The 60,841-nt window shown below is 37.5% G+C and overlaps 1 protein-coding gene across 1 annotated transcript; it reads left to right on the top strand.

The window, feature by feature from the left end:
• Positions 1–239: 239 nt before the first annotated feature.
• On the top strand, positions 240–57,237 carry tasp1 (taspase, threonine aspartase, 1). The gene is made up of 14 exons (XM_056471544.1): positions 240–415; positions 711–910; positions 4,070–4,137; positions 5,209–5,277; positions 6,747–6,867; positions 7,996–8,080; positions 9,490–9,569; positions 12,451–12,542; positions 22,330–22,488; positions 27,166–27,244; positions 35,360–35,470; positions 39,336–39,443; positions 41,081–41,154; positions 56,345–57,237. Exons 2-14 carry the CDS (start codon positions 781–783, stop codon positions 56,435–56,437), a joined length of 1,269 nt encoding a protein of 422 aa, XP_056327519.1. The 5' UTR covers positions 240–415; positions 711–780; the 3' UTR covers positions 56,438–57,237.
• The last annotated feature ends 3,604 nt before the right edge of the window (positions 57,238–60,841 follow it).

Below are 60,841 nucleotides of genomic sequence, written 5' to 3'. Positions count from 1 at the left end.
AGTGTCATATTTTCTGCAGATATGAACAGATGTGTGCAGTTTCTTAGCTTTAATGTGTTGAATGTCCTACAGTGCCACGTGCAGATTTTTCTGTCTTTATTTTTCTCATGATGATATAGTGTAAAACTGTCTGTTGTTGTCATGATTCGCAGTACAGTGCTCCACCGCTGGAGGCCGCTGCTGCAACCATACGGTCACATGTGTCTGTGAACCAGGAAGTGTTTTGGTGTGACGCGAGCACATGCGCCGCTTAACGAATCATCACATAATATCGCAATCATGCAGCAGATACACAACTACACTCATAATTTAGTGCAATCTGTATGTCTGTCTTATCCGTAGAGATGCCATGCCATGCGTATGACTGTGGAAATGTGCGCTCTTCTGCTGTTATGCACCTGAAGTCTTCACGCGAGTAAGTTTCCTTGTTTCATTCTGTTTAATGGGACTTAAATGGTCAGTAGTTGATGTATTTGAAATAAAGTCTTATGAGATGCTTGATTTCATGTGTTCATCAACACGTTGTTATTCGAGTACTACTTTTTAGTGTATAATGGAGATGAAACAAACTGTAATGCATCAATGATCTAATTGTCAAAATGTATGATAATTTCTGCTAACTCAAATGGCTTTCATACAAACTGTCATAATAATGTAACATATATTAATAGTTATATTTTCTGACAACGTTATTTTCTCTTTGCTTTCAGGACTTGCAGAACTGTGTTGGAGTTATGAGTGAATGATGGGTCAAAATGCAAGCTACACTCAATACGGGTCATGGAAAATCTAGAAAACTCGTCAGATTCCAAGGAGACCGTGTCTCCACTAAACTATTCAGGGTTTAAACTGAACAGCACCATCTCTCATCGTGATGGTAAAAATATGGGGTTTGTGCTGGTCCATGCAGGTGAATATGTGTTTTTTAATGGAATATATTTACACAAGACATTTCTGCAAGAGTGTGTTTTGCCACCGATTTTGTTAGTATGTGTTGAATGAATAGTGATGTAATTTAAAGCAGTAGTTAATCAAAAGTAAAAGCATGCTATTGTTATTTTACACATACTTAGTCAGGCCATCCAATATTGACTTTTTTCTTCTTCAGTAGAACAATAAAGACTGTTTTAGCTGAAACTTTGGTACTTGGCAATTCATAAAATTACTGTCAATGGCTAATGGGCCAATAAGAGTTAATAAACAGTTATAAACAAGTATGGTGAGCCGACATTTGCACCCACAGATACATCACTATGTGACAGGAAGGCACTAAAGACTCGTGTAAACGTATTCATGACAGTTTGCTAAGGTTGTGGATTAAGTCAAGTGTAATATGTTTTAGGTTAGTGCTAGGCAAAATGAATCCAGATTAATCTCATCCAAAATAAAAGTTTGTTTTGACATAATAAATGTGTGTAATATGTATATTCATTATGTGTATATAAATACATACATACATACATGCATATATTTGAGAAAATGTTTATTCATATTTGTATATAAAATATATATGTATATGATACAAATTATAAATACATTTAAATAGTTTTGTTACACATAAATAGAAACAAAACTATATAAAACTTTTTTGTATCACATATAACACACACACACATATGTCAAAACTGTAGAGGTGTCAAAATTAATTTTTCCATGCACCGCGATGCATATGTGGACAATTCGGTATCGGTTCAGTAATAATCATAACCGGTTATCATGTACTGACAGAATTAATCACATATGCGCTATGTGGCGGTAGAATACAATGGTGAGGGAGGCGAGCGCGAGTAATTAAAACGCAGAAACTCTGCACAAGTCACTGCATGACACTGAAGTTACAACAGAAGCCCCTATTTCACTGCTTTAGACAAAATGAAAGTAAACTCCGTTTCTCTCTCACTCACTCACTGTCTACTTGCTGGCGTGACATTTCCTCTCCTCTCAGCTGTTATTGTGATACTTGAGGATCCGATCCAGACACAAATGTGTCTGCAGAGTGACTTTTCTCCACCGCATCTATCATGAATCATCTGTGATCGCCGCTGCTGTTTATCAGTGTCACTTATTGGTGAACCGTGCCAGAGCGTTAGAGCCAATCGCAGCTCTTTCTGTTGAGCACGTTGAGGCGTTTAACAACTCGCTGGACAATGCTCAAAAAGCAAGCGGGATAATATTTACATTTGTTTATTTGCTGTAAAAGTTCATGTTGTTCTGTGCATGTACTTGAGTTTTGTTTGATGCATGCAAAAAGAGTGTTTTTTTTGAGCAGGTCAAATAGGGTATATGCCGAGCTAGTGTTCCCATACTGATAAACTTCCGGTGACCGGTTATTGTGAGTTTTTTTCCATCTTATACGATTCCTTTTACAGCATCGATGTAGTAATGTAATTAAAATACAATCAGTTAAATAGACTTTGGCATTCATTCAGTTGCTCAAGCGTAAAACAAGACAAAAAGCTGTTTACTCACACACACCTGTCAGAATCATCTGGTTAGTGCAGAAGCTCCATTGAATATACTGGGGTCAAATAAATGCTCATATTATAAAGACATGGCGGTGAAAATGTAATTTAATGCAGTGCTTCTTGTACGATCTGAGATCCACTTTATATCGGATATAACTCAGCCAGTGGAGATCGCTGATTTATAAAGAAAACTGACCTTAAACGCGTTGATTATGCAATTGCAAACAGTTCACCGGAAGCGCTTAACCCAGGTTACTGGCAAAATGAAAGTCCTATTAGCATGCTTCGGCATATACCCTATTAAAGGTACAGTTAATTTATCTGACTGCCTGTATTAAAGGACAAGATTGTTTTACAAATACATATAAAATGTATTTTCAAAAATTATGCATTTTAACACAATTGCTGTGAAGTAAAAAATAAAATAGTGTATGTAAAGCATCGTCAATGCACCGAGATATCGAGTTGAATCCGAATTGATGGCATGATAATCGTAACCGAACTGAACCGTGAGAAGTGTAGGTTCACACCTCTACAAAACAAACTGTTATTTTGAATGTGATTATCTTTGCCCAGCACTAAATAAAATAAGTGAATAGTTAAATAAGATCTCATAGTGAAATAGTGAATAGTTAAATAAGTTTTATAAGATCTCAATGTATCTTCAGGAGCCACAATAATAAATTTTTTTCTGCCTCTATGCTTTTTTGACTCTTAAAATGCTTGTAGCTAGCTGTCATCAATGACTAATGATTTTAGCTAAAAATCTAATGTTCTACTGAAAAAAAATTGTTTCTTACATCCTGTATGGCTTGAGTGTAAGTAAATGGATAGCAAAGTAATTTTTGGGTGGTCTAGCTTTATAATTTGATAGTTTTATGTGCAGAATCTGTCTCAAAAGGAACTCATTCATAATTAAAAAAAAAAAAAGTTATTGTTTTCAAGCTTTCATGTTATTCCAAACCAGTTTGTTATTATTATTTGTGTCCCTGAAACACAATAGGAAAGATTTTTATATTGTATAAACATGACAAAAGAAGTTCATGTTAATTTTGCAATGTAATTCAAGTCCTCTGAAACCATACAAACAGGCTATAATTTAAGTTGTTATTCACTGATAATGTTTAACTTTCCTGATGTTCTTCCATTTTATTCTCTATTCTGCATATTCCACCCATCATGCCATATTTGCAAACCGATGGCCTTTGGCAGTAATGACGTCAAATCTGGTGAATGACAATTGAGAGCTTTGAATATTATCTGTCAAGAATAGTCTAACATTTTATTACTAACTAAAATGTAACTAATCTGAACTGCTTTTATGGTATTTTTGATGGTGTTTTTGCCATTTTTACATCTAGACTGATTTGCTGTCGTTGCAATTGTAATAACAATGGGATTGGAATGATATAAAGCTGATATTATGACATTAAACTAGGCTGTAAAACTGATTAAAAATGAATTAGTCATAAAGACCTTGCATTTATGAAATTCTCATACCAGAAAATAAGACAATTACATTTACATACTCTTAACAACTGAAACACATCACTGGTAAGAATGAATCTGAATGTGTCTTATTTTTCATGATTTTATCTTCTCAGGGGCAGGGTATCATTCAGAATCCAAAGCCAAGGAATACAAACATGTGTGCAAGAGAGCTTGCCAGAAAGTAAGTTTCATGTGGTTCTTTATTTAAAATTGATGTCTTAAGATACTTGTGGATTTTTGCTGTGCCCTGTAACCTTTGGATAGCATTCTAGAGGTCATGTCGACATCAATTCACTGATATAATCGGCTTTCAATCCCAGCTCAGTTTGCCTGATTTTTTGATATTGATTGTGTAACTTTAAAACAAAGATTGCTTACCTTTGCTGAGTGTTGTTATATTGCCAATACGCACATCTTAAGATATGTTTTGCAACTAACAGTAATGCATTGCTTGGCAAGTAGCGGTGCAGTGCTTTTCCCTGTCCAAAGTGCCGTGTAAAGGATGAAAAGAAGGGATCAGGCTCGAGTAAAACACCTGTGCCAGGGAATTTGAGTTATGTGTTGATAACATGACACCAGCAGCGGCCCTGAGCTGCTGCCTGGCTTAATATACCATTCCACCCTCTCGGGTTGTCAAATGGAAAACACTACAGCTTTATTTTCTTTTTGAGCCTTACAAATGGGATTTTCACTTACAGCTGAAGTCAGAATTATTAGCCTTCTGGAATTAGATTTTTTTTCAACACATTTCTAAACATAATAGTTTTAATAACTAATTTCTAATAACTGATTACTTTTATCTTTGCGATGATTACAGTACATAATATTTTACTAGATATTTTTATACTAGATACTAGTAATCAGCTTAAAGTGCAGTTTAAAAGCTTAACTAGGTTAAATAGGTAAGTCATTGTATAACAATGGTTTGTAATGTAGACAATCGAAAAAAATATTGCTTAAATAAATAACAATGCTTTTATTCTAGCCAAAATAAAACAAATAAGACTTTCTTAAGAAGAATAAATATTATAGGAAATACTGTGAAAAATTCCTTGCTCTGTTAATCATCATTTGAGAAATATTGGAAAAAATTGTGTTTCTGATGTGTGTATATTATTTTAGTGTGGCCGTTTGTACATGAAGCTCCTGAATTCTGAAGGAGAATAAAGCACGTGCTGTGAGATGTTTTTTTTTTTTTTTTTTGCTTTGGCAATCATGAGTTGCTGTCATCAGCTGATTTAATGTGTTTCAGGCTGTGGACAGGCTCAGAGCGGGAGGATTGGCACTGGAGGCAGTGACGGCAGCTCTTGTAGAGCTGGAGGTGATAGTTGATCACAACAACAACAACACAGCAACTAATTGCGTCTTAACAGAAACTCTTACAAAAATACTATGCCAATTTTATGTTAAATACATACCGCTATACTATACAACAAAATGATTTTTTAAGGATTTTGGCAATCCTTCACTTTAAAATGCCAAATTCATTCATTCATTCATTTATTCATTCATTCATTTATTTTCTTTTCGGCTTAGTCCCTTTATTAATCTGAGGTCGCCACAGCGGAATGAACCGTGAACTTATCCAGCACGTTTTTACGCAACGGATGCCCTTCCAGCCACAACCCATCTCTGGGAAACATCCACACACACTCATTCACACATACACTACGGACAATTTAGCCTACCCAATTCACCTGTACCGCATGTTTTTGGACTGTGGGTGAAACTGGAGCACCCGGAGGAAACCCACGCGAACGCAGGGAGAACATGCAAACTCCACACAGAAATGCCAACTGAGTCGAGGCTCGAACCAGCGACTTTCTTGCAGTGAGGCGACAGCACTACCTACTGCACCACTGCGTCGCCAAAATACAAAATTCTAAAAACTTATTTTATCAGATTGCAAAAAAGTCTGTGTAAACTGATAAAACACACAATAAAAAAAACTTAAAGTATTACGTTCTCATCAATAGTAGTAGATCCACTCCATCTCACTCCAATTCATAAACTTTTGATTTAATAGCTAATTCATATGAATTTGTACAATCTCATTTGTACATTTTAGAATGATTGGCTCATTCCCCAATGACGGTTGGGTTTAGGGGTGGGGTTTGGTGCCATGTCTCCTTTTACAAATCATGTGTTTTTGTAAAACTGATCTCATATAATTCAGACGAATTAGCCACTAAACTGACAAAATGTAAAATGAAATCAGGCTGGCAGGTCTCAATGCTTAGTAAAAATGAGAAGGAAAGCCTTTTTCTGCTGCTTTTAGATAGAGTCCCCCCTCAAAAAAAAAAAAAAAAAACATAAATACATATACCAATAAAAATCTACAAATGTGTGATCAAATTATGGGAAATGTTAAAGTATATGTGATCTAGAACCTTAACACAGTGCTTGCCATTAAATAAAGCATATTTCAGGCTTTATTTCCTCTGCAGAATATAAATGGATAAAATACAGTAATCCCTAACCAAGGTCTATGACAGACAGAAAGGCTATATACACTTTTATTTGCAAAAACATAAATTTAGCTGATGTGTTGGCCCACTCAGACAGCAATGTTTTGAAAGTGCCACAGTGTTTACATTCCTCAAGGATGTCATTCTATGAATGGCATTTGTTCTAGTTTTATAGTAATGTCTACACATTAAGCCGGGAGAGGAAACATTGCAACATAAACATACTTTTAAGACTAAAGTGTGACATTTATGGCTTTTTCAATTGACTTCTGTTTCAGGAGAGCTCACAGAAAGGGTGTTTAAGTTTGATGTCTATTTACAGGACTCCCCGTTCACCAATGCAGGCACTGGTTCCAACCTGAACCTCTCGGGTGAGGTTGAGTGTGATGCCAGCATTATGGATGGCAAATCCTTAAACTATGGAGCCGTTGGAGCCTTGAGTGGTGAGTACATCATTGAGGCTGCTTTGAGCTTTTTACAATGTGACAAAGGTGCTATTTGAAATTTTAACCAAACCAAAGAACAGGGATATTTTACCCTAGAATGTTTGAGTTTCTTATTTGCGTTAAATGCAAAGGAAGAAATTTGGAAAGAGGATCCACTGATTGTCATAGGATTTTTGTCTACTATGTATGTCAATGGCTACCAGTTTTTCATCATTATTCAACTTTTATTTTGTGCAACAACAAAATAATTCAATTCAAAAATGGTAGAATTATCACCAAAAGTAAGTCTTAAGATGGTTTAGATGTTATATTACTTTAGGTATTATTTATTGTTGCTGATGTCTTTTTATTTTAATAAACCTTTCTATTATAGAAAAGTGCTATTTTTAAAATGTTTGTAAATGTTATCTGTTTTTGCCATGAAATAGCCAAGGAAGCTTGTATGACAAAAAAACCCAAACTCACTCACTCACTCTCTCTCTCTCTCTCTCTCTCTCTCTCTCTCTCTCTCTCTCTCTCTCTCTCTCTCTCTCTCTCTCTCTCTCTCTCTCTCTCTCTCTCTCTAATAATTAGTTTGGAACCATTTGGATTAAATGGTTGGATATACAGTACTGCAAAAGTTTTGGCATAACATAGTTTTAATGATTTTCCAGATACAAGAATGTTCTCTGCATTAAGATATACACAGATAGAAAAGAAATATGTATACAAAATCTAGAAAAAACAAAACACTATTTTCAGAATAAAATGGCTCCTGCTAGCAAAAGATTAAAAGAAGTTATTTACTATGAGTATATATACCATACCCAAGTTCATCTTCTATTTTATGGGGGGGTGGGGGGGTTCAGCTTTTTACCCCCCTCTGTTTAGAATATTCCATATTGCCAATACCATATTAAGGTCTGGACTCTGTGGAGGCCATTTCATGACTCTTTTAGCTGTTTTGTGTATCATAATCTTGAACATCTAAGTTTATCCAGTCTCAGGTATTATATTGCTTTTTTGTGCAGTGGACGTTGTTTCTTCTTAAACCAAAAATGCAAGAGAAAGCCAAACACAGGTTTCATTTGCGGTATTTAAAGCTGTCTTGAGCAAAAGTGATACTAATGCTGCTATTCCTATCAGGAATCAAGAACCCGGTGCTGGTAGCCAGAACACTATTAAGTGAAACTCAGAAGGGGAAGCTATCAGCTGGCAGGATTCCTCCATGGTGAGCTGAGCTCTCTGATGTTGGCTTGCTAGCTTTTAGGCATATACATGGGCTGACATACTTTTTTGATGCCACTGGGGAAACATTCAGATGTAAACCAGAAGCATGTCAGTCACTGCATGCACATCATTATATGTACACTATTATATGTGAATGTAATGCAGTCATATTCAGCCTTTTTTTGCAAGGCATAACATGATTGGACTAAATGCATTCATCTTGTTGTGATAAAAAATGTAGCAAGTATGTTGTATTTGCTGCAGTGAAGTCATTCAATTAATTCATTTATCAGTGATACAGTTAAATTGTAATATTGTTAACAGAATATTATAAATGATTTTTTTTCTGTTAACAAATTTAAAATGTAATTTAGTGATGGCAAAGCTAGATTTTTCAGCAAGTATTAAAGGGGACTTATTATGCCCCTTTTTGCAAGATGTAAGATAAGTCTCTGATATTCCTAGAGTGTGTATAACTCTTTGAAACTGCCCCTAACACCAAAAAAAAAAAAAAATCTGCAAATTGTTGCAAACAATTTATATGTGTTGAATTTGAACAAATTAAATTTAGTAATTTAGAAAATTAAGTAAACTTAATTTGTTTGTTTAAATTCATCCCAAATAAATTGTTTAAAACCACTTAATATAAAAAAAAGTAAATCCAAGGAATCATCATTGAATTTTTTTTTCAGTGTAGACTTTGATCCTAATTGTGTCATTTTGATGACTGTCACTTTAAATTTAAATGAGATTGTGCTTCCAACCCTTATTTCAAAAGAGGGCGGAGCTACAAATGCCTATGTATCAGTGTAATGACAGATACAAAAACAAGCCTAATGTCACATGCTAATGAGGGAGAGATGGTTACTAATTGGCAGGGACTTCCCCCTCTGATGACATGTAAAAAGGGAGAAAGTCAATCTAAGGTCTATTTTAACTATATATATATATCTATATATAAATATATATCTATATATATATATATATATATATATATATATATATATATATATATATATATATATATATATATATATATATATATATATATATATATATATATATATATATACATATATATACATATATATATACATATAGATAGATAGATAGATAGATAGATAGATAGATAGATAGATAGATAGATAGATAGATATTTTTTTTTAACGGGTAGTTTAAACAAGCAGCAGTAATCTTTTTTTGAGTGTACTTAATATTTCATAGAGATCAAATGAATGCATTCTTGCTGTAGTATTAATTTCTTTAAATTATAAATCAATTACAGCAGTAATTATATATGTTGTACTATTACCGAATAAAAAACAGTAAATATATTCCTGTTCCTGTATAAATATAGCGTTTTGCAGTTTAAATTGCTCCAATTTAAATCACATCTAATTTTTTTGTTAGTTTTTTAGTGGGCAAAGGAGCAGAGCAGTGGGCCATCAGCCATGGTATCCCAGCATGCCCTACAGAGAAGATGACCACCAGTGAGTACCAGACCACCCAGACTCTTCTTTCAGCTGCTCCTGCATGCTTGACTACAACGTTTCTTTTTATTAGATTTACACACATTTGTAAGCATCAGGGCATGTCTTTGGATTTGCTTAATCTTGTTAACTGCGTAATTACCTGTGTTGGTAAAGGAAGCTGAAAAGTGAAAATTAGATACGTCGCTTCAAATCAAGTCTCATACATTTTAAGTGTAAGAGGCATTTTAGAGGCAGTTTTTAATTGAAATGAAGGTCTTATGTAAGCAATGGTATTCCCTCCACACAGTTCAGTTCTGCAAGGTGTGACTGGCGTCCAGATTTATTTAATAGAAGAACTTGCTTTTAATTCCCTCATATAATTTAATGAGGTTTTGTTTGAGGCTTGCAGTGGAGTTTTCAACCTGTTCCAAAACACTTTCACACTGATTATAACTTGTGCTTCGATTGTTATTGTAGTTAGTTAATAATGAACAGATCAAATTATTCAAAGTGATAATGGTATTCATATAATAATATTATAATTGTATACAGTAGTGCTTTTATAATGTGTTCATATAAGACAAAACAAATGAAAGCAGAGGATGCTTGACAACACTAATTTTATATTAAATATATCAATTTATATATCAAATATTAAATATAGATAAAGCATTATTGATATGATACGAGGATTTTTTTTCTTTGTTATTTGATGTTAAACTTGATAGCTCAGGATGACAGCGGTTACATAGTAAGGTGAGCAGAATTATGAAGGATAAAAGTAAAATGGGTTTTTGAACATATTAGAGTAAAATCTTTATTTTTTTTTTGGTGATAGCCATTTATGTTTAAAGCTTTTTTGTTTTTAATCTGTATCATTTTAAGTGATTCCAGTTAGATTATTAATAAAGCTTTTTATTAACTTTGTATTAGAAGTATCATGTATCATATATTGCAAAAAAGGAAGTAATTCTTACATAGCAACCATACTACGTCACTCTGAGTAGTGCATTGGTTCATGTTCAATCATTTAATCATTGATTTTTGTTGAAATTATTTTTCATTCTTTGATTAGAAGTAAAAAGATTCCGGAAATGCCATGCAATGACAACAACAACTGAAAAACCAAAAAAAAAAAAGAACAGTTTTTGCAAAAACAACAGTTATAACTATAAATAAAAAGGCTAGGTTTCACACGATCAAATTGTGTTGGGACAACATAAAGGAATTAATTAACCTATTAGTTTTTACAAATTTAAGTGGATTACATTGAACATAAAACAATTAAGTTGTCACAAAAAAACTCAAGAACTGTGTTGTTTCAGCTCATTTTAAATACGTAGTTTGAACATACAGCTGAAGTCAAATTTTAGTGTAAGAAAACTTCTCTTCTGTTTTTGTTTTGTTTGTCTTAACATTTTCTACAAACTGTTTACACACTGGCAGTTAAAACAAAATAATTCTTCTATATAGCAACTAAGGCTATGTTAACTCAGCAACGATGTTGCCACAATGGGAAAAAGTTTTTCCCTTGCATTTTATTTTTATTTCATTAAAAATTATCATGTTTACAAAAACGCTGTATGTATTACAAATGCCAGGCCAGTATTTGGCACTGTCACCTTTTTGATAAACAGTACCTGTAAGGAAGTGACAATGCCACTGGTGTGTGTATGTATGTATATGTATACGTTTAATTTGCTGTAGGATGCGTCTCCAGTGTTGGTTGTAATGTAAAGTAAAACCACACTTTTCACGGACAAAACAATGCTGGCGTTTTCACATTTATGCTTTTCATTACCAAAAACACAGAGTTTGTGTAAACGAACAGGCAAAACGCATTAAAAGTTTTTAGTTTTTAGCTGTAAACATTGTTGTGTAAACAGCTCCTAAATAGTCACCAAAATATAGCCAACTAAAAACAAGACTTTCAAATTTTTAGTGATTGCAACAGGTCTCTAATGCAGCATTGCAACTACTGAGTGCCTTGTAAGCTCTTGTTTTTCTTTTCCCACATAATTTTCATGCAAGTTTAGACAAGGTAAAGCTTAGAATTTGAAGTTATTTATCAAATATTAAATTGAAAATCATATTTAACTTGTAATATACATTTTTGTGAATTTAATTAATGTATTTCTATTTTTGTATTTGTTTATCATTCCTTGTTGAAATATGAAGTTGTTCTTATTATATAATGTTCTTATGTATATTGATCTTGCCATAAAATAGCCATAAGTTGTGTTCAGTGCCAGGTTCAAATTTTTCTTTTTCTGTTGTATGTTTCTGACAGTGGCACATCATTTCATTGACTTATGATTGGCCATGTGATCTCATCTGTTAGAGTGTTTTGAAGCAATTGACTCTGTGTTGTTTTTAACCAGTTATAAATGCATTTCATTAAATCCTGCGAAATGACTTAATTGTGCCCAATTGGTTGATGCGTTTTCTTTGATTAAGAGATTTTCACAGGAGTAGAATGCGGGGTTTGCTAAACAATGGCTTCTATACTTTATTAGAGGGCCCCGTACTGACTCTCAGTGTGTGTCGAACAGAGACAGATTGTGTTGTCAGTGCTGGAAATGATCTGATGCCAAAACCATGACCTCACTCCAACACATGTTCCATTATTTTGGGAGACTTTAAGAGTTTCGACCGCATTTTCACCAATAGACTGATTTATTATGAGAATAAAGACTCCGCTGCCAAACGCACACCCTTGCAGCAGTATGCTATCATGAATAATTTTTAAGCGATACGCCACAGGAGCAAAACATTTGTCAGGTTTTAGTGGTTTTGGTGACTCATCTCACACACACACACACACACACGTAGGACTGGAAGTCAAAGCAGTTGAGTAATATCTGTTATTGAGTGTTATGCCTTTTTCAACACATTGCAGAGTTCAGTTTGTCAGGATACAAGAGGAACAAGAGGAAGATGGAGCTGGCGGAGCAGGTTGAGACTAAGAGGAGAAGACAATCGTGTGGACATGTGAGTAAATGTCCAAAATGATCTGGACCCTGAATCAAAGTCATTGCACTCATTTTCTTGCTCTCACAAGTTTTAAATATTTAACATTAACACTTTACAATAACCCCTCATTGGTTATCAGTTGTTGCTGCACTAGGTAACAACTGGGGCTCTATTATAACGATCTAGGCACAAAGTCTAAAGTGCATGGCGCATAAACATTAAGTGTGTGTCTGAATCCAATTTTGCTATTTTAAGGATGGAAAAATACACTCTGCGCCACTGCGCATAATCTAATAGGGTTGTGCTTATTCTAATAATGAGTTATTGGTGTGTTTTGAGCATAACGTGCATTAAATCAATAAGATTCTCATCTCCCATTCCGTTTAAGAGTCCGTTGCATCACGCCATGGGGCATTTGATATTTACATGGAATACTTTGGAAATGAAAAAACTGAATGCTTCACTAGCGAGAAAACAGTTAAACAGACCATCAGCAGCAAGAGGATAAAGAACGAGCCTCCTCCATTTGGCCTCTTAACTTTCTCTTTATTTTCCTCTTTGCTTTACTCCTTTACTTTCATGGATAATGAAACGGTGAAAACTCCACTGAAGACATCGATTAGCCTACATATTTAATTTAGTTTGTTAAGCACAAAGATTTTTTTCAAAACTATTTCTAAATTCAGTTCTAATTTCCAGTTCCAACGAATTCCAGTTCCAACGAATAAATGAACAATAATAACAAATTGTGGTCTAAAAAGAGTTGTATCCAAACACAAGTATTATTTTTATGCCCATATAGTGACACATATGTCTCCAAAACCTGACAGGTGAACAAATCTAAACTTATTTTATTAAAACACAAATAAATATGCATATAATAAATAATACTGCTAATAATAATAATAATAATAATATTATACAAATGCAAATTATCATTAATAAACTGAAAAAAGCCTCCCGAAGTGAAGAAGGCATGGTTTTTATATTAATGTAGAAAATAATCATGTTTGTAACATTTTAATCCTTTTTTTTTTTTCACATGTAAAGATATTTGTGTATTGTACATCCTGTGTGTATTAAGCAATGTGTAAGCGTTTGGACCTGCATAGGTGCATAGCTAATGTGCTTTGTGCTGAACTTTAGTTAGCTTTTAGTTCAATGTCGCTGTCTATTTCAGTTCATCAAATTAGCAACATGCTAACAATGCGCCTTAACACAACTCCTTTTCAGACCAGAACACCCATGCGTCCACAAAGTGGCACAAATGGATTTGCTATTTAAACAACGTGGTGCAAAATGTGAAATCTGGAGTTGTGCTGGTCTGAGAAATGCAACAAATCGTGCCAAACACGTCTTGCACCTTACTGCGCCCGGGTGTATGAAATGGCCCCTGAGGTTTATTTGCATAATTTATTAAATTAGTTTATGTTAGTTATTAATAAAAAATAAAAATGCAGTTGTTCATATCAGTTCACTGTACATTAGTGAATGCTTACAGATGTCATTAGTAAATATAGATTTTAACATTAGTTAATGAAAAATACTACAGTATTTGTTACTTAATGTTACGTAATGTTGGTGAATGAAACTTTATTGAACTAAAAAGGTTTCCTAAGTTACAAAAAATTTATTTCCTATATATTTGATACATTATGTGTAAATATAATAATATTAATTCATATAATTTTATTTTTATTCTTTTTGAGGTTATGATTTGTACAGCATGTATATATTTCTATTACTTATATATTATAGAAATTACAATACAAAAAATAAAGAAATTACTTTTTTTTTTTTACCTTTGTAAACTTAAAGGTTGTCTTTAAATATAATTTATATAGTAATATATTTTTATTAAGTTAGTGTTTTTTTTAATGCTTCTTAAATTTTGTGATGATTTCTGAACTGCTTTTTATGAATAAAAATGTGTTTTGACATATTATTATTGTTATTATCAATATTAATAAATAATTAATTTGTCACAAGAATAAAATAGTCCAATTGCAAAATCTTACTAATTAGTAAAAGTAATTTACGGAATGGTCAGCTGTTCTAGGTGATATTCTAATAGTTTACTATACTGTTTTGTGAACAGGACCAATAAGATTTCAGTGTGGGCAGAGCTTGAGTTCAGAAATAGAACTACCATCAAAACACCCCTACCCTTTGTCAGGTCTGGAGTGTCTTTTTATGTCTTTTTTAATAAAAGGGAAAAGGTTTAACCTTCAGGATATGCTGTTTAATTCTGACATGTGTTCTTTCTTAAACTCTCTGATTAAAAATAAAAGGATAAACTAAATATGCAAGTTTCTCCCTATAAATGGGGATCTATAGGTTTCCACCCTCCCATTCAGTTCAACACATTTAATTAGGCCTAAACACAGTGCAGCGGAGGCATTTGCTCTGACATTATTACTCGACTGATAACAGGATCTGCATCTGTTCAGTCCTCTAATTCAAAACCACCACATATACCCAGAGGAGGAAACCCGTCGGGTAATGACGACCTTGAAAGGGGGGTGTGGAGACCTCAATTACTCACAATCACAGGAAACACGCATACACATACTTACTGCACTGCTGACATGGCACTGCACATCAGGAATTTGACTTGGGTGACACGCTTCTCTGTGGCGCTCTTTTGTAGCACAAGTTCATCAGGGAGAGATGAGAATGAGCTGAGAATATGGGTTTATCCATTTACTGTGGAAGCCTGTTTCCAACGCTGAAAAAAAAAAAAAAAATAAATGAAGGTAATTGTGAGTTGCTGTTTTTTTACATGAGGCAATTCATATTTGCTTATTAAGACAAAATCACAAGATACTTTATATACCTGCAACTGCAAAAAAAAGTCCAGTTCTGAGGGAAAAGAAACAATGTTGTGTGTATTAAAGTCAGAAATAAAATGTTTAAACACACTGCTTTGAAGAAAAAAGTCTTCAAAGCAGTGAAAGAAGAAAAAAAAAATAGATAAGTTGCTATTACCTTTTTTATTATTGAGTGGCGAAAAGAAGGTTTCATTATTTACACCACATTTTTAAACACAATTTATTTTATATACTATTGTAGTAGAGATCTGTGCAGGACAAATTTGTTAGTCCTGCTCCCGCAAGGTTTTATTCCGCATCCAACAGCTCCTGCTGTATGTTCATCCTTTGTTCACCCGCTGCCCCACCCGCCCCATTTTCTACCCGACCGACCAGTCCCACTAAAATTAGATCTGGTTTCCAAAATCTCACGTTTAAATTGGGTACTGCCAAAAGGGAAAGATAACTGATAAAACTGTAGTTTGTGCATAGGATTGTAGGCTAAATGTCAGTCTTGTTTGCCCCTTTGTGATGAGACTTGAGTGCCACTTTAAACCTAAGGTTCCAGTTATGTGACTGCTAACGGGTAAAACTTTGAGGTATTATCCCATCGCGCAAAGGGAATTTTTTTCCAATTGCATCTATAACTCATGAAAAAGACTCGCATACATCAGACTTGCCTAATGTGGGTCTCCTAACAGTAAACTGACCGTTTTCTAATGCAAGGTGAAGGACAGCGCATCTTCACTTTGCTCTCCTATGTTGGTAAAGCCCGCTCTGAAGAGCGTTATGAAGATTATGCGTGCACAGACTGTGAATAAAAGCATGTGCAGAAAGCACTGGTCACGCGTTCATCATGTGTAACAGTCGTGAGCACTGGCTGTACCGGTGCTCAATAAGAATGAGGAAATCACAGATTTGCTGTTGCGAATTAACGTCGGGACTCAGGAACGCTATATTGTTAGACTGCCCGCTCCCATTTAAATTACAACAGAGTTACCCATGTTTTATTGGGAAATTTATTCCCGCGCCACAAGGAATCTGGTCAGGTCCTGCGGAAATGCAGACCTCTACATTGTAGGGTTGCCAATCAGACTTTTTTAAAAATAGATAAGTTATAATGTTTTGACGTGAAAGTAAAATTGAGTTTTTTGGGGAGAATTTTTTGTTTGCCTCAACACTGGAACTACTATAATTCTATAACAACTAGAATTACTATAGGGGTTATTCTGACCATTTTCATATAAGACGTCATATTGTCATATATTTAGTCAAAGCTTCTATTGAGATATTAAATTTAAGCTTTAAATGTCTGTCATCATTCACATCAAAAAAGTCGCTGGTTCGAGTCTCTGCTGGGTCAGTTGGCATTTCTGTGTGGAGTTTGCATGTTCTTCTCTTGTTCCCGTGTGTTACACCGGGTGCTCCGCATTCCCCCACAGTCCAAAGACATGCTCTATAGGTGAATTGAATAAATTGGCCATAGTATATGTCTGTGAATGAGTGTGTATAGATGTTACCCAGTACTGGGTTACAGCTGGAAGGGCATCTGCTGTTGTGGCACTGACTATGCTGTTTTGAAAGACATATCTGAAGAAAAGTTATGTTCTTGCCAACAGAAAGCTATGTTTTTGATAGCAGCAGTTGCTCGGCATTAGATGCATGCATATTTAAAGTCACAGGAAAAAGTAGCAGACAACTGAAGTGCATGCGGTCATTTTGACCAATACTGTAGTTCTAGGTAGAAATACTCAAAACTCTTTTGTGTTTTGTTAATTTTAATTCAAACAAAATTACATGGAAGTATACACATATTTAGTAAAAGTCAGGGAAAAACAGATATGTGTGTTTTATTTTTTAGTAAATTGCAAAAATTAAAAATGTTTAAAATGACCGCCTCAGTAATTCTAGTGTTTCAGAATGTGTATTAGCTAGTATGCTTCTAAAAACAGGCAACAATTTAAAAAAAAATTCTAAATTTACCATCTTTCATTTCCATCAATATGGTTCAGCGTAATATTACTGTGAAGTTTAGTTTCTATTGTTTTCTAAACTTTAATAAACAGACAGCAACTCCAGCTGAAACCAGTCAGATTACCTACAATTTCTGTTTTCTACAGACATGTGAAAATGAATACCCAACGAAATTCCAGCTTTTCCATATCAGGATATAAAAGTTGTCTAGTCTTACGCAGATTTTAACATTTTGAAAATAAAATCTGTACAAATTGATGAGCGGCATGGCATCAACAAAAATAAATGAGGCACTGCTAATCAAATGACTTTACTGATCGTCAGCAGACGTTTTAGCAGTTTGTTGGTCTGGAGCCTTCAGGTGTGTGTTAACACAATTTATGTCCAACATCTAAAGCTTAGCCAAAACTGGGTCATGCACCAAGACAACGATCCCAAACACACCAGCAAATCTACAACAGAACAGCTAAAAAAATAAATAAATAAAGGTGATCCAGTCAAAGTCCAGGCCTCATGCTGACTGTGCGAAAAATCCCCCAGTTTGATCCGATTAGCCAGTTCTTTGTTGTTGGGCTCAGTTTGATATTATAAAATGAATCCCACTGTTGATGTCCTACTTCTGTATGTGTACAGTTGCCGAAAACCTTGAAAAACACCTGAAGATGAAATGAAAATATGTTTAAATTGCTTTCTGACATATGCTGTGAACAGTGGAGCAAACTGTCCATCAATATCAGTGATATCAATTGTCTGTCATGAGAAAACAAAAAGTTCTTTGTTGTGACTTTGTTTGCATGTATACACTCACCAGCCACTTTATTAAGTACACCTTGTATCAATTATCAGGCTAGTAGAGGTGATATAATGGTGTGGGGGATATTTTCTTTGCACAATTTGGGTCCATTAGTCTTGAGCTTTGTGTTAATGCCACAGCCTACCTGAGTATTGTTGCTGGCCATGTCCATCTCTTTATGACCACAGTGTACCCATCTTCTGATGGCTACTTCCAGCAGGATAACGCACCATTTCATAAAGTGTGAATCATCTCAGACTGGTTAACAATTACAATTACTAGAACTAATAACAATTAGTTCACTGTACTTAAATGGCCTTCACAGTCACCAGAACTCAGTCCAATTGAGCACCTTTGGGATGTTGTGGAACGAGAGATTCGCATCATGGATGTGCAGCTGACAAATCTGCAGCAGCTGTGTGATGCTATCATGTCAATATGAACCAAAATCTCTGAGGAATATTTCCAGTACCTTGTTGAATCTGTGCCATGAAGGATTAAGGCAGTTCTGAAGGTCTGGTTCTAGTAAGGTGTACCTAATAAAGTGGCCGGTGAGTGTATTTATACTAAAAGACCTCCAAAACTAAAAATAGCATTTTTTTTTCCCACATTTACAAAAATAAATAAATAAATAAATAAATGCTGAGGCTTATGAATTGTACAAGAGTTTTACGAGCATCATCAATGTGATTTGAGACCATGGTACTTCAATGCTGCCAAAGTCCTGTGCCCACATCTTGAAGTCATTTCACCGAATTATTTCCCGTACATGTTAGCATCTCTCCTACTTTTTTGGTCAATTTTCAAGGAAGCGATTTGACAGGTACACATGGAATGCAGGTGTCGAGGGAAAATAGGTTCCAGTGCAGATCCATCCGCGATGGTGACGCTTGTGTGGTCCCAATGAGAAAGTGAAACGTTGGGTCACTTGTGGGTCATTAGTTGCAAATTACACTGTCTGAAAATGTGGGTGAAAACGTTATTCAAAGGGAAAGACAAATACGTCGTTGTGGTCTAACTTGCTTCGGTTTATGCGGTGCTCAGGATTGGTGTTGGAAAACCTTGTACGGTTTGTTTTAAAGATAGCAATCGGTTCAAAGTAAATGATTTCTGTCGGCTCTGTCTGCATGAATGATGTGTGCCTCTGGGACGCCACATGCACTTTCCTCCTTCAGTAAAGACTTTTCTCCGATGCTCTGCATTAAATGGTCATTAAGATAACAACACATCCCTCAGTCTTCTCTCGAGTGGCCTGTGGTTTGTTTGATTTTATAAGTGGCATATTTATTGTTTTACTGGGAAAGTAATGCATTTGCTTGGCGTGGATGTCTCGGGGGGCTAGGAGTTCACACTCAATTTAGTGCATTAATTCTAAAACTGAGTTGTTTCTGTAACTTCTGCTTGTTCCGTGTATATTGTAGAAATTTAGAGTTTTAGTGCTTAAGATTTCCTGCCATTTAGAGGAGCTGAGAATATTTGGGAATCTTAAAGATATGTGAGGATGTTTGCACAATGAGAACGCTTGAGAAAAATGTAATTATGGATTTGCAAGGGTTATGGTACGGTTTATGTCTTAGAATAGTTTTGCAAAAACCACAAATGTCTAGGCATGAACTTGGGGTGAGAGGGAAGGTGCTTAAAAAACATTTGGGGGTTAACTATATCTATTCAGGGTAAATGCCCCGGAAACCCAGCCCTACACCAGCAATCTTTCTGGGCCTGGAAATGTCATAAGTCATAATATCTGCTGTACATACTGTGCAAAGTATTGTTAAGCAATATACAACATTTACATTTGTAAATATATATATTTTAAAACGATAATGAAGTCTTTATAACATTTAGGGGGGAAAAAATCCAATAATGAAGTGACTAGAAACATTTTTATTTCTTTATTTCTTCTTTTTTATTATTAAATGATTAATAATAATTTTTTGAATCTTTGTTCAGAATTATACAAAATTTGGTTAACATAAATAAATTGTAAATAAATAAAACTATATTTAAATGGTGTTAAAAAACAGTCAAACCAGTGTTGTTCATCACAAAAATATTTTTGGTGCTTGTTCAATCTACCTATTTATGTTAACTTAAATTTGCGCCAAGACAGCATGAAGGGATTGTGTGGAACTAGGGATGCAACAATTATAGATTTTGGTTGTACGATTATAGTCTGAGGAATAATCATGGTTTCATGATTATTATGCATTCATTAATTTCAAAACACTACTAGTTTAGAAAATTACATGAAAACTCCTTGGATTTTAAAGTGTTATTTATTGCTGCTCAGTAACAAATTAATACAGCACAGAATAATATTTAAAACAAACAATAGTCTATTTCTCTTTGGACTCAAAAATGAGAGGTTTTTGGCATTTAAACATAAGTAATAATTTTACACTGGAAATAATCATACATGATGAATGAATAGATAAATAAATAATAAAAAAAATAGATAAAAAAATTAAATTTGTGTAATGTAAATCTAAGCAATATATTAGCTTAGCATTTCTCACAACTATATTACAAAATTGTTTGCTATTTTAATTTTATTTATTTATTTTTTTCGAGTGGAAATGTGTATATTTCATACAAAGTATGAAGCTGAACGGTCAGTTCTAGTCACGTGACTCACGCTGCGCTCGCGCCATTCTTTCAGCTAGGCACCTCCATTGAAAATAACGAACTTGCGCACGCAAAAGCTGGGATATGTGAACAGCCCTTAGATAATAGCCTCAGCCAGTAGTTAAAATCAGCCTTTAATCCAGTGTGTGTGCATATTTCCTACAATCTCGGAACTTTAAACTAATGCACACTTGACATAATTTTGTTTAGTTGCAGCAGTTTTGTTCTGTGCAGAAACGCGTTGTTGAGAAGCCTTTACGATTAATTAACCATGACAAATTAAAGCATGATTAATAGTGAAATCAGTTAATCATTGCATCCCTATGTGGAACCCAGCATTTTTTTACAAGGATGGTCAAAATAATTATTTTGAAAATTTATTTTTCATATTACTTGACATTCATATTACTGTTGTTTTTGTACATTTTCATAAGAAACTTTAAAACTTGCTTAATTTAATCTTTTAATTTTTTTTAAGCCTATTAATAATTCATTATTCCGAAGTTTTAGGTAGGTTTTTCAGATCTGCACTCAAAGTGGTTAATGGGTAATAAAATAGATTATTAACTACTATATAAATATAACTTAATACCCTAAAAATCTAAAAGGCAAATACAAAATATGAAATGACAAAACTCTATTACACTACAATATAGTACATTCATTTCATATTAATGTCAGTTTTTTTCTGCCATGCAAGTAGCACCAGAGGAAATCTGATCCTGCTTTCATGACACACCAAAACAATTTTTGAGACGTAAAGGTTGTATAAACAGAAAGCCATAAAGGAGAAGGAAATTGATGATCCCCCCCCTTTGGAAAGGTCTTTGAGCAGATGTTGCACTGAAGTTGAGTTTGTCAGATTTATTGCTGATGGTGAGATCAATAATAATAACATTCTGTTTTAGCCTGTTCACTCATATTTCAGAAAGTTATCAGGCATAATCAGCTGAGGTCTAAAGATCACTGGCCCAGGAATGACACGTTCTCCATGGGAAGATGAAATTATAAATTATAAGTCATCACGTCCCTTTCTTTTGAGTTTCCCAGGAACGACTAATTTGTCAAGCAACTCTAGGACTCCTTCAGTCCACATCAGCGCTCTTTCCAAAGTACACAGCAATCAGCAAATGAAAACAGTCCTTTAAGAATGGCCACTTTACTTATTATAAATGAGGGCCCGAGGATCATTTTTCAGATGCTGATATATAATTGGACTTTATTTGTTCAAGCTAGATAGCGACGAGTATTTCAGTTCCCAAGTCTGTCAGAGTTCAAGTTTGGTTATGGTAGCCAGCTGGGTCTCAAAGCCAACTTCATAGAGATGACAAGAAGAAAAAAAGAAAACATTACAATGTTCAATGTGTTTCAGTCTAGTATGGGCTTTGGAAATGTGCCGTTTTTGATGCTGCCAGTAACCACAGCCTCTTTGTTCCTCTTTTTTTGGCCCCATGGCTTAGTATGAAGATACATTGACTCTTACATTAATTTTTGATTCGACTGTGTAAATGAACTCAGGATGTTAGACTGCAGAAACCGTGCTGTTTAATATCGGTGTTTGCCATAGGAAATTGTAATTGAATGTTATGAATGGTGTGTGCAGGAGAATGACTTTGGCTGCTTGGAGCCGGTGGAAGGTGAAGAGAATAACTCGGCCTGTCTTGATACGGTTGGTGCGGTCGTTGTGGACTGGGAAGGGAATGTGGCAGCTGCGGTTTCCAGCGGAGGTCTGGCCATGAAACACCCAGGTCGAGTGGGACAGGTGAACTTTTTTTGTCTTTTTTTGTGTTTGATTATATTTCCATTTGACCATCCAGCCCAATCTTGTTGAAAAAGTATAGAGGGTGAATACGTGTCATCAGTGCAATGTGTTCTGGAAATTTGAGACAGAGTAACCTAGATCCTATTGATCTCTATAGAACAACTGAACTGTATTTTTATACTATATTGATTTTCTATTTATTATTAATAATATTATTATTATTTTATTTTATTTTTTTCATAAGTCGTGTGTTGTGGACCTCTTGGCCAGGTCACCCTTGTAAATGAGATCTTGATCTCAATGGGTTTTTTATCTGAGTAAATAAAGAAACATATATAGGTTTATTGCATCATCTAAACACTGACATGCAATAAACTTTACGCACTCAAACTACAAATAAGAAAATCATATATAGAAATTTATGATACCCTGCTTACAGATAAGCACCTTCATTTATTAGATCTATTCCCTCTGTGTCCATGCTCTGCTTTTCTAGTTTCACTTTAGCGCTGGAGATAGAAATATTAAGTAATATTTTCATCTTCTCAGACACACAAAGGGCTCATTCCCACCGAATGTGTCTTTTACCCCTAGAAATATGAGATGCAATGCTTCAGAATGGTTTGAAAAAACAAAAACAAAATGCAGCATAAAGCACGACAGTATCCAGACAGCCACTGAGCGCCAGTAAACAGAATCTAGCAGCGCTTGCCCCACCAACGAGTTCTTCTGATTGGTCCATTGCTAATGCCGTGTGTAATAGTTGAAGTTGACTTTTAGTTTGACGTGGCATCTAAAAAAATGCAACGCGTGTGTGTTGTGCTACAAAAGACAAGTGTAGCATTCACACACTATACATTAAGTGTGTATTTTCATTGAAAATCTATAGAAAATTAGAGTATTGGAAAGGAAAAATTTTGTGTTTGTACAGTGTTTTTCAAAATATATTAGGCATACTATAAAACTTGGTTTACAACTGTGCACGCCTGAGCATGTCATTAAACATGGTGGAGAGCAACTTGCCATGATGGAGATTTCCATCCTCTATTGTCAGATTATTGGCTAATTCAGAAAATGTCATTTGTACAAAAATGTATGACTTTTTGAAAGTCTCTAACCCTATCTCGTAAGCCCTGTTTAGACCACACAACTTTTTATATTTTAGGTTGCGACAGTGGATGTGTCAGATGATATAGTATTTACTATGTATAAAAAAAGGTTCACATCTAATCATACATTTCACACATGGTGTCATCAACCGCATACTTTATAAATGTCTCTAATTTTCCCACAGACAGAAGATTACCTTATATATGTTTGTTTTCTGAATGAAAACAGTAGATAAGTAGATACATTCTGTGCCAGCAAGATGTGCTTTTGGGGCTGCAGAAGTGGTTTCCTAACAACAGCTGTGAACAAAACAGCCCTGCACTCAAACTTTCGGCAAATGTTGCCATGTTGTCAGTCTTACTCAAAACCTCTCCTTTTTTGTCACCAATTTTAGACCAATTTGACCTTTTACTCCTCATTTTTATTTCAACGTGTTTTCACAATGTATCAACCAGATATTCAGCAGTAATTTATCGTAAATAACAACTAAAAGAGCCAGGTGTTCGGGAGCTAACTTTACACACACACGTTCACGCCATGCGTATCGCGGCTCCACTCATAAACTAAGCATAAATTGAAATCACAAAACCTTTTGTTGACATTAAGTTAATGTTACCTACAAACAATGAACTCCTCCTCCACCACAAATAAATCCATGAATAGCAGACCCTGTGTCGCTACTGTGAATGAGAACATAATGATTTGCTGCTGATTCCATTACTCACCAGGCTGCTAAATTTATCAATTGCCATAATTTATCTTTTTTATTTCTCATTCGGTCATGCTAGTCCCTTGAAGACCCATCTTACAGTCAAGTGTACTGTTACCATAACTCCACAAACCTTTTTTGTCCACCTGGCAGCAGTTCCCTATCCTTTGTTTTTCCATATAAAAAGTTTTCTACGGAAGAGATTTTTTGCTCCTGACACCCTATTTCAAAGTCATGCGAATATTGAACAAATTGTGTGGTCTGAATGGAGCTTTAAATAGTCATCTCTGAAGACATGAACAGACTGTAAGAAAATGTATGCATGATATTGAACAAATTCATGAATTAGCCGCTAAATTAATTGGTTTGAGAATGCTTTTGACCATCGTGTTGTGTATAATTATAAGATACTACTTCATGTTTTGCTTTAGTGTAATGTATATTGTAATTATGGCTCGCTCACATTAATATTGCAACTGTCATGTAATTACTGTGCCGCTACAGTGGAAAAGTTCTAATTGCACTGAAATAAGTGAAAGCACAACAAAAGAAATAACAGAAGCTTGTACAATGTATTTGAACAGGCACAATTATGTGTGAATACAACTGAAGGAAATATCTATTCGCTAAATTAATTAAGCCAATTAACATGTTTTACTTTGGTGTCATGGGTTGGGAATCTTTCTGTTAAGAATAAAAACACACTGAATCAAATAGTTAAGTGGTCCAGTAAGCTGACTGGGGTGTCACTAACCGATCTGGATGCTGTGTACACCAATTACAAATTTAATTTGTTCAGTTCCTTCCTTCTAGTCGCAGGTTTTTGTATCAAGCTGTAAAACTAAGTGATACAAAAATAGTTTAATACCAGTAGCCGTTAGACATTTAAATAAGCCATAGACTAAAGCAGAGGTGTTTCTGTGAATTGTATATTTTACGTTTTATAGCTTGTTTTAAACATTTATTTGGGGGGTGAAGACTTGAAGTGATTATTTACTTATTCTTTATAATTGTTTTGTATGCTTATGTTTTATGTCTTTATGTCCATTTGTTGTTGTTTGTATGGCCCCGTTTCAGAATTTTAAGAGTTTGTTAACCCTGAAATGAAAGAATTTTTCCGTTTCAAAATGGCAGGTTTGTCAAACTGGAGAAAGCAGGGTAAGTCAAGCCTGTTTCTGAAAGAGAGGTAACTTTAACTCAGAGTCAGTTACCGTGGTAACTTTACTCTGTAAACCTAACCTGCTCAGGAACAGGTTTTATTCTTTAAACTCTGAGTTTCTGTCAGTCTCCTCCCCTTTTTTTTAAGACAAAGTAGTATTTTTTGCCTTAGCCATACATTTCCACCCACCTATTTTTATGCGCATTTTGAATATGCACATAAAAAATCAGTTGATATGCACAGAACTTTTGAAAAAGGCATAAAAATGTATGCACATAACTGAGTAGAATAAACTTTATTTGATAAGAAAAGATGCGCATAAAGTATGATGAAACACTTACCGAACAAATTCCAGTATGTGCATTAGAAAGGGTTTGTTATAAGAGATCATATAAGGATGAAAATGTGTGTGACAAACCAGCAGGCTGAGCACATTGTAAAACATCTGAAATGTTGTTTTGGTCATTCTAAAATGCATTAACCATCTCAGTATTAGAGTTATTATATTATTAATTACCTCCAGATCGTCTGGGGAGTCTCCTGGTTTCAAACGCCACAACGCATTTATTGTGTGTCAGCATTGTCTTCTGAGGTGAAAGTCATTTATTAAATAAAGAAAAGATTTATGCAGCTTCTCCTACAGCAGTAAATTTTGTTTTTACTGTTGATGTTTGGCACCTTTTAATCAGCAATAATGGTTTTGAAAGTGTCCACAGATACCGGAGGGGTGAGCGCTGTGTCTCAGTGATGCATCAAGCACTTCATTCACGCGCTGGTTGCGTAGACACAATGTGCAATGCTTCGTAAAATTATTCTGTAATATTAAAAGTTCCTGTTCTCTCATGCTTCTGATTGAGTTTATTCTTCCGAGGGGGATGCTTTCAGTGCTGTGAGTAGTTTGCAAAGCCTGGCTTATTGTGGTCAAAGTAGTTGATTAAATTAATGAAAGTGAAACTGACTGCGCAATATGGATTGTCATTAAAAAAAAGTTATTTAGTCTAATATAGGCTACTCTGAAACTGTGAATACTTCACTGTAATTTTATTTATGTTAATATTTTATTTAACAGACCAGTTTGTGTTTTGATTAAGGTCAATAGAGGTAGCCTATTACAGATTTCAAAGAAAAATTTACAGCAAGCATCATGTTTTAAGTTAGATTGTGTTGTCTGTCATATGCAGTAGGCCTATAGGTCTGTTATTTTTACTAAAGAAGATATATTATTTGAGTTAATCATCAAAACTATAGAAACTGTATTATGCTTAAAAAAAGAAACGGCACAGTATCGGGATCAGATCTGTATTGGTCGATACTCAGAACTTAGGTATCGAATCGGTATCAGTGCATCCCTGATACAGTGTGTCGTTAAATGCAGAGCTCCTCTACTTAAGAAACGAAAAATACCCTGGACGTTCTGAAAGAGATTAAGCCTCAGGCAGGTATGAAAAAGTAACTCAAAAATAGTGTAACACACTTTCCATAAAAGTAACTAAGTAACTCAACTAGTTACTTTTTTGTGGGAGTAACTCAATATTGTAATGCATTACTTTCAAAAGTAACTTTCCCCAACACTGCATATAGGTGTGATGAGCCCACACTTTTGAATGGTTTTACACTCATTTGATTTTATTTGCAAAATGAATTGCAAAGTAACGTGTATTCTTCTTTAACATATTCTTCTTGAATCTTTGTGTTCCAGGCTGCTCACTATGGATGTGGCTGCTGGGCTGAAAACGCCCGCAACGTCAGCCTTTACTCTACAGCTGTGAGTACTTCAGGTATCAAAAACACCAGCGTCATATTAGTGTCACATTTCTCTACATTTTCTGCTTTTTGGTAGGTTTCACAAGGCTTCAATTCTGTCATTTTGGAGTCTTCTGTTAAGAACTTTGTCTACAAACACAGTCCAGATGACAATATTTCATTTGTAGCTCGGAGCTTTATTGTAAAACCTTCTACCAGCCAAGCTCTTTTTGTCATTTTCTGTCATTTTTTCTCTCCTGATATGGATGTCAATTGTTCTCGCCAACATCTTAATGCCATTATCCACTTGCTTAGCAAGGACATATTTCATAAGCAAAAAAGAGATTTTCAGCTTTGCTTAGAATTCCTGCTGTGAGCGAGGCCCAAAGGCTACGCGCATCGTGTTTGAAAACTAATGCTTTCTGTCACATGAATAAAAGGAGCTTTTCTCCATTATATTGACCCTGCCATAGTCAATAGGCCACAGACATGATTCACATCTCCATACAGCAGACGCAAGCATGCATTCCTATTGTGCCCATAGAGGGAAGTCTAGATTTCTTAAAGCAGTCAAAATAAAAGACAGACTGTTATTCATGGCTAGACGTGGAAGAGGATGAGATGATTGAAATTGAATAGATGCTAGAAAAGATGTCTTCTTCAGGTCAGGATTAAAGAAATGATTATCTATGTTTCGGTGAACACGTTATATCACAACACATCACTTTTGTTGATGTATGCACTGTATGAGCTTTTTGGACATGGATGTCACTTTAGAAACTAAAGACCCGATTCAGACGGACATGATTTAGATGCATTTAGATTTTTCTGTTTCTGTTTTCTTTTAATCCCTTTAAAAATATTTGGTTTTAAAAAAATATTAAAGGGATCACAATCCAATATATTATTATTATTATTATTATTATTATTTATTTTTATTATTATTATTATTATTATTACAGTTAATTTACCCTCGGGCCTTCATAAGACATCAGTCTGTCGCCAGGAACCATGACTATTGATTTGGACTTGTTTTAATGTGTTAACCATTGACCGCCATTATATGAATCACCAAGTATCACAGATTCAGCTAAAAATTGCTTTAATTTTCTTCTGAAGAAAAAAGACACCTACATCTTGGATCTGAGGGTGTTTCAACATTTATAAGTTACAGCAAATCATCATATTAAATGATTTCAAAGGATCACTATTGACCTTTTTCTTCACGTACGAGCGGTCACAGCCATCTTTTCAGCTCGAGACGTCCGGTCTTTTCCATTGATTTTTAAATGTTTGTAAACATTTTGATGTGGTTCAAACTTTTGACTGGTAGTGTGTAAATATATATACACACATACAGTAGCGTAAAACTGAAATACTTTGTAAAATTTCTTGTATGAGAGAGCTGCTATCAATGTCCCATGCGTTTAATTGTCTTCCTAAGATAATTGTAGACCTCTTATCAAATAGTTGACTATGAGGTGGACCGCCCTAATAATTATTCATGTCATTATACTGTACTGTTGTTACAGTAACTCTTTTTATTCATTTATTAATTTTCTTTTCGGCTTAGTACCTTTATTAATCTGAAGTTATGAACCGCCAACTTATCCAGCATATGTTTTACGCAGCGGATGCCCTTCCAGCTGTGACCCATCACTGGGAAACATCCATACACACTCATTCACACACATACACTAGGGACAATTTAGTTTGCCCTATTCGTTTATAGCACATGTCTTTGGACTTGTGAGGGGAAACCAAAGCACCCGGAGGAAACCCACACAAACACGGGTAGAACATGCAAACTCCCCACAGAAATGCCAACTGACCCAGCCAATGCTTGAACCAGCGACCTTCTTGCTGTGAGGCAAACATGCTACCCACTGCGCCAACCTTGCAGCCAACTCGTTTTATTTGAAAGATAAATTAATTTATATTTGCACTAGGCATAGGATGATAACCGGATTCAAGGTTTACCATGGTTTGAAAAATTTACAGTTTTAAAACTGCTTAAATTTTTTGTTATACTGTTCCTACAGTATCTGTAAGTTTTGTTTATTTATTTATTTATTTATTTATTTATTTATTTATTTTTTATTTATTTATTTTTTTTACATGTTTTTTTTGACTTTTATTTTTTTACGGCAGCAATCATTTATGCACCTACAATTGAAGTCAGAATTATTAGCCCCCCTGTTTATTTATTTCCCCAATTTCTGTTTAACGGAGAGAAGATATATATGTTTCAAGACACTTCTATACAGCTTAAAGTGACATTTAAAAGCTTAACCAGGCTAATTAGGTTAACTAGGTAGGTTAGGCTAATTAGGCAAGTTATTGTATAACAATGGTTTGTTCTGTACACTATCAGGAAATAAAATAGCTTAAAGGGGCTAATAATTTTGACCTTAAAATAGCTTTTAAAATTTTTAAAACTGCTTTTATTCTAGCCGAAATAAAACAAATAAGACTTTCTCCAGAAGAAAAAATATTATCAGACATACTGTGAAAATTTCCTTGCTCTGTTAAACATAATTTTTCTGACTTCAACTGTACACATGCTATAGACCTGAACAGTGCTGTGGCTTACTTTATATCCAAAGAAAAGAAAGATATCTAAAGATGACTTTTCAAGTTTTACAGAAATCTGTGTTTTTGAAACTAATAAAGATTGCAGACATCTATGATTTATTTTAATTATTTAGCCTGACTTATTTTCTGTTCCAAAATATAAAAAAATATATAAAATATTGTGTTCAATGGGGGAAAATGTGTTGTTTTTTTTACCCAGACGTTTAAAAAGAACATATTTTAGAGCATTAATCATAATACCATAAATTTGTGATATATTTATCCAAGATACCGGCCCATGCCTAATTTGCGCATACCTGATGTGTCCATAGAAAATGCGTTGTAAATTAAATTTATTAAATAGTTTATGCATCCAGTCTCCTCATTTACTGCAGTAAATTTGCACATAACCCTGAATAACTTTTCCACCATAACTGCACCTGTAACTTTATTATAATATTTCACAAGGTAGTGACGTTGCTTTAACAACCAGGCACCTTGTAAAAAGACTCTGCTTGGCTTTGAATTGTGGAACTGTAGCCTTTGGTAATATGCTTCCATGTGCCATAATCACTTACACAACTTCCAGAGTGTTTGAGGAGGATGAAGGCCATATTTCTTTTCTTTTTTCCTTCACGCTTTGTCCTCCGGCACTCTTGTGTGAAAGCACCTTTGGCCTGGCCTGAGCCCTGCAGTGAACACACACCTGGCTCACTGAGGAGAGACTGGGACTCATTCAGGCTTGGCATGTTGCACAGGGGTGCAGCATGTATGTCTTCCTCTGGGGAAAAAAACAACCAACAACAAAAAAAAAATGTTGGCGGTGTTGCTGTTGGTAGCACAAGCTTTTTGTGAGAGTTTCTGCTTTGTATATTGCTTTGTATAAGACTTTGCAATTGACAGACATAAAAAAACGTTTTTTAAAGCTAACTCTTATAGTTAACTAAACTTATCCGTTTTGTATATTTAGGGCCAACTTTTTAAAGTTTTTAAAAATTATTTTTAAGTTAGTTAGTTAGTTAGTTAGTTTTTTTTTGCATTTTACATACATAAATCTTTTTTTTAGTATTGTTGAGTAGCCGTTATCGTTTTTATATGTAAACTGATTTTAATATTTTAATTATTTTCTGTTTTAAATTTTTTTTTTTTTTTATCACAGAATTTTTATATACACTCACTGGCCACTTTATTAGGTACACTTTGCTAGTACCGGGTTGGACCCCCTTTTGCCTTCAGAACTGCCTTAATCCTTCATGGCATAGATTCAACAAGGTTGTGGAAATATTCCTCAGAGATTTTGGTCCATATTGACATGATAGCATCACACAGCTGCTGCAGATTTGTCGGCTGCACATCCATGATGCGAATCTCTCATTTCACCACATCCCAAAGGTGCTCTATTGGGTTGAGGTCGGGTGACTGTGGAGGTCATTTGAGCACAGTGAGCTCATTGCCATGTTCAAGAAACCAGTCTGAGATGATTCGCGCTTTATGACATGGCGCAGTATCCTGCTGGAAGTAGTCATCAGAAGATGGGTACACTGTGGTCATAAAGGGATGGACATGGTCAGCAATAATATTCAGGTAGGCTGTGGTGTTGCCACGATGCTTAATTGGTACTAATGGGCCCAAAGTGTGCCAAGAATAAATCCCTCATACCATTACACCACCACCACCAGCCTGAAACGTTGATACAATGCAGGATGGAACCATGCTTTCATGGTGTTGATGCCAAATTCTGACCCTACCATCCGAATGTTGCAGCAGAAATTGAGACTCATCAGACCAGGCGATGTTTTTCCAATCTTCTATTGTCCAATTTTGGTGCGCCTGTGCGAATTGTATCTTCAGTTTCTTGTTCTTAGCTGACAGGAGTGCCACACGGTGTGGTCTTCTGCTCCTGTAGCCCATACACCTAAATGTTTGAGAGTTGCGTACACCTCAAGTGCGTTCAGAGTTGCTCTTCTGCATACCTCAGTTGCAACTAGTTTGTAATGAATTTGAGTTACTGTTGTCTTTCCATCAGCTTGAACCTGTCTGGCCATTCTCCTCTGAGCTCTGGCATCAACAAGGCATTTGTGCCCAAAGAACTGCTGCTCACTGGATATTTTCTCGTTTTCTGATCATTCTCTGTAAATCCTAGAGATGATTGTGCATAAAAATCTCAGATCAGCAGTTTCTGAAATACTCAGACCAGCCTGTCTGGCACCAACAACCATGCCACGTTCAAACTCACGTAATTCCACTTTCTTCCCCATTCTGATGCTTGGTTTGAACTGCAGCTGATCGTCTTGAAATGCATTGAGTTTCTGCCTATGATTGGGTGATTAGAAATATGCGTTAACGAGCAGTTGGAAAGGTGTACCTAATAAAGTGGCCAGTGAGTGTATATTTTCATTTTATTACATTTTATAAAAATTGTAAAAGTTACAATAATTTTGTTTTGTGTGACTTTTATTAGTGCTTTTAATTAGCTTTATTTGTTTCTACAGTTTTAATATTATTTTTTTAAAGTTAAACTATTTTCAAGTTAAATCACCCTCAAAATGTTTTTATTTATTTATTTATTGTATTAAATGTATTTTGTAGCTTTTGTGAAGATTAAATCATTCTGCAGCACATCATAGCTCTCCTAAAATGCACTATTTTTTATTTGATTCTTGATTTGATGGGAAATATTACTGAGCCATGCGTTGGACAGATTTCGTGCAATGCACCCTATTGCTTGATCGAACAGCTCTGTGATATTACGAGCGCTGTTTTACATGTGTGCTCCCTGTTGACATTTTTACTTTATAATCACACAAACTCTATGCAACAGGCACGAAACCCGCATCGTGTTTTTGTGCGTCTTTTGTTTTTGATCGCCCGCCATTCCAAAAACAAAAGCAGAATCACACATTTTATCACCTTCTCCCCCCATGGCCATTTCAGCATGCATTTCTCTTTCATCCTCCTCGAAATTGAAAACGCATGGCGGTGAGGACAGGCCGTTCGAGTGTGCGCTCCAGCGGTGCACCTGCTTTTCATTTCCCAACTTAAAAGGCGTTCCTATCAAAAGGAGGAGAAAAACAATCGTTCTGGCTTCATCCTGACACAAAGAGCTCGCTTTTCCGCAGGTCAACCCTTCACTCAATGCGGTTTCGCTGAAGGCGAGTCGCTGTTGATTCTCTTTGCCACATTTGCCCGTTTTATGCCACCTCTGCTTTGTTGCGTTTTATTTACTTTCCACTGGAAATTGAGTTTGCACTATCATGGCACTGTTTGCTTGTTAAATTAACTGTTAACTTGTGGTGTTGTTGCCAGTAACATCCATTTCTTAAGAAAGAATGAGAGGGTTTACGGTAACTCAAAAATAGCGAGCCAACTGTGGAGCCAATCGTTTGTTCATTCTTTTGCTAAAACAACAGAAAAGAAGAAACAAAAAAGAAATTAGCATCTAATTGTCATGGCGACAAACCCGCACAGAGTTTTGTTGTAGTTACCTGATATTTTACAAGGCCCGCGTTTGTGTTTACAGAAACAACACTGCTATTTTCTTAAGGCTTTATGGTGTCTTAGGCTTGAGCGGCTGCCAGGCGGTTTGTGTTCTAGGCATTTCTTTACGCTCCCTCCCTTTACACACTGACTGTTGTAAACGTTTGCCTGTGAAAGGAAATGATTGGGATTCTCTTTAGTGTCTTGACAGCTAGATTATCTGTTATTGTATTTTATAAATTGTTTTAAATTAGATTCAGACAGCAGATATGCTTCACCTCTGAATTCATTAACTCACTCATTCATTCATTCATTCATTCATTCATTCATTCATTCACCTTCAGCTCAGTCTCTATTTCAAAGGTCGCCACATCCGAATGAGCCACCAACTATTCCAGCATATGCCCTTGCAACCGCAACCCAGTACTGGGAAACACCCATACATACTCATTCACACACACACACACATACACTCATACAATAAGGCCAATTTAGGTTATCCAATTCACATATACCGCATGTCTTTGGACTGTGGGGGAAACCGGAGCACCTGGGAGAAACCCACGCAAACATAGAGAGAACATGCAAATCCCACACAAAAAGGCCATCTTTAATTGAGATTTTCTGCTTGTTTTCAGTAGATTTATCAGATTATGTGATTTTGAGGTAATGGACGTGGCTAATGCTGCTCCAACTGTCAGTTTTGACAACAAACAAAAAATAGTGAACAGGAGGAGTCTGTTAGGTTGTAATAACTCTTTTAAAACCCCTTTCCCGAACTTTCTGAATGAAATGCCTACTTTTTTACACCCATTCAGCTCACAGTAGAAAAAACGAGCCACGCCCACTGTTTGCTCATTAAAAATTCTGTTTCTCTAGGAACTGCGTCATAATACAAAAAAAAAGACGATTGCAGCTTCCGGTTTATGGTGACTTTAAAAAATTTACCTACTCAAAGAAAACGCATCTTGAATGTATGCAGAAATAAAATTATTCATTGAGTTTACTAAATTTCTTTTAAGGTAAGTGATTGTAAATGAAACGAAAAAAATGGGCTGAATTTAAACAAACAAATCAAGTTAAACATTTCTAAATTTCCTATGTTCAAACTCAGCCCATATAAATAGTTTGCAACCACTTTCCTTAAAAGTTGTAAATCCAATGAATCAATATGTTTCAGCATATCAAACAAATCTCAAATCACTGACCCCGAAAACAACAGGAGCATTTAGAACAAATACACAAAAGGATGTTCATAATATTGATTGTTTTGAGCACTTTATTGAGTGAGTTCTAAAACACATTGGTCATTAAATTCACACGCTCAACAGAAATGGCTGTGATTGACTTTAGCAATCAGCGCTGTTCATCGAGTGGTGACATGGACACTGAAGCATTTGAAAGCCGTGTCTATCAGTGGATCCATGAGCGACTGTCTATACCTTCTCATAAACAGATTCTCTGGTAGTTGTGCTGGAGAAAAATTGTTCTGTGCTTATGTTTGGATTCACAAGTATCACAGTAACAGCTGAGAGAGGAGAGGAAATGTTACCTCACAGACATGCAACCAGGTCAAAGGTCCACACTGAGCTGAGATATAGAATTAGAGCTTTACAGCCAGCCTTGATATTCTAGCTATTGCAGAAATCGTATTCAAGGAGAACTTTTTTCCCCGCTAATGATGATGACAAAGGAGTTAGTGGCTTGAAAGTGAACCAATGCAACAGCCAGAACATGCAGCAAATGGGTCAAGATGTACCTTAATGCCAGTCACAAATGACGCATTGGCAATTTAAAGAATTGTTATGGAAATCAGTGCTTAGAATCTGATCTGCTGTCCCTAAACAAAACAGAAACAAGGAACCTAAACACCTAGTGCAATTCAGCATAAAAATGATTTCTGCCATTTCTCCATGAATGCAGTAAATCAGAGTGAAATTGAGCTGTCTGTCTGTATCGTTGGACTAATAAATCAAATTAGAGAATGGGAAATGACGGTTGTAAACAAGAAATTATCGTTTAATTGCTGTGCATGACGTCTTGTGTTGTTTATGTCTAATAACAATAATACTGAGCTGTTGAATTCGGGTCTGTTTCAGGCTCTGGAGAGCATCTGATTCGCACCATGTTGGCCAGAGAGTGTTCAACTGCCATGCAGGCTGAAAACGCACACCAGGCCCTTCTGGAGGCTATGCAAAACAAATTCATCAGTGAGTGACTTTTTTATTTTCTCTCTCTCTTTCAGCAGGCTAGCATCACTTCACCACAGTTTGTGTGAGTAAGAGCAGCCCTGAGCTAAAACTGAACAACAAAATCGTTAACAACTTGCTTGACTGGAAATGAGAGCTCCAAAAATTCGGCAGCCGCAACACTTTTTTTCTGTTTGTTTGGATTTGTGGATCAATAACATTCTTTTGAATGGGCTCCACAAGTTTTTGGTTAAATCATATTTCTGTGGCCACAGTTATTTTCAGATGCCATAAATACTCTGTTGACAGTGTATTTGAAGATGTCGCTTGCTTTCATGTTGAGAAGCTTTGCTCATTCGGTTCCTTTTTCGAGGCTTGTGAAATCGGGTGGCCGCTTGGATTTCACATTGAATATAACACACTAACTACATGTGGTGGGAATATTTGCTGGTTTTGGCCTGTGACCTTTATAGTTTTGTTGCACGGAAATCCACAACTTCTGGATATTTTCTTATTTGTTTTGAGCATTGTGCATTGGAGCAAAGCTTGGTTAATGAACATTAGTTTGACATGCATAAATCAACATAAATGCCCAATTAAAAATTAAGGGAATATTTTATTCAAATTAAACTGGGTAATATACAGTCTGCACAAGTGATCAGATTTTATATGGACCTTCTAGTGTCCTATCTAGGCATGTGACAATAACCGTTTTCAAGGTATACCGTGGTTTGGAAAAGTCAAGGTATTAAAACCGTGAGAATTTTCTGCTATACCGTCCTAAGGTTTGTGTACGATTCGATTTTTGTGATACAGTTTTGAATTGTAAAGAAATATGTGTTTTTGTAACTAATGAAGGCGGCAGAAGTCAACGATTCATTTGAATTATTTAGCCTGACATGTTTACTGCTCCAAAATATTTAAAATGTTTCTTAAAATAAAAAAATATTGTGTTCAAAGGGAAAAAGGTTTTGTTTTTTACGCAGAGATTCAAAAAGAATATATTTTAGAGCACTAATCACAATACCGCAAAACCGTAATATTTTTTGCCCAGGTTATCATACTGTTACCCCTGGCTAGTCCTATCTAAATGCAATGCGATAAGATTTTATCAACATAATAATACAAATCCCAGCCAGCAGAATAATGTGTTTGCAGGTTCCCGATTTAAACAGACAGCAATCAATAGTTTGCTCACAAAGTTCAGTTCATAGTTTGAAATTCTTGTGTATTATAAGATTTTGTCAATATCTGAGGTAATAATTAGTCATTATGGTCAGGACCTGAACTTTTTAGTGATAGCTCATGGTAAATGAAATTTTTTTTATCACCTTTACATGGTTTTAAACACGTTTCAATTTCTTTCTTTTGTTGAACATGAAAAAAGATATTTTGAAAAATTTTGGAAAATTTTTGTAGGTCTGTTACACTTTAGTTTCTAAGTAATTGCTAAAAACAAATATCTTCTTTTTTTTTGTTGAATGGAAGACATAAACACAAACATGTTTGGAACCACTCAAAGGTTAGTATATGATGTCATGATGTTTGGGTGAACTCTCCCTTTAACACTTGCCAAGTGCCAGATTCATGTAAAAATTGGCATAGGCGAGTATTACAGTACTACAGTGTTATTCATCAATTAAACTGTCATTTTTAAATTAATTTAACCAGTACATGCAAACTTTATATAGACCATTTTGAGGGATGTAAACAATAACAACGGTCCCAACGTATTTCCTGTTTTACATTTTTAATTTCTATAGCTTGCAAGAATCCAAAAAGAGTCACATATAGATAAATACTGTTATAATAGCTATTTTAACATTAAGTTATGATTGAATTGTCTCTTGTTACAGGTATGAAATAGTTTGATAATATTAAAGCAAGAAATGTTCATGGGCCAATGACATCACCACATTGAAATGGTCTATAGTTTTAGCTCAACTATCAAATTGCAAAGATTGTGTAGTAACTATATACAATTGTAAAGCATACATTTTAAAAAGCAACATGGACCTTACCAAGTTCATAAAATGGTTTATAAATCCATTGTCATCATACAAGAAATATTTAAGGAGACCTTTCCCTGATGTTTCCTGCTAAAATAAGAGCTGTATTTTTGAAAGCTAATCTAGAAACAATCAATTGTTCTTCAAAATGTTACTTTAAAACAATAATATGATTGCGCTGTTTACATGAGTTGCTTTTGGAATGTTCCTTTCATGATCCCATTTTACATGTTGCAGCACATCATTCGATTAACGTCATTGCGTCACCACGCCATCCGATCTTTCTTCCGGATTTTCATGTAATTTCGGGTGTTTCGTCCTTAATTTGTCGACTTTTGTCAACTGCAATTTGACACTTTCATTCAAGAACATTTCATGCATGCCCCCCGTGACAAATGAGATTTGGATGCAAGTATAAACTGATGGAAGAGTGTTGTTTTAATGGAATTTGATACCACATGCCATATGGGGAAAAAAGGTGTCTGTGGTCCTTCATTGACTCTGTAGGTGCAGAGAATAGCGTCAAACAGCCGTGTGTGTATAGACTATCCTTTCGCCAAATTGCGGTGAAAATCCTGCACAACGGTAATAGTTTGATTGCAGTGTCTGTCTGTACTGCACTTCAATAATGCGACCAAAATCGGTATACTCCACATCTTAATTCCATTTCTGTTTAGTTCGATTATGACTTTAGTCGGATTAAGGTAATCAAAAGTTGCTTTTTACATAGTACATTTTTGATCAGATTATTGTCTCAAACGTATTAAAATTGGATTATTCGTGTCCACGTAAACATACTCGTTGTTTATATCTATTGGGGAAAAAATTGTTCATTCTAAACTTTTATTCAAATATTGTGGAAACCAAAACATTACCTGAAATGATCCTTAGGCTGATCGCCACAAAAATACACTCAAGTAAATATATATTTAAATATGTGCCCTTTATTTTTAATTTAATGGATAGGATGTTGTTGTTTTTTACTAAACAACTAAATTAATGGATATATATATGCAAGGTTCAGTGACTGACCAATCAGAGCAAAGTATATTCAGTAAATGTGATCAAACTAGGTAGAGGCTTATAGATGAACCAGAAAGAGAAGAATAAAAGGCCTTTTAATGCAATACTGGATAAAGATCTCCTTTAAAACGTCTTTTGAAGTAGCATTAAGACTGTGTTCTGTGTGAAGGCCATCCAGAATTTCATCAAAGGGTTTTAATTAAGAGGTGTTATAAAAAAAAGAGCTGTTTTGCACAAAACAAGCGTAACACTACATGCTGTGCAAAATCAATATCTGGCTCTAATGAAAGCGAACACCTACAGTATCTGAGGTGAAACTTAAAACTCTTTGTATTTTGCTTGAGTGCTTTAAATCTCATCTACGTCCAGCACTCCTTTTGCTTTAGAGATGCAATCATTGGAATGGGCTTGGAGCCTGTTTTTCAGGTTAAAAAAAACTTCTCTTTTTTTCAATTTGGAAAAGTATGAGCATTTTGCTTGCTTTCTCAACAGAGTCCCTTTATCAGAGCTCCGTGAGGGGTTACAGAAATAACTCATTCCATCATTAACCTATTAAAGAGCGAAAAGTGGCTCTGCTCCCAATTTTTCTCATTTGGTTAATAAAACAAAAGCTTTGGAAAGAATAATTGTTTTCAGTCGTTTAGGTTGGCAGAGGAAAGTACGGAAATGTACGGCTTTTCCGCTCATTTCATTAACTTCTCAGAACGGAGCAGAACTAATAAATCATTGACAGAATGGTTGGATTTTTCTTAGATGTCTCCAACTTGCTTTCATTTCTACTTCACGTCTAAATAGACTGATTGTAGTGGAAGGAGGGTCACGGTTGAAATCATGTGGGCTTGTTTGTGTTTAAGGTTCGCCGTTTCTGGCTGGCGAGGACTGTGTTCTGGGTGGGGTGATTGTTCTGAGGTGCTGCACATGTGGAGAAGCCCAGCGCTCTGAAGACATCCAGGCTCTGCTGGGTACGTGATGCTCTGAAACGGAGTCCAGTTCTATGATGATGCTTGATGGTGCGCTGAAGAACATCAATTGAAATAGAATGGAGTGAATTCTGAGAAATGGAAAAAATCAATCATTTAATTTAATTTTGAGTTATATAAAGTTATTTTAGGTGGTTTATTCAGCTGTGGTGACTCCTGATAAATAAGGGAATAAGCCAAAGCAGAATGAATGAATGAATGAATAAAAATAGTGATTTTTATAAAATAATGTTACATTGATACCCCCCTCCAAAAAAAATAAAACAATGTTGTTTATTCCTATGAGGCAAAACTTAAGCCGTTACTCTAGCTTTGAATATTACATGGTCTTTGAAAATTGATCTGATCCAGTGCTGTATTTTTATTATTTCACTTTGTGTGTAGTGAACTAATATAACACACAAGTTTCAATTTTTGAAACAATTTATTAAAATAAATAGACTTTCCCTCGATATTCACATTTTTGGTACATACCTGTAAATAGAGTTGAAGTAGAATTATTAGCCCCTAGTATATTTTTCCCCAATTTCTGAACACAAAAGAAAAACACACACAAAAATTTTTAACTCATTTCTAAACATAATAGTTTTAATAACTCATTTCTAATAACAAATTTCTTTTATCTTTGCCATGATGGCAGTACATAATATTTGACTAGATATTTTTCAAGATACTAGCATTCAGATTAAAGTGACATTTTATTAGTTAAATTAGTTAATTAAAGTGCAGTTGGTTAATTAGGTTAACTAGGCAAGTTAGGGTGATTAGGCAAGTCAATGTATAACGATTTTTTGTTCTGTAGACAAGGGGAAAAAATATTGCTTAAGAAGGCTAATAATACCTTAAATGGTTTTCAAAAATAAAAACTACTTTTATTGTATTAGATATAAAACAAATAACAGTTTCTCCTGAAGAAAAAAATATATGAAATACTGTGAATAATGCCTTGCTCTGTTAACCATCTGTAGGAAATATATAATAAAAATACACAAGAGGCCTAATAATTGTGACTTCAACTAAATATGATTTTTTTTTTTTTTTCATACATTGAAACAAGAATGTTTTGTGGAGGACTTTTAAAGCACATCTGTGTCACTGAAGATTCTCTGAAAGCTATTCATAACCTTGTTTTTTTTTCTCTCTCTCTCCTCCATTCTTTCTTTCTGATGCCTCCTTCACATTCTTGTCTAAAGATGCTGACTATTTTTCCAGGCGTCTTTGTTTAAACATTCAGGGATAAACATGGCAGCTCCCTACATTCACAAATAGCACTATAAACAGGTCTCAAAGTGTGGTCTGCTCTCACAGAATAGAGGCATTGTTATCATTTGAGCTGACACTCAGTTGAAGAAGATCTAAAAAAAAAAATCACCTTTTTTTAATATGTTAATCAAGTTCTTCACTTCAATCTGTAGGTTGTTTTAAGTGGGTTTTCATTAATGAGTACAATTAAACATTGCGATTAGTATTACTTGAGATTTATCATTTTAAAATTTTTTCTTATTCTTACTGTAGTTTTTAACTCATTAATAAAAATCAACTATTTTAGAAGGTGTTGGATATTCCTGGATTTTTAGTTGCCACATCTTACAATCATTCTGTGTCTTTCTTATTGACAGTGGAGTTTCTATGGAGCCACACCACAGAGAGCATGTGTGTGGGATACATGTCTGCTCAGGACAGTAAGGCCAGGGTAAGAATTTCATCCATTTATTCATTTAACATTAATCTGGTCAGTTAACATATTATTGTCTTAAATTAGCCATGTGATTTCAGGCATCATGTATGTCTAGCAACTATGCTGCGTCATGAATTGCATGTCACAATATACTCCCCTGCCCATTTTTTAGGTAAACCTTACCAAGTATGTTGTCAGACTACCTTTTATCTTTTTAGTCACATCAAATAAAGAAAGTGCTGGAAATTTCGCTTCATATTGATAGTATAGAATTATAGTACGCAGTTGCTGCAGATTTGTTGGCTCCAAATCTATATGTGAATCTTCATTCTACTACACCCCAGAAGTGCTCTATTAGATGGAGATCTGGTGACTGTAGAGGCTATTGGAATCTAGTAAACTAACTAACCAGACTGAGAGGATTTAAGCTTTGAGACGTTGTGTTGTCTTCCTGGAGTTGGCCATGCTGTAGTCATACAGTAAAGATGGGGTAGATGATTTGCTTAAAAAACAATATTTCTTAGGCTGGTTGAAAGTCTCTCATGTCTCTATCACTCATTAAGTTAAGTGATCTAAATGTAAAGGATTTGTATCTATATCATCAGTGTAAGGCATGTTTTCACCTGTCATCTGAATGTTGCTGCAGAAACTGAGACTCATCAGTAGGGTCAGACAGAATCTGCGGACATTTTTTGCTATTTCTGCGCAGAATTTTATAAAAAATCTGCAGATTTATGCGGAATGATTTTGTGAGTATTATAACTATAAATTTTGTATATGAAATAAAAAATAACACCCTTTTAACTTTTATTTAATGTTTACAATGAAAATCCAATTAGATCCACTTATTTGGCAAAAAAAATAAAATTCTTATTATGGAAAACGCTACGGTTACTAAAGTAACCCTTCGTTCCCCGAGGGGGGGAACGGAAATGCTATGTGGAAACTTCCACTATGGGGGATTTCGTCAGAATCCAATCATCTGAAAGAGTATAAAAACGGGCCAATGAAATGCCAATGAGTTGGCAGCGTCAGCGTGCACAGCTGGCGTCAATGACAATCAGTCATGCTATAAAGACGCAGCCAGTGCCATGCTCGACATCCTTTTCTAGCTGAAGAGACTTTCACGCTCAACAGCTAAGGGACAATCGTTGTGGCGAAGGAACATAGCATTTCCGTTCCCCCCCTCGGGGAACGAAGGGTTACTTTAGTAACCGTAGCGTTCCCCTTCGGATGGGGAACTCCAATGCTATGTGGAAACTTCCACTATGGGGAAATCTATGGAAAACGCCACAACGAAAGAACCTTACTGCGTCCCTGGCGAAGGGTGTGCCACGCAGTAGAGCGAGCGCACCTACAACGCCCCGAGACACAGTCTTCCAACGTGTCCCCTGGCCCTCACTTACCTGTTCAGAACAGTTATGTTTTTCGGGGAGTCGCAATAACCCAGTAAAATAGGTTTTGATACGACAGTACGTTGGGAAAGCGTTCAGTCCCGATAGGGAGGACGCTGCGGAGCTCACCTGTTACCCAGAAGGGAGACCTGGTGACAACCTATGGACTAGCCCAGAGATGGGGAGTCCTTGCATAAGGATGGTTAGCGGGGAGGGAAGACACGAGCCTGCCCTAGAAGGGGGGACTATACCGTGGCTGAGTGAACGTATGGGATCGCCAGCGGGGATCACACATAGCAGGCACCTATACCCAGAACGCGGGCTGACCAGCGGGCATGCCGACAACGTAACGGGCCAACACCTGACTCCTCCGCTGAGTCAGGTGCTGGGGGCCTCGGAGGAACTCTGCAGGGTTCGCCAAAGAAATGGGGAACTAAACTGACAAAGCTGAAAAAGCGCACGTATCTCCGGGTTAGGGAGAGTGGCGCAGCAAGCGTGTTTCGACACCTCAACCGAATCGTTTCCTCAATCACCAAGGGTTGCCTAATACCCTTGAGGAAACCGGCTCCACTCGCAGATTGTAAAATTGCAAATGTATTGGGTGTCACCCAACCCGTAGCTCTACAAATGTCTGTCAGAGAGGCGCCGCGTGCTAACGCACAGGAGGATGCGATGCTCCGTAGTGGAGTGCGCTCTCACCCCCGGGGGACACGGCTCACCCTGGCCCAAAGGCGAGGGAGATGGCATCCACTATCCAGTGGGCCAACCTCTGTTTAGATACGGCACTTCCCATCTGCCGACCACTGTAATGGACAAAGAGCTGGTCAGAGTATCTAAGGCTCTGAGTGTGGTCCCCATATATTCGCAAGCGCGAATCAGGACACAACAATGAAAGGGCTGGGTCTGCCTCCTCCGCGGGCAGCGCTTGCAGGCTCACTACCTGATTGTTAAACGGCGTGGTAGGAACCTTGGGCACGAATTCTAGGCACGAGTCACTGACCGAAAATGCCTCCAGGTACCTAACCCTCTTAACCGATGCCAACACGACCAGCAGAGCTGTCTTCAAGGACAGAAATCTCAAGGATACTGAGTCGAGTGGTTCGAAGGGATCCCCACGTAGGCTCGTAGCACTACCGCGAGATCTCAAGAGGGTATGAGAGGGGGGCGGGGAGGAAACATCCGCCTAGCACCTCTGAGGAACTGGATGATGAGGTTATGCCTCCCCACGGTGCCGCCATCCACGCATCATGATGAGCGGAGATGGCGGCCACGTAAACCCTCAGTGTGGAGCGCGACAGCCTTCGCTCCACCTGTCCTGAAGGAAAGAAAGCACAACACTGATCTGGCAAGATCGGGGGTCTTCTCGGCGAGAAGCGCACCACTCAGTGAATAGACTCCACTCCAGGGCGTAGGCATGCCTCGTAGAGGGTGCACTAGCCTGAGTGATGGTATTAACCACCGCCACCGGTAGGTTACCCAAGTCTTCCTCGTCGCGTCTTATGGACCCCACGTGGAGGTTCCACAGAACTAAGCGAGGGTGCCAGATGGTGCCCTGTCCCTGAGAGAGTAGGTCCTCTCTCAAAGGGACTCGCCAGGGGGGGCGTCGCGAGGAGGGAGAGTTCTGATATCCAGGTCCGGTTGGGCCAGGGGCGCAACTAGCAAGACCTGCCCCTCGTCCTCCCTGACCTTGCACAGAAACTGCGTGAGTAGGCTCACTGGGGGGAGTGCATACTTACGCATGACTCGGGGTGGAGTCGCCATTCTACCGGGGAAGGAGCTGCCGTGAGAGCCTGTTGGCCGCACGGTTGAGCCCATCCGGGGTGTGAATAGCAAGCAGCGACTTCAGCCGCGTATGACTTTAGAGGAGCAGACGGCGAGCGAGCTGAGACATGCAGCGGGAGCGTATACCCCCATCCGGATGGAACACGCTACCGCGGCCGTGCTGTCCATCCTGACCAGCACGTGTTGCTCCCTCAGCACCGGTAAAAAGCGGCGCAGAGCGAGAAACACTGCCAACAGCTCTAGGCAGTTGATATGCCAATGCAGCTGGGTTCCCCTCCACAGGTCCGCAGCAGCATGCCCGCTACACACGGCCCCCCACCCCATACTGGAGGCATCTGCCGAAACGACAGCCTGCCTGGACGCCTGACCTAGGGGCACACTGGCCCGTAGGAAGAAGGGGTCCTTTCCAGGGGGTGCGGGTGTGGTGACACAGCGCAGTGACAGTCACTCGGTGTGTGCCCACGTGCCATGCGCGTCTGGGGACCCGATCGTGAAGCCAATGCTGTAGTGGTCTCATATGGAGCAATCCGAGCGGCGTGGCCGCGGCTACGGATGCCATATGCCCCAGGAGCCTCTGAAATAATTTCAGGGGGACCACTTTTTTTTCCTGTCAAACTCTCTCAGACAGTTCAGCATTACCTCGGCGCGCTCTCGTGAGAGGCGCGCCTCCATAGTGATCGAGTCCAGCTCCAACCAGAGAAAGGAGATGCTCTGCACGGAGGCGAGCTTGCTCTTTTCTCGGTTGACCTGAAACCCCAACGGGCGGAGGTGCCGGAGCACCTTGTCTCTGTGCATAATCAATTGCTCCCGAGAGTGGGCTAAAAATCAACCAGTCATCGAAATAATTGAGCGTGCGGATGCCGGCGAGCCGAAGGGGCGCGAGGGCACCCTCCGCGAGCTTGGTGAAAACTTGCGGAGACAGAGGGAGCCCGAAGGGGAGGACCTTGTATTGCCACGCTCGACCTTCAAACGCAAACCGCAGAAACTGCCGGTGGCGTGGAAGTGTGGAGATATGAAAATACGCGTCCTTCAGATCTATTGCTGCAAACCAATCCTGAGGACGAACGCATCGCGTGATGCGCATCTGCGTAAGCATTTCGGAGCGCAGCCAGTGAAGGCAGCGGTTCAAAATGTGCAGATATAGGATTGGCCATAGCCCACCGCTTTTTTTTTTTTTTTTTTTTTTTTTTGGGGGGGCACGATGAAGTGCGGGCTGTAAAACCCGCGCTCCATCTCGGCTGGAGGGCCGGCTCGATTGCATCCTTCGCCAGGAGGACAGCAATCTCCTCTCGCAAGACAGGGGCGGACGCAGGACTGACCCTGGTCGCCCGTGAACCTGGGAGGCCGTTTAGCGAACTGAATCGCATAGCCGAGTCTGGTCGTATGGATGAGCCATTGCGATGGGCTGGCCCGCGCTAACCAGGCAGGCAGAGCCCCCGCAAATGGTCCCACCCGCACGATCGCTGACGTGCCAGCGGCGGGGCAGCGTGGAGTGAGTGGGCTCATCCGGGGAGCGCTGGGGTCCCACAGGAGAGCAGGAGAGGAGATGTTCTCGTCTCTCACTCAAACTCCAGGAGAGGGGCTGGGAGTGGAGAGAAAGGAGACCGTTCTCTCGTGCTCCATGAGCCATTGGCGAAATGCACCGATCCTGCGAGCTGGAAGGCATAGCGTCCCAGACTGGCAGTGTTCGGGCTGTCACATCCGGAGGAGGGGAAAAGTGCTCTTTCACTGAGGATTTTGATGGCGTTTTTTTTTTTTTTTTTTTACGCCTTTAAATAACGTGCCCCGCCCTCCAGCGGGGAAAGAGCAAATTCCCTCCTCCCCAGATGGCCCGCCTCAGGGACGCTTCGCGGTCCGTTTTACCGAACTTAGCGGCGCCCTGGGCGAGGGACGCTGGTTGCCTGCGCGATGCTCGGCGCAGCCGCGTGGCCGGAGGCGCAGGCGGGGCGGCGAAGCAAAGCTGCGGGCGGGCGTCCTCGGCGAAAAAGCAGCGGATGTGGATGGCTCGGCGGGGGGGAGCGGTCATACAATCCCGCCGATAGAGACCTCGCCCATCGCCTCCGACTGCTCTTTCACCGGCGTGAATTCCTGGGCGAATTCACTGCCAGTGTCGCCGAACAGGCCAGCCTGGGAAATGGGTGAGTTAAGAAAGCGAACTTTGTCAACGTCACGCACATCACCAGGTTTAGCCTGAGGTGGCATTCCTGGATCACGGATGTGATCATCGTCCTTCCCAGGGCACACACAGCCGACTTTTTTTTTTTTTTTTTTTTTTTGTAAGAGCATAGTCGGTTGCGGTGCGGAGCGCATGCTCAGTCCTGGGTCAGAACCATCCTCGCGCAGCCGGGCCAGCGCCTGCGCTTGGTAGCGCTGGTAGGTGGCCATAGCGTGCATGGTGAGGGGGAAGGCGCACGCAGCACACTGCGTGAGCCTACTGTGCCCAACCAGGAAGAAGGGGATGGGGAGGCTTAGAAGGTCTCGCCTTCATCCTCCACATCACACCCCTCTAATCGGTCCGGCCGCGGAGCTGGGGGATAAACCATCTCCAGAGCCACGGCCGAAGCAGCCTGGGGAAGCACAGCTGCAAAGTCTGCTTCTGGATTCGACGCCGCGCTCAAAGTCCCAGAGGGAGCGAGCGGGTTCGAATCCTCGTCAGACCTTGACAGCCCAACCTCCAAGGATGGTGAGGATGGAAGCGCACGCAGATCGGGCAGAAAAAAAGTGCCCTCAGGACAGCGTGAGTTTACTGTGCACTTCCGGGAAGAAGGGGACGGGAGGCTTTGAAGGTCTTGCCTCCTTATATCCTCCACATACACCCCTCTAGTCGGTCCGGCCGCGGGGCTGGGGGATAAACCATCACCAGACCCACGGCCGAAGCAGCCCGAGAAAGCACGGCCATCATGTCTGCTTTTTAGATGCTAACGCCGCGCTCTCCACCCCGGAGGGAGGGAGCGAGCGGGCTCGCATCCTCATCAGACAATGACAGCCCATCCTCCGATGCAGCGATGGACATCTGACCCCCGGTGTCATCAGGTGAGAGAGCGACCATCCAAGGACGGAGCGCTTCTCTTCACCTGAAGCTTGGATGGAGCGCGTGGAGGAGCGAGAGGTCCACGGCCCGGGGGCGGCGGATTTACTCTCACTGAAACCCTCAGATCTGCCCGAGTGCCAACCGCAGTGCGGGGGACAACTGGGGTGGGTGGCTCTTTTGCAAGAGCGAGCCGCGATCTTAACTGCGCAACAGACATGACATCAGTGATGGCATGCACTGCCCGCGAGCACCGCATTAACATGCTGGACCCCCAGACATGAAACGCTGTGCTCGTGCCCATCATCCGGGGATAGGAAACCACCGCATCCAGAAACGCACGGTCGGAGTGACGTCTTGAAAAAGACGCGCTGCACGACCGTGTTGCTCTTTTAGGAAAGCTTTTTTCCTATATACAAACCGCTCTTGGAGGACCGGACCCAAAGGACGCCAGGCAAGGGAGAAATACCCAGCTCGACCATCTGCCACTGCGTATACGCGCTCTGGACCGGGAGAAGCTGCTTCTCGATCTCTCTCTGTAGACACAGGTTGGAGATACCCTCAAAGACTCTCTCAGAAGCTTCGTGAAAGGCTCTGAAAGCGAAAGGAAGGATGTCGAGCATGGCACTGGCTGCGTCTTTATAGCATGACTGATTGTCATTGACGCCAGCTGTGCACGCTGACGCTGCCAACTCATTGGCATTTCATTGGCCCGTTTTTATACTCTTTCAGATGATTGGATTCTGACGAAATCCCCCATAGTGGAAGTTTCCACATAGCATTGGAGTTCCCCATCCGAAGGGGAACCTGGAAAAGTCATGGAATTGTGACATGGCATTTTCCAGGCTTGGAAAAGTTTTGGAAAAACAAAAAAACCCAAAGTTTTGGAAAAGTCATGGAAATTGCATTTAGTCATTTAGCAGACATTTTTGTCCAAAGCAACTTTAGCTGCGGTCACACTAGAGCTTGTGCTTGCAAAATTATGTCGTACGGTGCTGCAAAAAGGGATGTGGTTAAACAATATGATTAGACATTAATAAAAGTGAGCGATTGCTCCATATTTAAAATGTCTTATTTTAAATGATCTTCTATTGGTCTCACGCGATCACCTGATGTGATTTCGCAGGTAAGAATTCACCAAGCTTGAACTTTTGAATGCAGTGAAAACAACAGCAAAACTTGTCGCACATGCTTGTGTTTCTGATCTGCCGCATTCACATGCCTATGAATGGAAGTCTATGGAGCGAAAATGCAATATGATCACAGCTTTATAATAGAAATAGTTTTACCTACTATTACTAGTTTTTACAAACTATTAAGATTATCTAAAATTAGTTTGACAAATGTCTGTATATTGGAATGGAGGTTAGTTGTTTTTACTTTTCTTTTCTTGGCCAAAAACATGCGCTCACATTATTAGTGCTGCGTAAGCATCATCTATTTTACATACTGTAGATATAAAAATAAATTGAAACTATTGCGTGATTCATGAAATGCTGCAATAAATTTTAACGTTTCTTATGATTTACAATGTATATGTTGACAATACATGAAACATTAGGTCATGAAAATTTACTTAAGTCTTGGAATTTTTGTAGTAAAAATGTGTATGAACCCTGAAGTTAATATAACACCTCAAATCTTTTCACATAAATCCACAGATTTTGTACAAAAGTCTGCTCAGAAATGGCAAAAAAATATCCACAGATTAGTTGTGTCTGGCTCTGCTGATTAGATATTTATGTAAGTCATTTGATAAACAGGTAGTAGATTATTACTTAATCTACTATTTATATTTGGTGCAGATTTGAAAATCAAATATCTGTTGTTAAATTGCCATTTTAAGTTGCAATCCAGGCTAATATTGTTCATAATTATTGTTTAAGTATTACTAAACCAGTTGTCTTAGGTTTAAAATACGAATAAAAAGTCCAAATGCCCCCAGAAATACTTTTATGTAGTATTAGTATAAACGGCTCTTGAGTTTCTCGTTTTCAGCTGGCAGCAGATACTCATAAAATGAAGCTGTTGAAAGTGAACATCACTGCTGTATTGTGACTGCTCTCGCCTCTGATGACTCCAAGGAAAGCTTTTAGCAGAAAGACACCAACTCATTCCTGCACCATTCCAGAAACATTCCTCCCATTCCTGCATGCATTGTGCTCTGCATGTGTGTGTGTGTGTTTGACGAGATGAAAGCCCAGAGCTGATTGGCAGCTCAGTGAGATAGAACGCAGTCCAGAGCTCTCGGAGTGTGTGCCGGTTTTAACCGTTTCTTTTCACGCTTGTAGCTCAGAGCGCGTCTGGAAGTGTGCATTGACCCATTTTAGAATAGTCCTTTGTTGGGTTTGTGCTGTGAACAGGGGCTCTAGTCAGTTCTTGCAGGAGCCAGTGTACTCTTTATCCGGTCTATTGTCAGCACAGGTTGGCTGGAAGCGGAGGCTTTCTGTTGCTTTGAGCTCTTTGGCTTTCATGCCTGGCATTGATAAATTTCTTATGCTAAAAAGCCTCTTTACTTCTACAACTTCTTGTTTGGCTTGTATTTAACATATACACGGTTAGACAATATTGTCATTTCATTTAGTTTTTTTAAAATACAATATTTATATTAATTTAAATTAATTTTTTACATTTTTGTTTCATTTAATTAAACCCTTTGATGCACAAACTATTCTAATGCAAGAAAAGTGACCCAGTGTTTCTTTGCTGAATTTTTAAATCAGTGTAAAGGTTTTATTCGTATTTACAGCCAAAAGATTCATCACGTACACAAACCTTGCACACTGTTTGTCATAAAATTATCTGGAGCTCAAATTACAGCATTTAGTATTTTGCCTTACGCTTGTACAATGGGTCGGAACTGTCAAAACACCTCTCAAAGCACTTTTTGGATATAAAAAATTTAAAAAAAAATCGAACTCTGTTCAATATTTTAAAATTTCACTTATTTATTTTTTATGATTGGTGAAAGTTTCGGAGGCAGTGTGTCAATACGATTGACAAAATAGCCACATTTTCATTGTCGGGCCAGTGGCTTTTATCGGGCTGGTCCGTGCCAATAGCCCGAGAGCTTGTGCAGTGAGGTTGAAATCATTTCGTGTTTACACTGTCGGGCCAGTAGGGGAATTACCAACCGACATCACACATGACGTCACACGGGTTCAACCGCACATACCGTTTGCAAAATAAGACCAGTTGCAATAGCAAACATGTCATGTTGTGCGGTAGAATGCCAAAATCGAAAGTCCAAAAATAGAAAACGTAAATTTTACCGTACACCACACTGCTTTTAATGCCAACCGCAGACGTCTTTGGCTAACAGCCATCAGAAGAGCTGAATGGAGTGAGGACCTAATTAAAAATGCTGGACTCTGCAGTTCTCATTTCATATATGGTAAGTTTCATATATGGTACACATTACTCGTTTTTGATTGCAGCAATTATTTCAGCAAAAACAGTTAAATATGGTTCATCAAACTGCGGACACTGAAGTCTTAGAATGAAATGTAAAAATGTAAGTTCACATACCCTGCCGTACAGGTGCAGTTTGCTGTCAGATTGCAGTAGTTTTGCTTGTTGATGATTACCCAGGGCTTGTACAGTTATGTCTTTCTTCCTTGTCTTTGGCTTGGCAGAACCTTTTTAGCACTACAAAGTTTTGAATCTGGTAATCATGGAACATTATTTCTTGCACATGACCACACAGAACAATATTGTTGGCATCCAAAGACTTGCAGGCCTTTAACTTCTCTCTTAAAACACTTGGAGTTTTAATGAGATAGTTGTATATTTCGGGCTGGATGCTTGGCTATTTCACCTTCCCCCTGAGGGATGGTGCTATCACAAATGGACCTGTCAGACGAACGGCACTCACTTTAACGTTAATTTTGCTGAATAACTGTGCTTATCACTGGGTGACGAGCTGTTATAATACGCTGAAAGCATTATGTAAGTAATATATATGATATGTAATCAATATAACTTATCTGTAATACAACAACAAACTCTGAACTTCATCGAATGTCATTCCCTCGCTGTAAATGCTAGCGCTCCCGTATTTTTTTCTGCAACCTCGATGCACGCGTATCCTGAATGTTTACAAACCAGTAATTCGCCTATAGCTAGCAGTACGGCATGCAAACCCCGTTCCCAGAACATCCCCCGAATCATGTCACACAACCCGCCCAGTTCAGCAGGAATCAGATAAAGTACACCATTGCATCATCATTGCAAAATTATTCAAATGGAAACAACAGAAACAAACAAATTACAGGTTACTGTACAGAATTACATTATATGTCTATAGGCATAGGCCTATGTATTTTCATTCATTATATTCGTTTAATCGCCGACCAACTGTTGGCATCGTACATTGGTCTCGCCACAAATGGAAGGATGAACCAGCGCACCATCAAGAATATAAAACCACAGTAATTTTCCCGTAATAACTCGGGATAAAATGTAATTTAAACAGGGTTTTAGTAGACACCATCAAACATTCTGCACAAATGATTCAGAGATACCTAAAACATATACATTTTTCCCTAGGCTACAGTATATGACACTTAAAAGGTTATTCCCCTTTATTTAAGAGAATAATTTAGAATGTTGCACATTGTGAGCTCGAATTTATTTTTTAAAGTGCGAAAATTACGAAGGAAATTTTCTAATTCATTGTGCGGTAAGCTTAATCACTCTCAATCAATTCCATTATTATTAATAAAAAATTGTCTTTGATTTTTATAAATTTCGGACAAACTTGTCAAAAAATATCCATATAGGAACCTTTTGATATTCACAAATTTTTGCAAATAATTTTTTATTCAAACAGGAAAATGTAAAACATGGATTTGTGAAGACGACTGAATAAATGATAGATAAATATCTTGCAGAGATACAGAAAATAAGATGTGATTAACTTTTAACGCATGTTATACATCAAATGATTAAATTAATAGTTTTATTCCAAAATCTAAATGAAGATTCAGTGAAGGTAAACTTTGCACATGGTGAAATTATTGCAGTGTATACAGGATATTTGTGGTCATGAAACTGGTATACACACAGGACACAGATGAGCCTCTGTGTTTGGTGCACTGACAAACATGTTGTCCGATAGATGGCCTGGAATGCGGATTACATCTTTTTTTTTTCTGGGAGAGCAATGGGATGGCGAGATTTCAAACCTTCCAGCTCAATTCCCAAATCCACACGCATCAATGCTGTTTGAGAACAACTAGTCTTCTTGTGTCCTCTTCCTGCTCTGGTTGTTGACTAATCCGTGTCACTGCTCGCTTTTGCATTTTTCCATTAAGTGTCTTAAAAAGAGGGATGGCACGTTGTGGCGGAGGACAAAAATGTATGTGACAACCACAGCTAAAAATTTGGCCATTGTTATAAATGTGTTTTTACACCGCGACCCCACATTTTGGTTTTCAGCTCTTTAACACTTTATACATTTTTTTAACATGGCAATTAAGAAAACATTTTAATGGCATATTTTTGGTCTCTCAAACAAAGCAGTTTTGTGTTTATTTCCAACTGCTTAAATGTTTGGCCGAGTGTTGATGTTCATCTCAGTCAGTGAATCTCTGGTTTGCCACACCAAATTGAGTCTAATCTTCAGGTTGCGTTAAGACTTTGTAATTATTCCCAGCAGTGGTAATCCCAACCACATGTCAGCCGTTCCAGATAAAACACCACAGAGAAGATTAAAATGTGTTCGACTTCATTTAGAAGAATGAGTCCGATTTACACTTGATGACTGAAGGTGAATTACATGAATGTAAAGCACAAGGCATGTTGAACTCTATGTGCACTAAATCATCCATATCAAGAGATTTCCAGTCATGTTATTTTGTTTTATTATTTAAATAGCATTATTGTTATTAATTTAATAGATTTCAATTTTTTTTCTTTATTTTTAATTTAAAGTCAGCGTGAAAGGGAAGTTGATGTACTTCCAACTGAAATGGAATATTGAGTAGGGACTAGAGTTGTCTCGATACTGAAATTCGATACCAATCGGTACTAATATTTTAACAATGTCCATTTTCCGCTAACATTTGAGCGCTCAACAGAAATGACTGTGAAGGTCATCAGTTCACCAAACTCACTGCTGTTTAATGAGTGTAACAACAGATTCAGGTTTTAAAGCCACGAACATCAGTTGGTCTGGTTATAGATGACATACGAGTTGTATCGACTGATTTTCACGGCTTAAAAATGCTCCAGTGTCCCTGCAGCTGTGGTTACACTCAGTAAACAGCAGTGAGTTTGGTGAACTGATGACCTTCATGGCCAATCACAGTAGTTTCTGTTGAGCACATGAACAAAATGGCGAATCAACGGTGTTTAGGAACATGCACAAATGTTAGTGGGAAATGGACGTTTGATTGGTATCGAATTCCAGTATCGTGACAACTCTAGTAGGGACAGGGCTTTCTTTTTGTGATTGATTAGAATTATTATGTTTTGAACTGTTTGTGCTGGTCTAGATATTTCTCAACATTATTTTCTATATTTTGTGTATTTTAAGAGAAAGAAAGAAAGAAAGAAAGAAAGAAAGAAAGAAAGAAAGCTGAGGAAGACTAACAGACTTCTGTTATATGAGGGATCTGAGCCAGTTTAGCCACATTAGCAGCTCACAGTCACAAACAGACCTAGAAACATAGAGGAGAGTTTGCATTTACTTATAGTTCATCCAAAAAGTATTTACACACCCTCAAGCTGTCCTTGATAAAGATGACTTTTATAACCAATAATACATTTAAAGACGATTTTTTGTTTAAACTGTGGTGTTTGGTGATTCGTACAAGTCAATGGTCAAACGACTTATTAAAAACAATTTGTTTCTGTTTTAAATTTCATATTTACCAGTTTGTATATGTAATCACACATGTCTTGACTTGATGTAAATGCAGTATATTAACAATCCTGAATAATATGAACCTTGGATGTTTGGACATGCTTTAGTTAGTTTTGTTGATTTAGTGGTTGATTTAGTTGACTATTTCATCCAATTCTCTAAAAAGATTCAGACCAAAAGATTCATTTGTTCACAAACTGGACATCACTCGGCACCAGCCTGAGGCTGAGCTCAGATGCAGAAGTTGTCTTCAGTGTTTGGATTATGTAATTACACAATGTAATGGGCTTGTATAAAAGAAGGTTTTTAATCTCTCTATGGCAACAACATTGGAAGCAAGAAAAAAAAAAAAGCTCCCCTTATCTTTTGTAAAAAGAATTTCATTTTTCAGCTGATTGTTTGAATGTGTTTATTGTTGCATGGGTGTGTTAGCAATTAGCAGAAACATGTTAGAACTTAATGTTCTACGTCTGTTCCTTATCTACATTTTAAGCAAAGACTTTTTAATACATTTGAGCTCTGTTTTTTTATAAACACAACTGACAACAGTCCTCTTATGCTGCATCATGATTATTTATATTATTGGGGTCATTTATTTATTCATTCATTTATTCATTTTCTATTTGGCTTAGTCCCTTTATTAATCTGGGGTCACCACAGCGGAATGAACCGCCAACCCATCCAGCATATGTTTTACACAGCGGATGCCCTTCCAGCCGCAACCCATCACTGGGAAACATCCATACACACTCATTCACACATACACTATAAACAATTAAGCTTTACCCAATTCACCTATACCACATGTCTTTGAACGTGTGGGGGAAACCAGAGCACCCGGAGGAAACCCACGCAAACATGGGGAGAACATGCAAACTCCACACAGAAATGCTAACTGGCCCAGCCGGGGCTCAAACCAGTGACCTTCTTGCTGTGAGGTGATTGTGCTACCCACTGCGCCATCGTGCTGTCCATCATTTATTTATTTACTTTTATTTTTATTTAGTTTTTTTTTTTTACAGTACAGAACAATAATTTAACAGATAAAAACATGCATGACATGCAAAACATACATCATTACTTACATACACATATCAATATGCACATACATAATTACCTATGTATACGCCACATAAACTTGCATGTAAAAAAAAAGAAAAGCCAAATGCATAAGGTTGCTATATTTCTTCCAACTACCATTCACTTATGTTGGTCATTTATTTTAATTCACGTTCATTTATTTATATTTTTAGGATATACATATTTTTTATCAATTATTTAATTCGATTAATTCATCCAAAATTTGCTAAATTCTATGACATACTAAGTCATACATCTGTGTTGATTCTGGTTCAACTTTTCAAAAACACAACAGAACGTCACATCTTATTTATATCATTAATGAATATGCTGAAAAATCCTATAGAAAATCATCATAACCCTTTGAAATAATTACTTTGTCATATAGCCTGATATAAAAACCACATTCCAAATAACTTTTCCAGCCTTTGAAATGTTTGTGTAGCCTTCTCTAAGGGTGTAATGTGAGTAAAGGTGTAGATTTTCACATGGTTTAAAGATTTTTTTAGAGGCAATCACTATATAATTCTCCACCCAAATCTGTAATTTATATATTTTTTTGAAAGACTTATCACCTTTAGATATATTTGTATCTTTTAACAGAGTCCATATTACATGTTTTCGGTTTCTATTGTCTTAGTTTGTTTTTAATCTTGAGGATATGTCTTCTAGCTAGTGTCCAGCTTGTGCTGAGAGGTCACACAGAGCGTGGGAGCGAGATATGGATCACTATGATAGCATTACTGACGATGCCTTGAAAGGGGTCATGTTTTTCCACTGACTGCTGCCATATGCATGCCCTCCCACAACAAGCTAGTGTTTGGCGACAGGTGGCCTAGAGTTCTCTGAGATGATACCACTCCCATTCCCATGAGATGATAGTCACTTCCATTCTGTCTGCTTCATTCCGGCTCCCTGAGGGCCGCTTATCCAAGCCTGTCAAAGAGCACGACCAGGGTGTGTGGCCAAAGCGAGCGGCATTTGCTTTGATTGAAATGACGACACCTCTGTCTCAGCATTCAACAGCTGTGTGTTTCTCTCTCTCTTTGCCAGACGCACATATCCAGACTTCCTCCTGGAGCAGTGGCCGGACAGTCTCTGGCGATCGAAGGTGGAGTGTGTCGACTCGGGACCCCAAGTGACTGAATCGGCCTGAAATCATCCTCTATTTCTGCAGCAATATGTCAGCGTCGAGATCTTCACTTCGCAAGAGCTTGGCGTTGTGTCATTTGTAGGACACAATCATAAAGGGACAAAAAGGTTGCAATATGTCTTTTCTTCCATCTTTTTTCTTTCTTGCACAGATATAAACGGTTATTTCCGATATGTTATTTATTCAATTCTTTTATACAACCTACCATACTATTTTGGCGCTGCGTTCACGGGCACAGCGTATACAGTGTCATCTGTTTTACTGTCACTTGAGACAGGGTTAGCAGGGTAATTTGCTTAAAGCGTCTGCTATGAAAAGAGGACATGCCAAGTGCACTTCAGGACTAGTGCGCTGCTCTGGTTTTAGTGGGCTTCCAAGAAACTCAGCTTCTAGTATGTGCTGGATAAGACTTGATGCTCCATTTTAGTGTTGTCATGATACTAGAATTCGGTACCAGTCGATACTGAAATTTTAAAAACGTCCAATTCCCGCGAACATTTGAGCGCTGTGGAGCTTGTTCTTAAACAGCAATGATTTGCCATTGTGTTCACGTGCTCAACAGAAATGACTGTGATTGGCTGTGAAAGTCATCAGTTCACCGAACTCACTGCTGTTTACTAAGTGTAACAACAGAGGGACACTGGAGCATTTTAAAGCTGCAATTCATCAGCGGATCGCTCGTATGTCAGCTTATAGACAAACCAGCTGATTGACATAACTTTGAAACGCTCCAGTGTCCCTGTATCTGTTGTTACGCTCAGTAAACAGCAGTGAGCTGTGAACCGATGACCTTCACGGCCAATAACGGTCATTTCTGTTGAGCACATGAACACAATTGCAAATCAGCTGTGTTTAAGAACAAGCTCAACAGTGCTCAAATGTTAGCGGGAAATGGACGGTTTTAAAATTTCAGTACCGATTGGTATCAAATTCCAGTATCGTGACAACCCTACTCCATTTCTATTCCTCCTTGAAACAATATGCACCGTCCTTGTCATTGTAAATAAGCTATGGGTTGTTAAAACAGGGTGGTCATTGATGTAGCTTTTAGTTTAGGTTTTTGTTTTGTTTTTTGGCTCACTTGACGTTTAATATTACTTTTATATATAGCCGAGATGCTCGTTTTGTGCAGAAGTTCAGTTTAGTAATTCATAATAAAGTCTGAGTGGAGTTATTTGACATGTGTGCTTGATGTGAGTCGCAAATGCGTACATGCCATGGGGAAAATGGGATATAATCCTTTTTAAAATGGAAAAGAAAATAAAAACTTTACATTTGACCTTTTTAAAGCTATGTATACCAGTTTGGTTAAATTAATAGTTCATCCAAAAATACATTCATTTACTCACGATCATGTTATTCCAAACTGTGGAACACAAAAGGTTATGTTTAAGTGCATCCTGGGGTCCGTTCTTTATACCTCGCTTAAATGATCTAAGATGATGTTCTTCAAGCAAGTTCGCAAATCAGATTAAAATGTCTGGATGAACTGATTTGAGATCGTTGCGTGTTTTATGAAGGACAGATTTATCGATCCTCGAAATCATGATCAGCAATGCAATGATTGGCTGTTGGCACAGCAGCGTTATAACATCATCTGATTAATATTCAATTCTCCATGTGAGCAAAATTACATAAAATTTGTAGTAAACGGTTTGTTAAATATGATGCGCAATAACTTTCCACCTTTGTTTACACTTTCATGTGTCAGGAGTATTTAGCAATTTATTTAGTCTTACATTTAGTAGCCTAGGCCTATTCAAGTTTCTAAATCTGCATAAGGAATAACACTGTATAAATAAATTTTGCATCAAAAAGCATTGATATCGATTAAAGGTGTCTGCAACTTTTGTGAAGCATCAAATCATCGTCATATTAGCTGTCAAAACATGCATGACTGCATAAATTATTATTCCTTTAAAAAACAGTTGAATATTGTGCATGTCTATTATCATACACAAGTTGTACTAAAGTTGGTACCTTAAAATATTACAAATTTTTATCTAAAATGTCCATATTATTCTCTTTGAACACTTTGGGGAGAACCGAACAGTTGGTACTTTTATTTCAGAGTGCAGATTGCAAAAGTTTTATTTATAGAACTTTTAAAACTATTTTACTGTTTTCCAAAGTGTGTTTGTAAGAAAATATCAGAATTCGGTACATACTATCAGTATTACTTTTGCTTGAATGACCAGATCTAATCCTGTTCATTAGCCTGAAATTAGCCTGCTCCCGAGCAGGTTTGAGCTACCAGAACTGTTGCTATGACAACAAATCTCAGATGAGTTTTGAAGAACAAAACGATCCTGGATCTTGTCAAATCGTCAATAACCAAATCCAGCTAATTGAGTAATCCATGTACGAAGAACAGATCACAGGTCACCATTTTCTATATAGTAAACCAAAAAATAATAAAGGATCAAAGTATCATAAAATGGTCCACACAATGAGTGTTCAGATGTTTTATGGACTCATACACGAGTCCTAATACTTTGGGGGTTTTATTTCCTTTTTTATAGCTTCTCCATGTACAGAGCCCAGCAGTTAAGTTTCGGAAGTAAAAACTGTTCATTTTCTCCAACTGTGAAATAGATTTTTAGGACAGACCTATTCAAAACGAATTCAAACAGTTGTTTCAGCAGTTTCTTATGTAAATTCAAAGGGTTTTCTGTCCAAAAACACTGACATTTTTCATTTATACCGATGCATTTGGATATGGATGGCTTTAAAAATATTAGTAGGCGGAATTTACATAAGAAATGTATTACAGTTGGAATAGAATAACTTTTGGATAGATTATTAATTACAAAATTAATTACAGCAACCTGGACCACACAGAATCTAAAAGGTACAAATTTCAAATTTAAGTTTACCAAAAAAAAACAACGGCGCCTATTTTTGGAGGGGTTTATTATGACACAGACAACATATACACTTCTTTTAAACACTTTCAACAGTGTTTTATGAAAATTCTAAGGGTTTTCCTTTAAATAATACCAAACTTTTGCATTTACACCTCTGCATGTGGGCTTTGGAGGCTTTTAAATTTGGGTAGGCAAAATCCAGGCGGAAACCCCAAAATGTCTCTTGACTTTATGAGGTTAATAGTGGAGTTTGTGTAAAAAATCTGCATTTTTTTGTGGACAGAAAGTTCCACTAAAGAACACCAAAAAGCTCTAATATACCAACCACTCCTATTGAGCACTGCCAATGAAGACATGGTTGAGTTGGAAATTGGTTGTATATAAAACTGAAGTCTTTTGTTTCATATAAATACAACCAGTAGATTTAAATGTATCAATTTATATTTCCCAGTAGTAGTATTTTTCTTTTATTTAAGTCTTTAAGTACAGAGTCTTGCATGCTTTGTCCAATTTTCATACGTTTTTGCTTCAAATCAAAGTCTGTAATGTTATGATCCACTTTTTAGCCATTTAAACGCTTTAAGATTTTTTCCCCCAAAATATATATGGCAAGATATATATGGGAAAAATACTTTTGGAACCAGCACCAATAAAAAAAATAGGTGAACACTAATGCATTTCATAAAAACGTATAAAAAGCTTTTGCAAATTGGAATAACAAGAGAGTGAGTAAATGAGGGTTGTTTCGTTTTTAGATGAACTGTTCCTTTTAAATAGTGGGACTTTTCTCAGATCTAATGATATGCACTGTTGAAAACGAGTCAGTCCGTGGTCGTTACACTTTCACCACAAAGTCGATGGCAGTAGGCTCAGAGAAAGATCTTGTGATGAGACTAGATGCACACGCACTTTTGCCAAGCGTCTTACTAAGTAAGTGCACTACTTTTACTAACTGCACTGTTTGTGGGTGTACTAATAACATGGCGCATGTTACTCAATCAATGTATGCATTTCTTTTGCGTACTGTGAGTTCACTTGAAAAAAATAAAAAAGCTACATAGTGCACTTGGTTGAGCTCTATTAACAGCTGAACCGTTTTGTGTGTTTTCTAATGCCAAGTGTAGTGCTCAGGAGATGAGACCCCCCCAAAAAACAAGCTTAAAAAAGACTGTTAGTCCATCTTTGAAAATGCAAAGTATATTTTAGGTCTGTATTTTATAATGGCAGAAAAATGAGAGGATGTCTAAAATGTATTTATTTAGTACACTGAATCCTATACTTTGAAGATTATTACATTGATGAGGGTTTCTGGCAGGGCGGTTATTTCAAGTTCTGCAGTCTATCGTTTCTTGTGTTAAAACTCTTGCAGTATACAATGTAAGGTAGATGCGCTTATTTTAGTTTTACTTTGCATTTATGATGAAATGTCTGTGAACGTTTCAAACAGCAGATCGTACTAACCTATTGCTATTGTAATGCTCAATAAAGCTGAGGTATGGTGTGCATTTGTTTGTGTTGATTCATTCATTC

This window comes from Danio aesculapii, chromosome 13 (assembly GCF_903798145.1).
Source record: "Danio aesculapii chromosome 13, fDanAes4.1, whole genome shotgun sequence".
Lineage (NCBI taxonomy): Eukaryota > Metazoa > Chordata > Actinopteri > Cypriniformes > Danionidae > Danio > Danio aesculapii.
The sequence above is the reverse complement of the archived record's forward strand: the minus strand, read 5'-3'. Positions and strand labels throughout refer to the sequence as shown.

Coding starts and splice junctions, on each gene's coding strand:
- tasp1 (XM_056471544.1), top strand. CDS start 781: ATGGAAAATCTAGAAAACTCGTCAGATTCCAAGGAGACCGTGTCTCCA. Junction 911..4,069: donor GTTTGTGCTGGTCCATGCAG/GTGAATATGTGT, acceptor TTATCTTCTCAG/GGGCAGGGTATCATTCAGAA. Junction 9,570..12,450: donor TACAGAGAAGATGACCACCA/GTGAGTACCAGA, acceptor AACACATTGCAG/AGTTCAGTTTGTCAGGATAC.